At 40.5% G+C, this 72,089-nt stretch overlaps 3 protein-coding genes across 6 annotated transcripts in view; 2 read left to right on the forward strand and 1 right to left on the reverse strand.

Annotated features, from left to right (window-relative positions):
• Window positions 1–3,931, forward strand: part of LOC133795658 (uncharacterized) — an 11,657-nt gene extending 7,726 nt beyond the window's left edge. Inside the window, exons 2-5 of the mRNA XM_062233112.1 lie at window positions 3,035–3,090; window positions 3,287–3,581; window positions 3,663–3,731; window positions 3,830–3,931. Of these exons, the coding sequence (XP_062089096.1) occupies window positions 3,035–3,090; window positions 3,287–3,581; window positions 3,663–3,731; window positions 3,830–3,931 (522 nt within the window). The remainder of the gene's footprint in view (window positions 1–3,034; window positions 3,091–3,286; window positions 3,582–3,662; window positions 3,732–3,829) is intronic.
• Window positions 3,932–25,241: 21,310 nt separating this feature from the next.
• On the forward strand, window positions 25,242–28,525 carry LOC133795659 (uncharacterized). The gene is made up of 2 exons (XM_062233113.1): window positions 25,242–25,848; window positions 25,980–28,525. The coding sequence occupies exons 1-2, from the start codon at window positions 25,242–25,244 to the stop codon at window positions 28,523–28,525; spliced, it is 3,153 nt and encodes a 1,050-aa protein (XP_062089097.1).
• Window positions 28,526–51,914: 23,389 nt separating this feature from the next.
• On the reverse strand, window positions 51,915–55,386 carry LOC133797881 (ubiquitin carboxyl-terminal hydrolase 2-like). 4 transcript variants are annotated; one of them, XM_062235974.1, is made up of 6 exons: window positions 55,316–55,386; window positions 54,756–54,796; window positions 53,529–53,575; window positions 53,285–53,331; window positions 53,067–53,169; window positions 51,915–52,985 (listed from the first exon to the last, which is right to left on the reverse strand). In XM_062235974.1, exons 2-6 carry the CDS (start codon window positions 54,784–54,786, stop codon window positions 52,209–52,211), a joined length of 1,005 nt encoding a protein of 334 aa, XP_062091958.1. In that variant the 5' UTR covers window positions 54,787–54,796; window positions 55,316–55,386; the 3' UTR covers window positions 51,915–52,208. The 4 variants fall into 4 exon arrangements, with proteins under 4 accessions (XP_062091958.1, XP_062091957.1, XP_062091959.1 ...); XM_062235973.1 differs by having other exon boundaries at window positions 54,756–54,799; XM_062235975.1 differs by lacking the exon at window positions 55,316–55,386 and adding an exon at window positions 54,972–55,253 and having other exon boundaries at window positions 54,756–54,799.
• Between the last annotated feature and the right edge of the window lie 16,703 nt (window positions 55,387–72,089).

Genomic DNA, 72,089 nt, shown 5'->3' on the forward strand with positions numbered 1-72,089 from the left:
ATTTGGAAAACAATTTCACTTATTACAATCATAACATAAAAGTAAATAAAACAAACATTTAAAAACTTCTAATCTAAAAATTGGGATCTTCTACATCCGATCCGTCATCTAACATATCATCATCTATTGCCTCAAAGTCATCATTATCATGAGCATCAAAATGCCCTCTAGGAAGGTTTGTGAGAATCCTATTCTTTTGCTCCTTGGTGAATTGAAATTCAAATTTTGCGGTGAACCTAACTAAGAGGAAATAGTATCTCATTGCTAATGGTGATTCATCCTCATCATTCATTTCTTCCCATATTTCTTCTAAGGCTGCTATTACAGGATGGAAATCTTTAAACAACCTAATCACTAATACATATTGTTCTGTTGATCTTAGCATTATTTGTTTATCCTCTTGAAGGCCACCTATCGCTTGGTGAAACAAAAGCAACCTTCGAGTAATCCTTTCTAGGGCTCCTACGGTGTTTCTTGGCTCCCTTATTCTTTTTAAGGCCTTAATGGCTCGGATATCTTGGTAGGTTAAAGCTCCATTCATTTTTTTTTTAACTGAAACATAAACACTAAAGTTAGCTATATACATAAGTAAAGTAACTTGTAACTTAAACACTTACTTGGCGGTCCGATTCGGAGCTTTGAGCATGTGTATCGAGGAGAACTTCATTCGAAGGAACCGTATGCTCTGATACCAACTGTAATGACCCACTAATCTAGACTATTTGGACCATTAACGAAACTATACATAAAACTTACATTTTTACGAAAATACCATAATTTATTGAGTAACTTGCAAAATGAGAGTTATTTACAAACAAACAGAATACTAAGAAGGATTATGGGATCCCATTGTTTTTAAAACAAAACATGATTTAAAATAAAAGACATTACATAATAATGCGGAAAATACACATAAAAACCATAAAAACATAAAAGGAGACTATATCCTCGAATCGAATAACGCTCGGCCCCTTGACTCCATTCATCATCGATACACATTCTCCAAGCGTCACGAATCTTTCCGCCTTTAAACTTATTTTCCTGCACATAAACAGAAAGGAGTGAGCCTAATGCCCAGCAAGGAAAATCTAACACAAAATCATATACATAAATTCATAAGAAAACATAAAGACTTAACATAACACTTATAACATACACTTATTATAATGGCCATTATTACTTGGGGTCCCATAGACTAAACAAGCTTATGCCCATGAGATTAGTGGGGTCCTACCAGCTAAATAGGCTTATGCCCACAATCTTTTTGGGGTCTTGTTAGTCAAATAGGGCATAAGCCCAAGCCTACAACATACACATCAATAACATATTCACAACAAAACATAACACATTAATAACATAAAACATATAGATAACACAAGCACATAACATATTAATTCTAGCCTATTTTCCTTACCAAAGTTACCGAGATTATGGACTGAGTTGGGATTGTTGGAACACTCCTAAAACCATAAGAAAGAGTAAGTCTAAAGAAAGGAGATGAAATGAAAGAGATGGAAAGACTAAACCATAGAAAACATACTTACCGACTTATATGCTTAAAAGCTTGGATTCCCTAACCAAAATAAGAATAAGGTTAGGGGACTGAGTAGAAGGTTTTGAGAAAGGAAATAACATAAAAATACAGAAAAGAACTAGAGTCTTGGGTTTACCTCAAAGATTGCAAGACCAATCTAACATCCACCGAAATACTATAGCACTCACTTCCCAAAGTGTTTGATAAGCTTATGATGTTTAAGCTTATAGTTTTTCCCCAAACCAAGTGTTTACACTCTCACACTCACTTAACACTAGCAGCCTCTGAACTTAGAGCAAATGGTGAATAATGGCTGGGTACTAGGTCCTATTTATAGAGTTTGGGAATGAAAATATCTTGATTTTACTTGAATAAAAATAATGGCTTTTTAAGTGAAAATCATTTGAATAATCGTTCAGCAGAGGCTGAAGACTCGTTCAAAAGATGCTGGACTGTTGAAGGAGTTTGAATGGCTGAAGGGAAAAGAATTCAAATGTATTTGAAAACATGCTGGTGGAGGCGATATATCGCCCCCTATAGGCGATATATCGCCTGGACCTTTGTTCCCGAGGCGACCGTGCATCGATTCGTGTTTTCCGTATCTACGTGCTGCGACATATCGCCCCCTATAGCTGCGATATATCGGCATACGCTGAATATTTAAACACGAATTTACACATTTTTAGCTAAGTTTGAATGGATTAAACAGCCTTGACTAAGCCCTCAACGTACTCAAGGCTGCTGACTGACCCTATAACATTCAAATTTTACCCTTATTTAATTTAATCCTCAAAAATACTTAATCCTTAATTACCATTCATAACATGTGCTTAAAATCCTATTGGTTGATGTCTAAACCTTATAATATAATAACATAATCCTTAATATCAGTCACATTAATTAAACCTTAGGTTATACTTAATATTCTTAAACTATAGGTTAAACTTAGAAAATCTATAAGTACTACTATGAGTGTCCAAATAACTCCCGGTCTGAACCAAAAATCCAAAGTAACAATGATAACACTAAACATACTATAATACTACTAAACAATTAGCTAAGTAAAGTTCTTGGACTCTACAATATATCCACTGAATGAGTCATATATATATATATTGGTTTGATCATTGGGGTGATACAACAGAACAAACGGATCATACAAATAAAAAGGAACAATAATGAACAAATTATATATATAAAACTAAGTTTGATCCCCAAAGTTGATCGTTTTGATGAAATCGGTGCTAGCTTTATATATATATAAATAACTTGGAAATAACTTGGAAATAACATGTGAAATTCTAACTTAGAAATAACTTTCCTTAAGTTGAAATTCTAGAAGTTTCATGTCTATACATAAGAAAAACATGTGATTATCAAATTTAGACATATATTTTGGTATGGAGAGTAAAATTAATTTGAATTCAGTTATTCCATTCTCTTTGTCTTTGTGTTAATGTTCTATTATTTATTCCTTAATGTTTCTATGTCTAATTGTAGGAGTGCATTACTACAATAAGGTGCAAAATTATTGGTATAGACAACACTTTTGGATGGTATTATATATCATGCAAAACATGCTTAAAAAAAATCATACCTTCAAATGGTGTCTACATGTGCGGCACTTGCAAAAAAATATGTGACTTCCCTCTTGTGATGTAAGAACGATAATGTTGGTGTTTTAAAAAAATATTAAAAAAACTTTGATTATTTTATTAGATCAATTCTAACTTTTATTTTTGTCTAATGTAGGTACAAAATACATATAAGAGTCATGGATAAAACTGGAGAAACAACTTTTGTCTTATTTAATGTTGTAGCTGAAAAATTACTTGATACATCTGCGCACAAGTTATTCAATAGGTTATCTTCAAACAATAATAATATTCCTACAGAGATTGAAACTCTTTGTGGAAAAGATTTTGTTTATAAGTTAAGATTGAACGAATATAACTTGAAAGAGGGTCTTGAAAATTTTACCGTATCTAAGATTTTTGTGCCTGATGAGAAATTAGAGCGAGACCATGAATTAAAGAAGGCAAGGAAGGTACTTTTCAAAAATTCAAGGTCTAATTTTGTGTGTGATATATGTAATTTAAATAAATACATTTATTTATTTGTTTTGTAGGAAAAAGTTGCTGGAAATGATGGAGATGAGAAACTAAGGGTAAGGAAAGAAAATCATTCTCAAGATGTGGTAAATTCATTAACTCTCATTTCTAAGTTGATATTCTTTATTATAAAATGAATATGATTAGTATACAAATTTTTTTTCTTCTAAAAATTACATTTCAGGGTTATCATGATTTGGAGGATTCTATGGAAGACTATGATCTCACAATTCAAAGTAGAAAGAGAAAAAAACATATTGTAGTTGATGATGAAGATGATGATTAAGTTGATGATGGAGATGATGATTAAGTCAATTCTGAAGATGTGTTTAGTATTTTGACGAACTATCTTTAAATAAAAAAAAGACATTAAATTAAATTAAACACACATGCTTAAATTAATGTCTTAGTATGGTGTAACATGATATTTCTTATTTCTTATTAATATATATTTTTATTTAGAATTATTATTGCATTGACTACAATTTATTTCATTACCTATTTTCAAAACAATCCATAAAAAAAATATTAAGAACCATTTATTAAATAAAAATAATAATAATGTGATCAAGTCCATTAGACTTAATAAATCACATAATCCATTAGTAATGGACTTTTAGTCGACTAACAGTATTTGTCAACAAATCATTCTCAATAAAATTCTTATTAACTATATCATTTTTATATAATAATAACAATAATAATAATAATTGTAATTGTAATCAATTCTAATTTTACTTCTTAACTTATTAATTATTAAAAATAACTTAATAATCTTTAAATATTAACTCATTAATCACAAAGCGGTTACATATGCATATAGGTTGTGTAGTTGTAGTATATGAGACAACAATAATAATAATAATAATAATAATAATAATAATAATAATATCAATAATCATGTTATTCTGCTACAATCTTAAAACTTGAAGAAAGTTTTTGAAATAAAAGTCTCACTAATATCAATCTTATTATTTAATACTTTATAGCACAAACTTCCTTTTAGAATTACAACTCATGTTTCTTACGTTGTTATTATTATTATTATTATTATTATTATTAGTTAAAGTTTTATATAATATAGGTTTTTTTAAGTTATTATCATTATAATAGTTAAAGTTTTGTACAAATTTATTAGGTTATTGTTATTGCTATTGTTATTATTATTATTACATAAATACAAACAGAAAAATAATTTTATAAAATGACGTTAATAATTTTATTATTGTTTGTGAAGTGTGGTTCTATCATGATGAACATACACACATTTATATGTATGCTATTATTATTAGTTAAAATTTAAAATTTAATAGAAATAAATACTATTCTATTAAACACACTTATAACGTTTAAATTACATGTATGAATCAATAGAAAATAAATAAAATTAAAAAAAAAGATTAAACCAAGAATTTAATTTGATATTCTTATAACTTTAATACAATACAACACAATAAATACAATAAAGATTAAATAAAAAGAGTTATACACAATTAATACAATAAATACATAAAATGTAATAATTAAGAAAATAAGACTAAAAACTAAATAGCATATTCTAAATATAACAGTTTTAAACATAATAAATTTTTTTAATTATTTTTTAGTTTATTTTAATTATTTTTCATTATTATTTTTTATAAAATAATAAATATATATTATTTATATAAATATATACATATCCAACACTCATCTTAAAACCAATCAATGTCAAATGAATTTTACATAACGGTAGAATTAATTAATATAAAAGTGTGACAAATTGACTAAAACAATGTTTTATCACAAAGTATCTTAAGTTATTAATTATTAAAAATAACTTAATAATCTTTAAAAATTAACTCATTAATCACAAAGCGGTTACATATGCATATAGGTTGTGTAGTTGTAGTATATGAGACAATTCTTAAAGCTTGAAGAAAGTTTTTGAAATAAAAGTCTCACTAATATCAATCTTTACGTTATTATTATTATTATTATTATTATTATTAGTTAAAGTTTTATATAATATAGGTTTTTTAAGTTATTATCATTATAATAGTTAAAGTTTTGTATAGATTTATTAGGTTATTGCTATTGCTATTGTTATTAGTATTATTACATAAATACAAACAAAAAAATAATTTCATAAAATGACGTTTATATGTTATTGCTATGATGATGAGCATACACACATTTATATGTATGCTATTATTATTAGTTAAAATTTAAAATTTAATAGAAATAAATACTATTCTATTAAATACACTTATTATGTTTCTTACGTTATTAGAGGAGTATAAGGCATTGCTAGCCAAATTAGTGGTGTGCTTGCTACTCAGGTAATTCATTATGCACAAAAAATTTTGAGCATTTTTTTTAATTGCACCTCTCCCAAGGATTCTCTTTATTATTATTATTACCGGTATTATTTATTATTTACATTATTGATAATAATGGCTATTATTTTGAGTACCAGTCCAATTATAAATATTTACTAAGCAGTTTTTTTTTTCTACATTTACTATAATAATAATGTTAATTACAGCTATAAATATATATATATATCTACATAAACATTACAATAGGATTAAGGTAAATATGATGTTACATATATTTACATAAACGTATAACATCTAATTATTTATGGTTACATATATATGATGTTACATATTTATGGTTACATTAACGTTATGATGTTACATTAACGTTAGAGAAAATTAAATTAAAATAAAAAATTGAAAAAACAAAGAATAGGGAAGGAAGCTATTCCTACTGCTGCAGCGATCAATTGGGTACTTAAGGATGGAATTGGGTACCTCAGCAAGATCATGCTGTCAAAATATGGACGACATTTTGATGTAAATTCAAAAGGGTGGAGATTGTTTGCAGATTTTATGAAAATGCTGCCTTTGGATTGGAGATGTTCACTCCTGCATTTCCTCATCTTTTTGTTGTAATTGGGGCTGCTGCTGGGGCAGGGCGCTCGGCTGCTGCACTGATTCAGGTTAGTTTGGAAACTCATCACTCCTCACTTATCAGTATATGGTATTTTATCTTCTAGATTTCTAGATAAATAGCTTGTAAAAGTGCATATAAAAGACTGAAAAGACTCAACCGGAGTCATTGGAATTTAGACTCAACTAGATTTGATCTATATTGTAATTTTTTTTAATAAGATACCCAATTCTTGTTTTGATGAGAAAAAGTCTACTTTGTGACTTGCTTGTAGAATAATTTGAATTCAGCTTAATATTATCAATTTTGTTCAGCCAATAATTATTTTAACACAATATAACGGTCACTTGCATTATTACTGTTTTATTTTGATTTATTTTTTCAGTTTCAAGATTGAATTCATTGTTAGATAATATAGTTATAGCAAAAGAAAAGGTCAAAACAATTTTTTTCCACATCATATGTATATATATATATGTTGATAAGAAAAGGAAAAAGAATTTAATTTTTTTTGGATCTTGAAGAGCGATTTCACAATATTTGGGAGGGGAAAATGTTGATCTTACAATAGAGTTTCACTTAGAATAAAGGTATTCTTAGCTTCATTGTTCTAATTATTAGCTTTACCATGTTAATAATGAGTACACCTTGATATATCTATGAAATATCATTATTTTATTTATATATGTGTGTGTGTGTGTTGCATTATACTTTGAGCAAATTATGTTCAGCTTGTACTTATGTAAAATTAAGCTTGAGACTCATGAAGTGGCTTATTATAAATTATTCAATATATTTTTTTTTTCTATTTTATGAGAGTTTTAAATTTGTTTTGTTTTATTTGATAGATTATTGTAGAAAAATTAATTAAAATATATATGTTAAAAAAATTTCTTTAACCCATTTTCCCTTTTTCTAAGGATTGCTGTTTACCGAGTTTTTCGGAAACGAATAACTAATAGAATAATAAAAAGATAAGAACTGTAGAAATGCTGAAATGTAACTAAACAAACAGTGTTTTTACGTGGTTCAGGCGTTAACAAGCCCTAGTCCACGAGTCGATGTTATTATACTTGGAAAAGGTTACAGTAAGATGGCTGGTGCACAAGAACTTCACACACTCACAATGTTTCTCTCGGGTTCTCTTGAAGGAGATGAAGCTAGAGAGATTTTGGTAGAGTTTTTGCTATGTGATCTGTTGGTCGTCCCTCTTCTTGTAAAATGAAGGGGTCTTTATAGCTAGGGTTTCGGATTAGGGTTTTTCTCTACGTACATGAGTCTTAATTACACCAGCCATAAATAGGGGATACAATTACTGTAGTCGCATGGCTACAAGACTCTATGTGGGTATATTTACGTGAAAGTATGGGGAACACACAAAGTCAGCCGTCTTTTCCAAGTTGTCAGCGGAACAGTAGGCGAAAATGTACCCTTAGGCGTGCTGGGATGTGTGCGGCTTTGACCTGACGGGCGTGTCAGGCGGGATCCTGTGTCAGACGGATATCATTCCAAATATGCCTTCTCCCGGACTCGACCGTTCGGTTTTGTTCTGTGCGAGGCACGGAACTGTTTCCGCGGAGACCACTCGAAGAGCCTCTCCTGGAAGGGGCCTCCCCGAGGGGTATCCTTCGGGAGTCCGGGAGAGTCGACGAGTTTCCGTGTTGTGCTTGCTTGGAAGAGTAATCCGGATATCAAACAGGAGAGGCGAAGCCTTTCTGTCCATCCGCGAGCTCTGGTCACCTACCGTGAAAGACATCGATAATTCTGCTTCCCCGAGGTCATCAATCTAAACGCTATCCGGAAATCTGGATAACATTTACCCCCCAAGGTCGCGGAGCTTTGAGAGATCCGGGAGCTTGTACAATCAGTTTCTTAGACTAGGCGAGGGGGCACTTTCTGTGTTCCCGGAAGGGTTCCTTTTTCCCGCCTGAGTATTAGTATGAAAGAGAAAAGGAATTTCTTCTGTTTGAGATCAAGTACTCAAGTGCGGCAAGGATCACGTGTCATTCTGGGAATGGTTCTGCGACCAAGACGTGTGCGTGAGGCGACGGGTTGAGGATGCGTGCGTCAGTCATCTGACTAATGATTTGACGGTTTTTAATGATACTCAGGGCCCGAGGTGGTGTAATGATGGGAAATAAATACTTTATTCCCATCCGAGGAGTCATAAATAGGATCGTCGCTTCCTCTCCAGCCGTTGGATCTGACGCACACGGAATGGGAAGATCGGGACCGTCCACTTGAGGAATTCGAAACGGCTTCTTCCCTGCTATAAAAACGAGGGAAAGGACCTTTCTTCCTCTTTACGCTTTCAGATTCTCCATCTTTAGGATTTTCAGATTTCCAAACCTTCGAACTCTCAGGCTTCCCAGCTTACGTTCCCCCGAACTTGCCATTTCTTTTGGTAAGTATCTGGAAACTTTTCTTTTTGATTTGGCAGTGGGTTTATTCCCCGAAGTTCCTGGTTTGAATCGCCGTTCGTCTTTGCAGCTTTTACTTCTCGTGATCGTGCTGTGCAGTGATCCAGTTACTTCTTCAACCTCCAACTACCCGAATATCAGTAAGTATTTCTACTTTGCTCTTTCCTCTCAGACCTTAGGTTGTTGGTAGTTGTTAGAGTAGAGGTTTCTGCCATTATTGCTTATGTGCATGCGTGAATAGGGCTTTGGTAGGCATGTGATCGATTGTGAGTCGATAAGTAGCCTTTTCTGCATGCTTTGGTGATTTGCGTTTGGAAAGTCGTCCCTTGTTTTGCTGTTTTAGGGCATAAGCATGAACGCCTTTAGGGTGTCTTTCTTTGGAAAAACACTTCTTTTGGTAAGCTTAGGCTCGGGGTCTGAGTCTGGTTCCTTGCTGCCCTTCGGGTGGCATGGTGCCAACCCCTCGGTAAGCTCGGTGGGAGCCTCTCCAAGCAGTTTTCGGGGAGGGTCTCCCCGACGCCTTTGATACCACTAGGGTATGACAAGGGTGCTGACTGCTTAGAGTGTTTTCTTCTTTCTTTTCTTTTGTCCAGTGACGAACATCTCAAAGGAACAACTCCTTGCTATGGGGGAGGCTGACTCTGCCCAAGAGAAGGGTTCTCCTGTCGCTGGTGGAAAGGGGAAAGGAAAGGCGAAAGTGGTCGCGGCTAGCCCACCAATCGCCAATAGTTCCATCTGGGAGATGGACCAAAAGCCGAACCTTTTCAGGAATTATGGCATGGTGGAGCTGTATTCCTCTGAGGTAGGCCTGAAGAACATCCCAGGTCTGATGTGGCACTGTCTGTCGGTGCTGGGCGAGTCAGCTAGCCAGAGTCACGAGGGCTTTGGTGCCTGGAGTTGGGCACACATAGTGTGTGGGGCGCATTTTCCCCTAAGGAGTTACTTCGCCAATTTCTGTGTGAAGGCGGGGATTGCCCCCTTCAAGTTAATTCCTCCCAGCTACAAGCTCTTAGTAGGGTGGTTCATCTTTTGCAAGTCCCGGAGACTGGAAACTCCTACCCCGGAGGAGGTGCTGTACTTTTATGGGTTGAAGTCTCAGCCTATGAGGGGTCACTCAGACAAGGTGGGGTTTTACAGGCTAGAAAGGCACCCGGACGTGATGTGCCCCACTTGTCATACCGCGAGGGTTCCAGACCTCCGGGAGTACTGGTTCCTGACGACTGGCTTCCCGCTGAAGAGGGTGCCAGCCCTATCTTTGGACTTCAAAATCCCTGGTAAGTGCTCCTTCTTTTCCTTTTCAACTTTGTTTCTTTGCGTTTGATTTGCCTTTTGGGAGGATCTCTAACGCTTGTATTTGATTTTTGCAGAAGTCGTTCCGCGGACACCTCGCTGCGCGGAGATGATAAGGAGGTCCAAGTTCTACGAAGGGCTTTCTGAGGAAGAGTTGAGAGTGGAGGGACTTGTGACCTCCGAATCGTTGAGGGAGTATGGGTTACTCGCCTCCTTCCAAAATATCGAGCCAGTAAGTGGTAGGGGGCAGACTCAGGTGTCGGCTGACATCCGGGAGCAGATTGCCCTGGAGCTGTCTAAGGTGATCACCCAAGCAGCTCGGGACGAAAATACTCTATCTCCTAGTTGGGCGGAGAGGTTCCCCGACCCCCAGCCGGAGGAAGAGGAGATCGAGGCTCCCCACGCCGCGGCTTACCCTAACGAAGGGGCCCCAAGGGCTAGTACCTCCGGGAGAGGTAAGACTAGTTTTCGATTGATCCACACCCCCAGCCTGTCTGAGGTTTCCCGGACCTCTCAGATGGGGTTTGATCCCCGTTTCCTTAGGCTAGATCCGCGTAGGATACCTTTCGACAGGTACTGCGATAGGGTAGATGAGCTCCTCTGGTGTCTGAGTGATGGTAGTCTGCCAGAAGGTGTCATCATGGTTGACCCTTCTTCTCTCAGCATGTCCTTCCCGGACTTCAAGGAGTACGGGAGCTTCCTGGAGCAGGAAGCGATGTTTTGTTTTGCTCGGGGAAGGCCATCCACGTTTCTCGTGCATGGTCGTCCCTTTCAAACTTTTCTTTTTCTTGTTTCTTGTTCCCTGCTGGTGGGCTTGCTTGTGCTTTTATGTTGTTGATTGTCTTGTCTTCCGCTTATCTTCTTTCTCATTTCTTGTTGGTTCGTTAACCTTGCTTTGTACGTTTCTTGCAGAGTATCCCGAAGCCAAGATGTTGGGGAGGGTTACTTTGCTTATTAAGAAGGCTGCCACCAGCCAAGACCCGTCCACGGGGAAAGGACGGAAGACCAAGGCTGGTAGGGGAGGTAAGGCTGCCTCCCCTAAGAAGACAAGTGGCGAGGCGCAAGCGTCTCCGAGGGTAGAGAAGTCCCCTGCTGACGGGCCTTCCGAGACTATGATGGTCTCGAGTAGCAGTAGCGACGGGGAAGAGCTTGTGTTCCCCGTGAGGACAACTGGGGTGAGCAAGCGTCCCGGAGAAGATGCTGAGGGCGCTAAGAACAAACGCCTTAGACACTCTTCTCCTGGTCGAAGGCAACAACAACAGCAACGACAGCAAGCACAACTACAACAACAGCAGCAACAAGAACAACAGACACAATCACCATCGTCACAGCTGCAGCAACCACAACATCCAAACCAGCAGCAGCAACAAGGGCAATTACTTCTGCTGCCGCAGCAGCAAAAGCAACAGACCGGGGCCTTAATACCCCGCCTGCCTCCTCCCCCAGCTCAAAGGGGGTCCACCCTTCCGGGGTCTCCTACCTCTCAGACAACTAACCTTCCCCTGCCTGGCCTGAAGTTCCACTTCCCACGGAAGCCAGCCAGTTTCCCCGCTGCCCTCCTGGAGGGTGTAAGACGGGCCGATAGCTTTTTGAAGAGGCGGCTAGAGGCGGAGAAGGCTGTTACTCAGGGAAGGGCAGATAACTTGTCTGCCGTGAAGAGAGCTGAGCTGGCCGAGGGGGTGAGATCTCTTCACCCGGCCGGAGCGGTTCTGGATGGTCCAGCCTTGGAGAAAAGGCTGGTGCCTAGGCTCGGACGTGCATTGGCGCCGTTTGGAGCTGAGATGATGGAGGACATGGCCCTGAGCTTATGCGAGCTCAATTCTGAGAAATGGGCCATCAGCAGCAGCAAGGATCCGATGTTGCTGACACACGCTGTGAAGCAGCAACTGTCCGGGGTAAGCCGTCAGTTGTTATTTTTTGGGATCACCTGTCTTTTGGTCCTGCTTTAGCTCATCCTGTTGTCTTTCCTTGCAGGCCTCTATGATCGCGGAACGCTCGTTCCGGGAGGTTGGTGCAGCTCTGGTTCAGCTGGAGGAGAGCCAACTGGCTCGCCAGGCCTTGGAGGCGGAGAAACAGAAACTGACCCAACAGGCCTTGGGGGCTTCGGAGAAGATTGATCAGGCCCGGCGCACGGCTAAAGAAGAGGCGGAGAAGAAATATCTTGCCAAATATCAAGAGTACCGGGCCAAGGCAGAGAATGAGTTTAGACAGCGGTCGGATGGGATTAAGACCGAAAACTCCAAGCTCCGGGAAGAGCTGTCCCAAGCCAAGGTGGAGAAAGATACCCTGGAAGCCCGCTTGCAATCAAAGAACGATCTCCTCCTTAAGCGGCAAGAGGAATATTCCACTCTTCAGAGTAAGCTGCACGAAGAGGAGCAACTCCATAAGAGGAGCAGGGATCTCGTGTCTATGCTTCAGTTAGGGCTCGCCGAGAAGGATAAAGAGATCGGGGCTTTGCAATTCACTGCCAGGGGGCATGTGACCGAGAAGCAATCCGTGCTGAACCAAAATAGGGAGCAGCGCAAGGCGATTGATTCTCTTAAGGGGGAGCGGGATGCCTCCAAGGCCGAAATGGAAAAATTGAGGGCCCAACTAACTGCCGCGGAAGCACAGCTGGCAACCTCCGAGGCGGAGCGGTTGAAGGAGAAGGAGGATGCTGAGGTGATACTGAACAGGACTATTAATATATCGCATATGGTCCTCATGCATCAACTCTGGAAAGTGAACCCGGAGGTGTTAGGCTATCTGGGAGATGATGCCGAAGCCATGAGGGAGAAGCTACTCGTGTGGGATCAGGGCCCAGAGGCGTACGTCCAAACTTGCAACATTGACGAACGTGCTGAAGCTCCTGAGGCGGGAGATCCCGGAGAGGCGGGGACCTCTGAACCTTCTCATGACCAAATTCCTCCTTCCAACGAGCCGACTCCGCCAGCCTCAGCTGAAACAGATGCCCCCGAAGCTGCGGTCGTGGACGCTGTAGTTACCCCCAATGCTTGAAGGGGTTTTATCTTTAATTGTTTTTCATTTTGAGTTTTTCATTGCGGACATTTTTGCCATAATCATAGCATTCTCCTTTCTTTTCTGCCGAGTTCTTTATTTATCTTTGCGCTTAGGGTAGACATTTATACGGTAGAAACTGTTGTAGGGGCGTATGGGGTTTTGGTTCCAACGGCCAAAACCTATGCACTTCCCACTTGAAGCTTTAACGGATGATGTCTTTCCCCACGTAGTTTCTAGGTTACGAAGGTTTCCTGGTTCCAACGGCCAGGCTCCTTTCACCGTACTTTATCTTTCCTGAGGCAAATAGCCAATCCCGGGACTTGTAGTTATACTGTTCGCTGGGATTGCTAAGGTGAGTCGTTCCATTGTTTGGAACGGGAGTTCTTTTGGTGAGCATCGCTAGACTTAAGGTTAGATCTTTGCGAAGCAAAACTAACTGTTGTTGCGAACCTCATGGTGGCTGACTTCAGGGACCTGGCATGGAGCCCTGCGAGGCTAGATCCGCGCGAAGCAAAGCTTTAGAGCGCTCGCGGATCTTGCCATCTTTCGCCTTGCGGGATCCGGAGCTGGAGCATGCGAAGCAAAGCTTTACAGCGCTCGCGGATCTTGCCATCTTTCGCCTTGCGGGATCCGGAGCTGGAGCTTGCGAAGCAAAGCTTTATAGCGCTCGCGGATCTTGCCATCTTTCGCCTTGCGGGATCCGGAGCTGGAGCTTGCGAGGCAAAGCTCTACAGCGCTCGCGGATCTTGCCATCTTTCGCCTTGCGGGATCCGGAGCTGGAGCTTGCGAAGCAAAGCTTTATAGCGCTCGCGGATCTTGCCATCTTTCGCCTTGCGGGATCCGGAGCTGGAGCTTGCGAAGCAAAGCTCTACAGCGCTCGCGGATCTTGCCATCTTTCGCCTTGCGGGATCTGGAGCTGGAGCTTGCGAAGCAAAGCTCTACAGAGCTCGCAGAGAATTCTGCAAAGGAGTTGGGGGTGTTTTGGCGTAGCTCTATGAACGTGCCTCAACCCCCAGTCCCGTCCATCGCTGGGCTACACAGGAGATAATTCTCATGATACATAATGGCAGGCATTTCCATGGCAGTTTTCACATAAGCACATAATGCACATATGACACGTAATGCAAGCATGTTCATGGCAACAAATAAACCTAAGCTTAACAATTAAAACAAAACAATTTAAAAACTTCAAACACAATGCTAGCACATAAGTGGTGTTCTGTGTACGTTTTGTTCAAGGGGCGTATGGCTATGCCTTAGCCATGTATACCCCCCAAGTGAGCGTGGGGTCCGGACGTCTCCGGACCGCGTGGTCACTTGTTAAAACGCAGCTTTGAACATAGGGATAAAAAGTGCAGTAAAAGCGGAATGAATCTCTCCGTGTTTCATTAAATTAGCCTGCTAGGCGTTAGTTTTACAACAGGGAGGATTATTTCCACATTTTTCACTTTTGTTATTTTCACCAAGGACTTCCGACTGGATGGTCCAGGGCCTACTGGTAGTAACGGCGGAGGTGCTCCGCGTTCCAGGCGCGCGGGACTTTAGATCCGTCGAGTCTCTTTAAGTGATACGTCCCATGGCCCACTTTTTCTTGGACTTCGTAGGGGCCTTCCCAGTTGGGTCCGAGGACTTCTACTCCCGGATCCTGCGTAGCAGGAAATACTCTCCGTAGGACAAGGTCCCCAACTTCGAATGCACGGCTCTGGACTCTCATGTTAAAGTGTCGGGCTATCTTGTCTTGGTACATTTTTAGTTGGACCTGCGACTGTTCCCGGAGCTCTTCGATCATGTCCAAGGACTCCTGGAGGAGGGCATGGTTCCGGGTAGGATCGTAGGTGTCTTGCCTGTGAGAGGGGATCATAGCTTCTACTGGGATGACGGCCTCGCAACCGAAGGTCATGGAATAAGGCGTGTGCCCCGTCGAAGTTCTCTCTGTTGTGCGATAGGCCCAAAGTACTCGTGGAAGTTCTTCCGGCCAGTGAGCCTTGCAGGCTTGGAGTTTTTTCTTCAACGTGGTCTTTAATATTTTTTTTACAGCTTCCACTTGTCCATTAGCCTGGGGTCTGGCGACTGCGGAAAAGCTTTTGATAATTCCATGCGAAGCACAGAAGTTCGTGAAGTGTTCACTGTCAAACTGCTTTCCGTTGTCGGACACAATTTTCCGTGGAAGCCCAAAACGACACACTATATTCCTGATGACAAAATCCAGTGCTTTTTTAGATGTGACCGTGTTCATAGGTTCAACTTCAGCCCATTTGGTGAAGTAGTCTACCGCGACTATGGCGTACTTCACTCCACCCTTTCCAGTGGGGAGGGAACCTACTAGGTCAATGCCCCAAACGGCGAACGGCCAGGGGCTGGTCATTAGGGTAATTTCCGTAGGCGGCGCTCGCGGAACCTTGGCGTACCTCTGGCACTGCTCACACTTCCTGACATAATCCACACAATCCTTCTTCATGGTGGGCCAGAAGTATCCTTGTCGAAGGATCTTTTTGGAGAGGCTCAGCCCGGAGGTATGATCGCCACAGAAGCCTCCGTGAATCTCATGGATGATGGTGCTGACTTCGGTTCCGGCAACACACCTAAGGAAGGGTATGGACAACCCCCTGCGGTAAAGCTTTCCATCCATAACCACGTATCGGGGAGCTTGATACTGGAGCTTCCTTGCGTCAGCTTTATCAGTGGGGAGTTCTCCGGTGGTGAGAAATCTGAGGATGGGTCCTATCCAGGAGTGGGAATGGTCGATGATGGCGTTTATCCTTCGCGTCTCAGTACTGGGGGCTTCTAAGTGCCCGATGGGGACTAAGCCATACTGTTCAATCTCCGGGTCCGTTGCAAGCTTGGCCAGCGTGTCCGCAAGTGAGTTCTGGTCCCGGGGGACCTGGCGGATTTGGTAGCCTTTGAAATGCTGCAGTAGGTCGCGGGAGAGAGACACGTAGGCAGCCATCCTTTCGCCTTTCGTCTGGTATTCCCCGGATATTTGGTTTACCACAAGTAGGGAGTCGCTGTACACTTCGATTTTTTGGGCTCCGACTTCTCTGGCCAGTCGTAACCCAGCTAACATGGCTTCGTGTTCTGCCTCGTTGTTGGATGCTGGGAACGCGAAACGGATGGCGCTCTGGAGCTGATGCCCTTGGGGAGATATTAGGATGACCCCCGCTCCAGCTCCTTTTTCATTTGAGGCTCCGTCTACATAGACCTTCCAGGTGGGAAGTTCCGGGACAGGAGCTTCTGGGAGGTCATTCATTCCCGAGCATTCCACAATAAAGTCCGCGAGAGCTTGACCTTTTATGGAAACACGCGGTTGGTAGTGGACGTCGAACTGGCTCAGTTCCATGGCCCACTTAAGCAATCTACCAGAAGACTCGGGCTTCTGCAGGACTTGTCGGAGAGGGTGGTTGGTGAGTACTTTGATGGTGTGCGCTTGGAAATATGGCCTCAGCTTCCGTGAAGCGATCAGCAAGCAGAGGGAGAGTTTCTCGATCATCGAATATCTGGACTCGGCGTCCAATAACCTCTTGCTTACGTAATACACAGGGAGCTGGATACGGCCATCTTCCCGGACGAGAGCGGCACTTACTGCGTGCTCAGTCACAGCTAAGTATAAGAACAACGCCTCTCCTTCGACAGGTTTGGACAGAATGGGAGCTCGGGTTAAATGTTCTTTGAGTGTTGGAAGGCTGCTTCGCATTCGGGGGTCCACTCGAACTTCTTGTTCCCTCGCAGAACATTGAAGAAGGGGATACACTTGTCAGTGGCCTTGGATACGAAGCGGCTGAGAGCAGCTATCCTTCCGGTAACGCTCTGGACATCCTTATGCTTCCGGGGGGAAGGCATATCTATGAACGCCTTTATTTTCTCAGGGTTGGCTTCCACTCCGCGGGAGCTGACAATAAAACCGAGGAACTTCCCAGACGAGACCCCGAAAGTACATTTCTTTGGATTTAGTTTCATCCCGTACTTTCGGATCACGGCGAAAGCTTCCTCAAGGTCGTTACTGTGGTCCCCGGAGGTCTTGGACTTTACCAACATGTCGTCCACGTACACCTCCATGTTCCTCCCCAGTTGGTCCTTGAACATTCTGTTTACCAGACGCTGGTATGTCGCCCCAGCATTCTTCAAACCGAAAGGCATGACCACGTAACAGTAGACACCCTTATCCGTGAGGAAGCTGGTGTGTTCCTGGTCCGCGACATGCATCTTGATCTGGTTGTATCCGGAGTACGCATCCATGAAGGATAAGAGTTCGTACCCGGAAGTAGCGTCTACCATCTGATCGATTCGCGGGAGAGGGAAACAATCTTTCGGGCAGGCCCTGTTTAGGTCCGTGAAGTCAATGCACATTCTCCAGGACCCATCGGGTTTCGGGACCAAAACTGGGTTGGCCAACCACACGGGATAGTGCGACTCCTGGAGAAAGCCTATGGACATCAATTTGTCCACTTCAGCTTTGACGGCTTCGGCTCTCACTGGGTCCAGCGGCCTCCTCTTTTGGCGAATTGGAGTTGCAGATGGGTCTATGTTGAGTGCGTGGCACGCAACATTGGGATTAATCCCCGTCATATCAGCGTGGCACCATGCCAGGATATCCTGATTATCCTTCACAGTGGCCACGATCTTATCTCGAACGGCCGACGGCAGGTTTTTCCCCACCTGAATGACCTTGGTGGGTTCTCCCGGGTTGAGGATCACCTCTTCGACTTCCTCCATCGGCTCTATTGCTTTCTCGATTCCCACTCTTGGGTCGAGTTCGTCAAAGTATGCCTCCTGAGCACCCCCAGTTTCTGGCAATACTTCTGCCAAAGGAATGGCAGCAAACGTCTCTCGGACCGTGTAGACGGCTCGGACGGAGACGTTATAACAGCTCCGTGCACTTCTTTGGTCTCCTCGGAGGGTGCCAATACGCCCATCGTCGCAGGGAAACTTCAAGCATAAGTGGCGTATTGAGGTTATGGCCCCACAATCGATCAGGACCGGTCGGCCTAAGATGGCATTATACGCCGTGGGGCAGTCGACCACCACGAATGTGCTATGCTTGAAGGCACAAGCGTTGCTTTCTCCTCTGAGGGTGACTGGAAGTTGAATTTTGCCTAATGGCATGAGTGCGTCCCCATTGAAACCTTGAAGCTGGATGGGGCATGGGGCCAGGTCCGTCTCGGTCAATCCGATCGCGTGGAAGGCCGCTTTGAAGAGGATGTTCACGGAGCTTCCGTTATCGATCAAGATCCGTGAGACCTTCTTATTGGCGATCTGGGCTTCCACCACGAGGGGATCGTTGTGGGGGAAGTGCACATGTCGAGCATCGTCCTCCGTGAAGGTGATGGGAAGATCCATCATTCGGGGACGTTGAGCAGGTGATTGGACCAAGGCGCACATCTCCTCGGCGTGCTCTAACTCCCTCAAGTACCTCTTCTGGGAGTTGCGGGTGCTTCCGGCAAGGTGTGGTCCTCCGGAAATGGTGGCGACGTGTCCGTCAACGGGTGGCGGAGCAAGGCCGGGCGGATATGGGTTGCCTGGTCCTAGAGCCAACAAGGCAATGGGCGCCGGAGCAGGTGGAGGAGGAAGTGCTGGGAACTGAGACCCGGGAGCTTGGGGGTGACCGGCTCCAGGAGCGCTAGCGGCCCCCCTCTGTCCCGGGGAATATGCAGCTCCGTGAACTACCCCCTGTCCGGGATAGATAATGGGTATTCTCACCCACTGACCGAGGTGTCCCGCTCTTGCCAGGGACTCGATCTCATCCTTCAGCTGAAGGCACTCGTTCGTGGTGTGCCCCACGTCTCCGTGGAACTCACACCTCTTATTGGAGTCTCGCGGACGCCTTCCTCCGTGAGACACTTTCGGGGGCTTCCTGTAGTTGACCATATTACAGGTCGCCCGATAGACATTCTCTCGCGAGTCTATCAAACTGGTATATTCCGTGAACTTGGGCTCATAGTCCTTTCGGGGTTTCTTTGAATGGTCTCCCCGGTTGGAGTTTCTTCCGCTTCGTTTGCTCCGCGATTGGCTCAAATTTCGTTCCGGGGCTTCCGCTTGCGGCTGCGGCATGCCAGGAGCGATACTACATCCGGTTTGTACTGCTCCGTACCCAGAGAAATGGGTTTGACTCGGCGTCTGAGCAGACGCGGAAGGCCCATACACACTCGGAGTGAATCGGGCTCCTGGAAGCGTGAGGGCTGGTGCGGGAGCTTGCGAAGCAAAGCTCGGCGCAGTCACGGAAGGGGTTGGAGCCGGGGGAACTCCAAAGGCTTGCTGGTAGGCATCCTCAAGGTTGATGATTCCCTGAGCTTTTGACATGAATTCGGACAGGGTTTCTGCCCGTCTCCTTTGCATTTCCCCCCATAGCAGGGAGCCGACAGTAAGGCCCGATTGAAGGGCGATCAGCTTCATGTCATCGCTGACCTTGGTTTTTGCAGCAGCTTCCATCATTCTCTGAATGAAAGCTTTGAGGTTCTCAGTGGGTTGCTGCTTGATGTTGGTTAAGGAACCAACCTCCATGTCGTGGTCGCGGGCAGCAATAAACTGCCTCCTAAACGCGGACTGTAGCTCCTTCCAACTGTGGATTGATCCGGGAGCTAATCTTTTCCACCAGTCCTCCGCGGACTTGGTAAGGGTGAGTGAGAAGCACATGCATTTGGTGTCCTCACTGACGCGCGCCACTTGCATCATTTTATTGTATTTAGCTAGGTGGGTACGCGGGTCTGTCCTCCCATCATATAATTCTATGTGAGGCATTTTGAAGTTATCCGGGAGAGACGTTTCCGCGATCCTCCTAATACATGGTTCCGGGTCTTCCTCCTCAGAATCTGACAGGGCCCCACTTTGCTTCCGGACCAGCTTGGTCAAGGCAGCAATCTGTTCCTCGAGCCTCTTCGTATCACTTTCCGGGAGGTCACGTCCCCGGAGCTTGTCATTAATATGATTTCGGAGGTCATCTCCGCGAGGCCGGGCTTTTTCCCCTTTGGCCTTTTCATACTTGGCCTCCAACCTTCTTCTTAGGTCCACCGTGGACCAGCTATCTTCGGAGTGCGAGTTCGCAGCCCGACCGTCCTGATTGACGGAATCACTGGGGCGGTTGTTCCTTCCCCTAGGCCTGGGTGCCTTAGCACCGGGCCCTTTAGGCACAGAGTGCCCCCTTGGGGCTGAAGGACGTCTGGGCTTAGGAGCGCCAGAGACCTTCTGCGCGCGGGGGGGGGGGGGGGGCAGTCGGCCTGGTGATTCACGCCTTTAGGAGGTGCAGGGGCGTCAGCGCGCACAGGCTCTCCAACTTTTTCTTTGCCCTTGTTAGGGGCGGCTTTGGATGGTCCAGCAGCGGCTGGATCCGGCATGGGGGCATCAACACCACCTCGAACAGAGGTATCCTCGTCCGAGTCGCCTAGATCTCCGAACTTACTTTGGAGGCGTTCCATCATGCGTTGCATTCTTTCGGAGACGCGCTCCTGCTCAGCAAGCTTGGCCTTAGTGGCCACCAGTTCTTCGGCTACTTGGACCAGTTCTGGGTCCTTCTCATAGTAGCAGCCGTCCTTGTAATAACCGTCTTGGACATACTCTTCTTCGTCTTCTAAGTATGTTGTATCTTCGGTACTGACCTGATCCTGGCGGGATGTCGGGTCTTCACCTTGGTAGTCTAAGGGTTCGCTTTGCACCACATCTTCCATCACGGTATCGGGGTTGACCGTAGCATTTTTGTCAACAGCGGATTTTCGCGTAGTCACCATCTCTTTAGTACGAAGTGAATACAAAAAACGTACACAGAAAAAGAGCTGACTAACAACTTCCTACAGCTCTCAATGAAAGCACCAAAATGTTTACCGAGTTTTTCGGAAACGAATAACTAACAGAATAATAAAAAGATAAGAACTGTAGAAATGCTGAAATGTAACTAAACAAACAGTGTTTTTACGTGGTTCAGGCGTTAACAAGCCCTAGTCCACGAGTCGATGTTATTATACTTGGAAAAGGTTACAGTAAGATGGCTGGTGCACAAGAACTTCACACACTCACAATGTTTCTCTCGGGTTCTCTTGAAGGAGATGAAGCTAGAGAGATTTTGGTAGAGTTTTTGCTATGTGATCTGTTGGTCGTCCCTCTTCTTGTAAAATGAAGGGGTCTTTATAGCTAGGGTTTCGGATTAGGGTTTTTCTCTACGTACATGAGTCTTAATTACACCAGCCATAAATAGGGGATACAATTACTGTAGTCGCATGGCTACAAGACTCTATGTGGGTATATTTACGTGAAAGTATGGGGAACACACAAAGTCAGCCGTCTTTTCCAAGTTGTCAGCGGAACAGTAGGCGAAAATGTACCCTTAGGCGTGCTGGGATGTGTGCGGCTTTGACCTGACGGGCGTGTCAGGCGGGATCCTGTGTCAGACGGATATCATTCCAAATATGCCTTCTCCCGGACTCGACCGTTCGGTTTTGTTCTGTGCGAGGCACGGAACTGTTTCCGCGGAGACCACTCGAAGAGCCTCTCCTGGAAGGGGCCTCCCCGAGGGGTATCCTTCGGGAGTCCGGGAGAGTCGACGAGTTTCCGTGTTGTGCTTGCTTGGAAGAGTAATCCGGATATCAAACAGGAGAGGCGAAGCCTTTCTGTCCATCCGCGAGCTCTGGTCACCTACCGTGAAAGACATCGATAATTCTGCTTCCCCGAGGTCATCAATCTAAACGCTATCCGGAAATCTGGATAACAATTGCATTTTCTATTTTTTAAACAAAATTCCATTTGGGTTGTTTATTATTTGTATCACATGTTATAATAAATTGGTATTGTTGTTTTATTTCTTCTCAGCTATAAAATTTTTCTTCTGTTGGATCTAAGTTTTATTTTTTAAATATATTTTGTTGAATCTTTCAAATAACATTTCAATTTTCGTATATTACATAATATAATTTATTCTTTCATATTATTGTACAGACTAAATGGAATTAATTTATGCAACCATCCAAGAGTTTAGTGATTCAAGGAATATCCCCCACGAAGTTTCTTACTTATGTCGTCGACTCTCAGCTATAGCTCGACATGAAAGAATTCAAAGATTACAACTTCATAAATATTTATTGAGTGTTCAATGTCACACTCAAAAATATGAATTAGCTATCCTTCGAAAGAACATATGCAAACATGAAAGATTCAAGAGAAAAATTACTATTATCCACAATAGGTTTAAACATGATTTAAGTAAGCGAATCATTTTGATCCTACAAATCGTGGTTTTTTTTCACAAAATCTATGAAGTTGGACAAGCTTAGAAGTGAAATTGAATTGGTTCAATCAAACGGTATGTCCTTCTTCATTTTATAATTTTTGTTTCGTTTTACACATCAAACAAAATATTATCCTATTATATATATAAATATTTGTGTTAATAATTAACAAACATGTTTGTTTCTAACATGTTTCAGTTGAGATTCTCCTCCAACCAAATAGAAGTATAGATGACAATTATACTACATCAATACAAATTAATCCAAACAGGCAAAAAAATAAAGAAAAACGTCGTCTTCAAATAGGTATATTCTCTTTGGGATAAAAGTTTGTTACTTATTGTTCATGCTTCTAATATTTGGAAATGCTGAATTATTTATGCCTCTGAAACTACAAAAAAAAAAAGGGAAATCTACAAAAATGCACCAAAAGTTAAAAAAAATATGAAAAATACGGTATATTACAAAAATATGGAATTTTTGGATAAAAACACGGAGTGGCAAAAGTGTAAATACGGAGTGACTTTTAAATCTTAAATAAAAGTAGTAAAATATAATGTTTGTGATCAACGTTTACAAACTTGTAAATATCTATTACAAAATTGTAAATATCTTTTACGTGTTTGTAAATAATATATACAAAAATTAGTTTTAGAATTATTTTGTACATAAAACTTACGAACAAAATCGTAACTAATTTTTTATTTTTGTAACAATAGTTTACAAATCTAGTTTCATAACTAGGAAAGATATTTTTGTAACTAACATTTACGAAAATAATTTATAGTTAAGAAATCGTAACCAAAATTTACATAAAAATATTATAATTTTCCATATGTTACAATATTGTACCAAAAAATTACAGTTCACATCAAATTTATATTATACAACTTAAAAATATAAATTTTAAGATATTCATTATTTATAAAACACTTTATTATATATATATATTTATATAAAAATACAGTTAGAGAGTAGTGAATTACAATAATTTTATATGTAAGTTTTACATTTTTGTAACAACAGTTTGCAAAACTAATTTCACAATCAAAAAGTTTATTTTTGTAACTAATATTTACATAAATATTTATAAATTTATTTAACATGATTGTTATAAAAATTTACAAAATTATTTTTTTTAACTTTAAAATATATTTTTACAACAAAGCTTAAATTTTGACTAGATTAAGATTTTAGTTTAACATTGAGTGTAGATTTGACTAGCTATGATTTTCAAAACAATATAATATTTTTTATCACTATCTCTTCTACTACTATTAATATATGTTACAAAAATTTATGAATATATATATATAATAAAATTGAAACATCATTTATATCAATTTAAATAAAAATAGGACTGTAAACAAATTAAATATAAAAAGTAATATTAATGGAGTGAAAAAAAAAGTGAAAAATGACATATTTAATTAGAAATTTTATGTACGATACTAAGACAATAAAATAAAAAAGTAGAAAATAGTTGATATTAGAGAAAACCCCAACCTCTCCTGGGCTGAGAGAAGATAGTTCCTCTGACCCAAGTCAATGGATTAGTTAGACTAATGGATGTGTGTCAGCAAATTTTTTGGTTGTTGGCAAATGAGTGTATACCATGACCTCAGTCTTATTATGATGGTATTTTAGTCTAGGGAAGATATAGTAATCACCGTATTTTAGTAATTAATTTACATTACTGTATAAATCAAATTTTTTTTTCAATTACCGTAGGGAATGTAATTTTCCCAAAAAAAAATACACAGAAAAACATGGACAAGTAAAGAGAGTATGTCACTATAATAACGAGGATGCATATGATACAATTGACAAAGAGATACACAAAGAAGTTAGTATCCATGGACTTCATAGCATACAATTAGAGGGGAAACAAGGTAATTTTATATTTTTATTGTTGTATTCTCTTCAAAAATTTGCATACTATATCTTTATCATTTTTTTTTTCAATTGATAGCTCATCACACAACAACATGGAATTTTGGACCCCTTACATACACATGTCAATATTGTGGTGCTATTTTATGGTATGAGGAACGGACTAAAAAAACTCAAAATGCTTCACATCCCAAATTCTCTTTTTGTTGTATGGAAGGACGTGTGCAAATACCATTAATGAAAGAAACACCTCATTTACTCAAATATCTCCTCGGAACAGAATCTGGACAAAAGAGCTTGAAGTTTCGAAGAAATATAAGGGCTTATAACTCCATGTTTGCTTTCACATCAATGGGAGGCCGAGTTGATACGTCGATCAACAAATCTAAAGGTCCTTATGTATTTCGAATGAGCGGTCAAAATTATCACCATATTGGTTCATTATTGCCAGATGTTGGGAAAAAACCACAATTTGCTCAGTTATATATATATGATACTGAAAATGAGATTGGAAATAGAATCGACACACTATCAAATCAGGGGAGGAAGCTAGAAATAGAACATGAAATTGTCCAAGAATTATCTGAAATGTTGGATCAACATAATAGTTTGGTAAAATCTTTTCGAATGGCGAGGGATAGATTCAAAGAGCAACCTGGATCTACATTTCGTTTAAGACTCCTAAGTCGCAGGACTACAGATGGTCGTCAGTACAATATGCCAACAGTTTCTGAAGTAGCAGGCTTAATAATTGGTGATTTTAGTGGCAAACTACCAACGCGACATTATTGTAGAGCATCGAACTAATGGACTCCAGAGGATCACTGATTTGCATCCAAGTTTCATGTCTATGACATATCCATTGATACACCCTTATGGTGAAGATGGATATAGAATTGATATACCCTTAAGAGACTTAAATCAGACCCCTTTTAAGAGGCAAAAGTTGACAATGAGGCAACATTATTGCTTCAGGTTGCAGCAAAGATTAAATGAGGGGCACACTCTTCTCCGAGCTGGTAGACTACTACAACAATATATAGTTGATTCTTACATGGAAATTGAAGAAGAAAGATTCTGTTGGATACGAAATAATAAAAAAAAACTCAGATCTGACCTTTACTCTGGCCTAATGGATGTTGTTCATCGAGGTGATTCAGATTGTTTAAAAGTCGGAAAATCAATTATCTTGCCTTCATCACACACTGGGGGACCACGATATAGAGTACAAAATTACCAAGATGCAATGGCCATTTGTAAATGGGCAGGATATCCTGATTTGTTTCTTACTTTCACTTGCAACCCAAAGTGGCCAGAAATAAATAATATGCTGCATTTAATTGGGAAAAAAGATGATGACAATCAAGTGGATATCATATGCAGAGTTTTTGAGATAAAGTTATTCCAACTAATGCAGGATCTCAAAAAAGGAAAACCATTTGGAAAAATAATCGCATGTAAGTCATCTTCATATTCATATCCACAATAAATTTATTTTATTTGTTGATGAAAAATGTGGGCAACAATAATACATTCACAACTTGTGTCAAATTGTTTCAAAACTAAGTTTTACTTCATGTTTTCACAGGTCTTTACACAATTGAGTTCCAAAAGAGAGGCTTGCCCCATGCACATATACTGCTTTTCTTACACCAAACAATGAAAAATCCATCAGCAAATCATATTGATGAAATAATAAGTGCAGAAATCCCAGACGTAAATATCGATCCTGATGGTTACAATGCAGTCAACAAATTTATGATTCATGGACCATGTGGCAAGCTCAATCCTAACTCTCCGTGTATGATGCAAGGAAAGTGCACAAAATATTTCCCAAAAAAATTCAAAGACCAAACGATTGTTGATGCCGATGGCTTTCCAGTTTACAAAAGGCGAAATACAGGTATCCATGTTGAAAAGAAAAATGTCTTCTTAGATAATCGATATGTGGTCCCTTATAATAGGAATTTTATTGTTAAATATGATGCACATATTAATGTTGAGGTTTGCAATTACTCAAGATCAATCAAATATCTATTTAAGTATGTTCATAAAGGGTCTGATAGAACAACAACAACAATGGAATCTATTGACACTACCGAAGAAATAGATGAGATCAAAACATATCTTGACTGTAGATATATATCAGCAACTGAAGCTTGCTGGAGAATCTTCCAATTTGACATACATTACAGACAGCCAGCCATCGAAAGATTACCATTCCATTTGCCTGGAGAGCATACAGTAGTATTTGAAGAAAATAATTGCACCGAAAATGTGCTCTGCCGACCTGGAATAGAGAAAAAAAAGTTCACTGAATGGTTAGAGACAAATAAGAATTATGAGGATGCGCGTGACCTAACTTATTCTGATTTTCCTACACGTTGGGTTTGGAATTCAAAAGACAAAACATGGACGAGGAGAAAAAATGGCATAGCAATTGGAAGAATTTACTTTGCACATCCTTCAACTGGAGAACGCTTCTACATGAGAATGATGCTCAACTTTGTCAAAGGAAGTACTTTGTTCGAAAGCATTAGAACAGTAAATGGAGTGACATATCCTACTTTTAAAGCTGCATGCTATGCTTTGGGATTATTAGACGATGATAAAGAGTGGATCGATTGCTTGACTGAAGCTTCAATTTGGGCAACCGGAAATGAATTAAGGCATCTATTTGTCATGATACTCATTCATTGTCAGGTTTCTGATGCATCACAACTTTGGAAATCTAATTATACTGCATTGTCAGAAGACATGGTTTCATTACAAAGGAAGAGATTCAGAATGAAGGACCTTCAACTAACTGAACAACAAGTGGAAGCATACACATTGTTCGAAATTGAAGGTATAATGTTGAAGATGGGAAAAAGTCTAAAAGATGTAGATGGAATGCCCCTACCTAATTCTTCTTTGATGAGAGACTCGGGTAATAGATTGGTCAATGAAGAGCTTGACTATGACAAAGATCAATTAGAAATATTGCATGCAAAATCATTTGCTGCTCTAAATCCTTGCCAGAAGTCAGCTTATGAAGCAATAATACATTCTGTGGAGAATGAAGAAGGTAATTTATTTTTTATCAATGGACATGGTGGTACTAGTAAAACATTTCTATGGAATACAATTATTGCAAAGCTCAGGTCACAAACAAAAATAGTATTACCAGTTGCAACTTCAGGTATAGCAGCTTTATTATTGCCTAATGGTAGGACAGCTCATTCACGGTTTCGTATTCCCTTGGATGTAACAGAAGAGTCAACTTGCGAAATTCGACACGGGACCCAATTAGCTGCACTTCTTATGAAAACCTCCTTGATCATTTGGGATGAGGCACCTATGGCAAATAAGTTATGCTTTGAAGCTTTAGATAAGACTTTAAGAGATATTTTAAAAACAAGGTATGAAAATAGTACTACCAAACCTTTTGGAGGACTTACAGTGGTATGTGGTGGTGATTTCCGTCAAATATTGCCAGTTGTCCCAAAGGGTACAAGAGCTGACATTTTTTATTCTTCTCTTAATTCATCCTACTTGTGGTCATTTTTTAAAGTATATCAGCTCAACCAAAATATGAGGTTCTATAATGGAAGTGTCAGTAGCTCCGAGGCTGCTAAAATAGCTTCTTTTGACAAATGGTTGTTGCAGGTTGGAGATGGTACATTATATGATGACATTGATAGAGAATTAATTAAAATTCCTTCTGATATATGCAAAAAACCATCTGAAGATCCAATGAAATCTATAGTGGAAGCTATTTACCCTTCACTTTTGCATAAGTACAATGATCCAGCATATTTGAAAGAAAGAGCTATATTAACGCCAAAAAATGAAATGGTTCATGAGTTAAATGAGACGATTATGAATATTATACAAGGAGAAGGGAGAACTTATTTTAGCTCTGACAATATATGCAAAGCAAGTGTAAACACAAATGATGAAGACCTTCTGTATCCACCTGAATTTTTGCATAGCTTGAAATTTAATGGCATCCCAAATCATGACATACGACTTAAGGAAGGTGTTCCTGTAATGCTACTTAGAAATTTGAATCAAACAGAAGGTCTATGCAATGGCACAAGGTTGATAGTCACCCGTCTTGGTAAATGGTCAATTAGAGGTGACATCATTTGAGGAACAAATATTGGTCAGAACGTAACGATTCCAAGAATTATCATGTCTCCCAATGAATCAAGGTGGCCATTCAAGCTCAATAGACGACAACTTCCTTTAGCCCCATGTTTTGCGATGACAATCAATAAAAGTCAAGGACAATCTCTTAAACATGTCGGCTTATATCTCCCTAAGCAAGTATTCACTCATGGTCAATTATATGTCGCTATCTCTCGGGTCACAACAAGAGAAGGATTGACCATACTAAATGCTGACGATGAGGTGGAAGACAAAACCTTCATAAAAAATATTGTCTACAACGAAGTATTCCAAAATATTACATAATCAACCCATAAATTCAAAGTATCACATTCTTACATTTTATTTAAAATTTAATAAACTTATTGTTGCTACCTCATACTAAAATAATGATTTTCATTTGTATTTTACTTATTCAATAGATAATAAAATATCCCATCTTCAATATGGTGGTCCAGTCTTTTATGTCTTGGCTTCGAATTTTTACCCAATAAGGTATAACTTTTATATTTGTTCAAGATAATACTCATTTTTTTAACAATTTTACATAGCTCAATTATATCATTAACAAATGTTTATCATATATTTTCTTTTCAGGTTGCGTGTCTTTCAATACTTTCAATTTTATTCTTTTCCTATTTTTGTTTCTAATGCATCAAACCAACATTCTGTTTTCATTACCTGTACTATAAAATTTACATTGTGTATTTTACTTATTCTATAAATATGATATTCATTATTGTTTTTAAAGACACATTAAAAAATTTATTTTAAAAAATACTCATTTAATGTAAATATTTAAAAATTACAAAAATAAAAATACTCACATCGTTACAAAGATCTCAAAATATATAATATTGAGTTATATGAACACCGCGCATGCGCGGTATCGTTCCCTAGTTTCTAAATATAGCTAGTGTTTCTCATTAGTTGGAAACATCATTAATTATGGCAAAAAAAAACTAAATTTGAAATTAATGTAGAAAAAATATATTTATCTGTTGGTGACTTGTTATACTAAGTCACTATGTTGCTACACCATCATAATTATTAGTACCCATCTACAAGTAGTAATCGTTGAAAAGTCTTCCATATATATATAATTTAAACCAAAACATTGTGTATAGATTTTTTTTTTAACAAAGTTGTCTTATATATTCATCCAAATTAGATGTTTAAACTCTAAAATATTTATAATATTCACTCATAATAATACTTCCTAAAAAAACATTTTATATATATTTGGAAATTATGTTTTATCTATTAACATTTGTTAATGACTCAATTCATTTAGTTAGAATAAAAAATTTATGAATTAATCAAATGTTTAATTTTTTATTGGATAAAATCAGTAATTATTTATACATATATATATTAAATTTAACTTATACAAATGGAAAACTATTATATTATTTCATATAATATAATATTATATTAAATAATGTGACAAAATGTGATTTGTCACACCTTGTAACATATTATTGAGAGTCATAAAATTGGACACATGTGTGTGCCTAAATGTGACATATTTTGGAGTTACAAATTTGTAACTCCCAAATATTACCCAATAATGTGTATATTATATGTTACACATTTGAGATTGGATTTCATAAAGTTATATGAGAAATGGCTGATAGAGATGTGATTTTAAGTCCCATATTGTGTATGGAAGTTACAAAATCAAGTGGGAATAAATTGGAATGTTTTGGAAAAAAACTAAAAAAATTTGTTGTTGAAAATGACCAAGGGCCGCGGCGCTTGAAACAAGCACCGCAACCCTAGTGGTTGAAAACTTCATACAAATTCGGTTTTGATCTAATTTTGAACGTTTCCAACAGCCAAGTAACTCCCAAATCTTTATTTTAATTCCATAAAATATCCAATTAATCATTGGTAACAGCCATGGGGTTGGTGGAATTTGAAATTCAAAGGGTGTCTCAAAACTCTATAAATAGGAGCCTAATGCTCACTTGTAAGACACCATTTTTCATCCACAAAGCATTTGGCTGAAAAATACACCATAGATGCTTGATAATTCCAGAGAGCTATTTCCTAAAGAGATCCATTAGTGCTTAGAGAATAGGGGGGAAATAAGCTTTTGGACAAAGGTTTTGAACCTTGTTCAAGTTGGTGATCCCCACTACTCTACACTTTGGTTGAGTGTGAGTTTGTGTTTTCCATTGATCTTTTCATTCAGTTGTTCTTCTTGTATTATTATTGTATTGAGTTTGTAATCCTCTTCTTCTATTTCCATTTACATATTTATTGGTATCCTTTGTTTTAGAGTTTTAGTTCTAATAATTCTCTTCTTTCTCTCTTTTCTACATTTACTTGTGTTTACCGAGATTTTCGGAAACCACACTAATGGACATTAGCTAAGAATAATGATATGGAAAGTAGAAGATTAACACAGGATTTTTACGTGGTTGGGGGCGTTAATAAGCCTTAGTCCACGAGTCAGTTGTATTAGAGCTTGGAAAGTCTTTTACAATGGAGTTCTCTCTATGCTTGGACATAGTATTTTTATACAAGTCGAAGAGAGGTCCTTTTCCCAGTGTTCTATTGCCTGTATTTATAGGCTCATGGGAACACTGGGTCTGGGCCGAGCACTACCCGGGCCCATCAGAGATATGGATACTCTTGGCTTCTCTGGTGGAAGCCCAATATAAAAGATAAAACATACATAGATTCAAGACTAATTAAGGTCCAATTGGGTGGCCCAAGAACTATATTTCGCCCGACAAAACGGTGCTTTTGGTCTGGGCACTTCTAGTTACGAGGCAGATTCAGGGGACAAGATCAGTTAGAGTACTTGGCAGTGCAGATTTGAAACAACGGCGTGCAATCCTGAGGTGGCCTTTTCCGCAAGTGAAAAGTAGGGACAACCCCCACGCGGAGTGGGGCAGCTTCAGGGTCACGGACGCTTTTCCTTACCAACCGGGGACGACCTAATCCGGGTTCGTTTACCTTTGTCCCTCTTCGTTTACTGCAGGCCCGGACCGTTTACCAGTGTCCGGGTCCTATTTACGTATACTTCAACGCGATCCTGAGCTCTGTACGTCTCCCGAACAACTGTCCTGGATCGCCATCCCGGACACCGTTTGGGCCCAAGATCGCACTAGGGCCGTGTCCCTTGGACATTCCTGTACCAAGCAGGCTTGGGCCGGGCCCACATTCGAACGCCCAGTCCATGGGCCCAGACCGCCGCCACGGGCCCACGTCAGGAAATGAGGATAACAACTTGTATTGTTGGTCATTGAGTTGTAAACCTATTTACCTATCATCTTGTCCATTGTATTCTTTGCATAGAGTTGTATTTTTTGTTTTTCCACTTTTCCATTGAGCAATAAAATATATTCTCTAACAATCAAAAGATTATTCCTCTTTGTTTTAATGGAAGGGGAGACCATCAAGATCATGAACCAAGACCTAGTGAGGTTGGATAGGTTTGATGGATCCAATTTTACTAGGTGGCAAGATAAGGTGAAATTCCTTTTGACAACACTCAAGATAGCCTACATCCTTGAGTCATCCTTGGTACCTCTAGCTGAGCCATCTGACAAAGACACTCCCGAGGAGGTGGAGAAAAGAAGGAAGAGAGAAGAGGACAACCTTCTTTGTAGGGGTCATATCCTTAATGCCCTATCCGATAGGCTATATGACCTCTATACCAATACCAAATCTGCGAAGGAGATTTGGGATGCCTTGGAGAGTAAGTACAAGGCTGAGGAAGAAGGTATAAGAAAGTTCTTAATTTCTCAATATTTTGAATTTTCTTTCATTGATGGGAAAGCTCTTTTACCTCAAATTCATGAGTTACAAGTGATTGTGAACAAGTTTAAAGTTCTCAAGATTGAGCTTCCCGAGGCCTTCCAAGTTGGTGCAATAGTGGCAAAATTACCACCAACTTGGAGGAGCTATGGGAAAAGAATCCTCCATAAGAATGAGGATTACACTTTGGAAGAGATCCAAAAACATATTAGAATTGAAGAGGAATCGAGAATAAGAGACAAGGGTGTGAATGAGTCTAAAGATGAGACTTCCAAGGCCAATGCGGTTTCACACAAGCATCCAAAGGGCAACAACAGCAACAAAAAGGGTAGTGGGAACCCTTTAGGTCCAAAGAAAGATCATGGACAATTGAAAGACGTGAGAGGTCATTGTTTTGTTTGTGGAAAACCCGGGCACTATGCTAGAGTATGTAGGTACCGAAATGACCCACATGAGAATGAGGTAAATGCTATAGAAAAGGAAGGAGAGATCCTAGCATGATTACCATGTTTATGTGCCTTGTTAAAAAAAAATTATTGTAATAAAGCTTGTACTCTTAAAATCTATCAATAAAATTAAAGTATTATTCTATAATAATTCTTTATTTTGCTATGAGACATTTGTGTGAGACATAAACAAAGTTTCAAAATGAACTTGTTAAAATAATAGGTAAGTGTGTAGACCTATTATTTCATAATGTGATTATTTGTTTGAGAAATTCTCACATTACACTTGTGTTCACATTTTATTTTGTGAAATATATAAAATAAAGCAACCAAGTGAAAATTACTTTCAAATAAGTGTGCCTTGCTTTAGCAAGTAAATGAATCAAGATAAACATTGAGGTTTTTTATCTTGATCTATTGAGTGTTTATCATGAAGCTTAATGACTCACGATGAACTTTGAGAATCATATGTCTAGATTTATCTTGGATGATAAATGACTTATTAGAAATGAAGAGATTTCTATTTTAAAGTGATATTTTATTATCACTATGTGAGAAATGTGGGGGTGATGCTCCAAAGTTAATCAATTTATTTTGTTGTTAATCAATTGATTAATTTGTTCATCCTATCAAATAGGTCATTTGGAATTCCACATTTTAATTCACATTGGCTATATGTGTATAGAATGGATAAATCTAGACATGCTTGGTGTCTAAAGTTACTGTTTGTAATATTTTGATTAAAGAAGGAATTAATTTAAAACATAAAGGAGAATTTTAAAAACAAAGATATTTCTAGAATTAATATTCAAATGTTTATCTTGGATATTAAACTATAAAATAGTAGGGGTGTTGACTGTGGTCAAAATCACTACTTTAAAGGGGTAACTATTTTAATCAAACTATGGCTAGCAACAAAGTTTGAATAAAATAATGAGAGTGTCTAAGTATGCATACATGAGAAAAGAAATGATTCAAATGGAATCAATTTTACATCTCAAGAGATGGGACTTAGACTCCCTAAAGAGATTCACGGTTGATGGTAACCTATCTTAATACTAGTAACCAAACTAGTATTAGGTTCAATAGGTAATAATAAGTCAATCAAGTGAATAGATACTAGTACTCAAATTTTGTCCCATCTGAGATATGAGTACTAGTGTGTTACCAAAATGAGGGTTAAAACCGAAAGGTTTTTTAATAGAACTCAGTCTTGAAAAGACAAGTATTTTAGGGTAACAAAATACTGTAAGAGTTCTACCTATATAGACCTAAGGGTGGTGCTGCCCCTCGTGAGAATTGGGAGTCATTCTCAAGAAAAGTTTATGAATGGAATGTGCACATGGCCATTAACAGTGCAAAAGCGAGACATTGATGTCTCAAGTGAACATAGCAAAGGTATGTGTGTTATCACCAGTTTGTTATCAAGGGATAGTGGTTCAATGCTTCGACAACCAAAATTTCAACGAACTTTGTGATAATTACACTAAGGTAAAATTCAAGTCGAAAGACATTTTACTTTATGCACCAATGCAAAGGTTTCTATAGAGAGTGATTATTTAATCAAGTGGGGGAATATATATTTTAATATAATGTTTGATTGATTAAATAAGTACTACAAAAGTGATTATTTAATGTAGTGGGGGAATGTTATATTATTTCGTATAATATAATATTAGATTAAATAATGTAACAAAATGTGATTTGTCACACAAATGTGATTTGTCACATCTTGTAACATATTATTGAGAGTCACAAAAATTGGACACATGTGTGTGCCTAAATGTGACATATTTTGGAGTTACAAATTTGTAACTCTCAAATATTACCCAATAATGTGTATATTATATGTTACACATTTGAGATTGGATTTCATAAAGCCATATGAGAAATGGCTGATAGATATGTGATTTTAACTCCCATATTGTGTATGGAAGTTACAAAATCAAGTGAGTATAAATTGGAATGTTTTGGAAAAAAACTAAAAAAATTAGTTGCTGAAAATGACCAAGGGCCGCGACGCTTGAAACAAGCGTCGCGGCCCTAGTGGCTGACAACTTCATACAAATTCAGTTTTTATCCAATTTTGAACGTTTCCAACAGCCAAGTAACTCCTAAATCTCTATTTTAATTCCATAAAACATCCAATTAATCATTGGTAACAACCATGTGGTTGGTGGAATTTGAAATTCAAAGGGTGTCTCAAAACTCTATAAATAGGAGCCTAATGCTCACTTGTAAGACACACCATTTTTCATCCACAAAGCACTTGGCTGAAAAATACACCATAGAGGCTTGATAATTCCAAAGAGCTATTTCCTAAAGAGAGAATAAGGGGAAATAAGCTTTTGGACAAAGATTTTGAACCTTGTTCAAGTTGGTGATCCCCACTACTCTACACTTTGGTTGAGTGTGAGTTTGTGTTTTCCATTAATCTTTTCATTCAATTGTTCTTCTTGTATTATTATTGTATTGAGTTTGTAATCCTCTTCTTCTATTTCCATTTACATATTTATGGGTATCCTTTGTTTTAGAGTTTTAGTTCTTATAATTTTCTTCTTTCTCTCTTTTCTACATTTACTTGTATTGTTGGTCATTGAGTTGTGTAAATCCTATAATTGGCATTTTTATAGAAATATCTTTTTTTCTTAAAAGAGAAATTGGTTGATTTAATTGTTTCCTTTTATTATAATTTTCGGAAATATTTGTTTTCCATTTATTATAATTTTCGGAAATATTTGTTTTCTTTTTATTATAATTTTCGAAAAATAGATGTTTTTCCTTTATTATATTGTTCGGATTTGTTTAGAAATATTTGGTTTCCTTTATTTCAATTTTCGGAAACCCTCTTTCCTTTTGTGTGTTTTTTGGTCAATAATATGCTTCCTTATTAAGCATATATTGTCTCATTTTGTTTTATAAAGGAAACAAAAGTTTATTGCAAATATTCTGTACTTACCCAAAGTTATTTTTGGATTATTTGCTGATGTATCTTCGTGCAGCTCAAGGATTACAATCAGGAAACTGGTTCTTAATATCATTAATTATTGTTTCCTTTTTGAGCTTGTTTTGATCCGACACAGGTCTGAGCTGTCCCCACCGATATCGCATCTGTCGGATCAGCATCTTCTAAATAAGGCAACTCTTTGACAATCAAGAATATCTTCTGTGATTCTTGCCTTTATTAGAAGAATTCTTTCTCTGCCTTTATGAGCACGAAAAAGACTCTATAAATAGGGCTCTAAAGGCAGTGAGAAAAGTGAACTCTTTGGTGCATTATTCGTGAGCTTTATTGTAATATTTGTGAGAGTTTCTCTTTGTATTCAAGATCATAAGTATTCACGTGATCTTGTAGAATTATGTGTGTCTAGATTTTAGTGGTGAGCTTATACCATGTTCATGAGTGAATACACATTGTAATTTGAACACAACATTTGTAGTCTTCGGGAGAATATTTTTTACAAGCCTTGCGTCGGGAGGATGCAAGCACTCGCTGACCATTGAAGGGAGTTCAAGTGGTTGAGCGTTTCAATCAAGATCAGATTAGTGAAGAGAAGTATAACAAGTTGCGGCAAATCTCAAGAGGGAGTCTTGTTTTGTTTAAGTCAATGTTTTTGTACTTGTGATTCTTTATTAATTGGTTTTATTCTCTGGGCGTGGCCCCAAGGAGTAGGTTATCCGAAAGGGTTTCTGAACCTTGTAAAAATTTGCTGTGTTCTTTATTGTTTTGCACTGTCTTTTAATTGTGTTCAGTTTCTGTCGTGACAAGTTTGGTTTCTGTCCCGACAGAACTGTAATCTGTGTAAACAGTTAATTACCATTCCGCACTTTAATTAATTTACTTGGCTTAATTAATTTGGTAATTACTAAAAACGGAATTTCAAGTTGTAAACTTATTTATCTATCATCTTGTCTATTGTATTATTTGCATAGAGTTGTATTTTTGGTTTTTCCACTTTTCCATTGAGCAATAAAATATATTCTCTAACAAAAACAAATTAGAATTATGTATTAAATATTATTATAATAATATAGTATAATATTTGAATTTATATTAATATAATTAATAAATATTTAGTTTATCATATTTTTTAATTAGTTTTAAGGATATATTTCCTTAATTTTTTTTAATATTATGTTAAAGTTGGCAACAAAAAAAATTCGTTAAATCAAGGGTTTATACTTTTTTGGACCTTGTGTTTTTTCCCATTATTTGTTTGGACTTTGTATTTTGACAAATTACTTTTTGGACCCTATGTTTTGTAAAATGGTTAAAATAGAACCCTAAACCTGATTTTGGTCAATGTTTTCTCAACTAAAATCACAAATAATTTACCAAACTAACACTTTAGAATAAAAATAAAATCCTTCTGCTTAAAAATTGTGTTGTTATGTTCAATTTTTTTCATCAAAATTAAATTTAGGGTTCTATTTGACCCATTTTATAAAATATGGGGTCCAAAAAGTAATTTGTCAAAACACATAGTCCAAATAGGTAATGAGACACAACACATGGTCAAAAAATGTATAAATCCTTAAATCAATAATCATTTAGATAGACACTTTTTAGATAAAAAATGTGATTAGTATATAATTAGATTATCAATATTAAAAAATAATTTGTTTCTTCCATTTTTTAATTTTGTTCTTATTTTTGTTTAAGAGAATAAACATTTAATTTTAAGATATTTTTTATTTAGAAAAATTATCAAGAAGTACCCATTTTTATTTTTTATTTTTAGCACAATAAAGTATAAGTTTTTTTCATTCTAAATTTCTTCGCAAATGGAGAATTTTATACCAAATGAAAATTAAGAAAAAAATATAAAAAGGAATTTTAAAATTTTAAATGTGTTTAGACAATTTATTTAGAAAAAAAGATTGCACATAAAAATAATATTTATTTTGATTATATGTGTTATATAATCAAATTTACTTGTGCAAGCACAAACATGCAACCGAAAATTCAGCTAGCCCAAACTTGCGACTTTAAATGTGCAAGATGTCATCAGAAAAGAGGTACGAGCAACATGAAGAAATTGGGTGAGGAATATTAGCCAATCACAAGCATTAAAATTATGCAAACTCCTTTCAAAGTACAAAACAATCATAAATGATGTAATTACTTTGTCTTTAAGTTACTCCTTCCAGCAAGAAAGAAATGTTACCGCTTATATTCGTTTTTCTGTATAAATTATTAGCAAATCTTATATCCATTAGTAGTGTTCGTGGTGTGGGTGGTGCGGTTTTTCTCTAATTTTTTGGACCACACCGCATATGCGGTTTGAATCATTTTCCAAATCGCAACCCACACCGCATAGACCTTAAACCGCATAAACTGCACCGCAAAAATACGATGTGGTGCGGTGTGATATGGGCGATTTATACCTATCGCCAAATAATTTAACAATTAAATAATATAATTAAGAGAGATTCATAATAAATCTCATAACCATAGAGTGTTTAACAAAATAATTAAATGTACAACAAGCTAATAAGTTTTAAACAAAACAATAAAAATATAGCAAACTAATAACAAAGAAAAAATGTAATATAAAAATAAATATTATTTTAATTAAGGAGGAATATCTTTAGATTGAAGTAGAATATGTGTTAGCATTCATGAAACATTATATTTTTTTCTAGATATTGTGTATATTATATTATATTATATAAATATTTATGCATTAACTTTTAAATGTAGTAAAATTAAAAAAATATATATAAAAAAGTTAATATATATAATGATGTAGTGCGGTGTGGTTTGAACTGCATTTATAAAATTTAAAACTGTTGACGCGGTTCTTCGCCAACAGGTAATTAAGAGAAGAAGAGAAAGAGATTAGTGCTGAAACTAGAACCGTCACAGATATGAAATCTTAGAGAATGAACTATGTGACTCAAGACACGTTTTTAAGTGGTTCAAAGGTTAAAATCCTTCTACTCCACTAGTCAATATTATTGATGTATTCTGGGTATTTGGTTTACAAAGTATATGGCTCTTCAGAGACTATTTTTTCCAACCCCTATCAACTCCCAGGGTCCCCATATTTATAGGAGAATGCACCTGGAAGTTGGTAGGGAGGTCATCACGTGACCTTACCATTTGTCATATCAACTCTGTAACATTTATGATTAATTCCTAAACCTGACACATAAGTGTGGTCTAATCAGTATGAAAGGAGATAATGGGCTGCACGGCCCAACCCAGTCGTGGGTGTCTGAATGCGCACGTTCCTGATGCGTGCCCGGGAAGTCAGGGAAATATCGGACACGTGATGTCAGATATAAGCACGTTTATCTTGCATGTGTTGACTTTACAAAGGGTCAGAGATCCACGAGCAGCAGCTCGCACAACGAGCTGCTTCATTGGCCCAACCTTCGGCCTTAAGGACTCCTTCCCCCAGTCTTGGGCAGCATTGGCGAGTTCTTGGGGGATACCTCGAGCTAAGTGGGTACGACCTGGAAAACAAAATCTCTGACCTGGGGAAGTTCTCGGACTAATCAGCCCGTGGGAAAACCAGGGCGTACATCTGCCCCCCATGCTCCTGCTCGTGGTATATGACGTCATATATAGAAGACCACAGTAGGGGCTTTTAGACTTCCCTATAACCCTTCACATTCCACTTTTTGTGCAGGCGTCTGATACGTGGAACGTCGTGGGTGGTGACGGTACGTTTTACGAGAACCGCATTTAATGACCTAGCCTATTGCCTAGCCGTCGTTTCATATTTCGAGTGGAAGGCCTCGGATCCCTCACTAGGGCCATCCAAGAGCCTTCTTCACGTGATATTTCCCTTATATAAAAAGGGGGTGGCCATCCTACGCACGGACCACCCCTTCATTCAAATATTTCCCAAATCTCTTTCCTTCTTCCTTCTCTGACTTTCAGAAGGACGAAACCCTCGGCTCTACTGCCACTATTTTCCTTGTTCTCGAAGCTTAGGCGCACGAGTTCCTCCAAAGCTTTGGAAGCTACTGCACCGACGAGGCTCCTGCCAACGCAACACTCTCGTTTACCGTCCAGCCATATACTGTAAGTTTTCTGACCCTGTTCATATTGAAAGCATGCCACTGTAGTTTAGGTGAGAATTTTTACTGTAGCCGCATGCACGGGTTTTCTGGGTTGCAAGGGTAGGAGGGTGACAGCCCCTTTTAGGCTAGGGCACGCTTGCTGTAGGAAATCGCCTTAGAGTATGGGTTTCAAGATGCTCCTCCAAAAACAATTTCTGGTTAGGATCATTAGGAATTTTGGGTGCAAAACCGGGTAGCTTAGGGGATACGCTTTAAAAGCGGTTTTGCAACGTTCTGCCTGTTGAAACTTCCCCCCAAGGAAAATTTTTACTCTGAACCCCCTGACACACGAATTCCGAGTAATCTGGGATCTGTTGGGAGCATATGCGCGTGTTCATTGAACCGCGTGGTTCCACTCTCCGCGGGCTGGGCTTACCTCAGCTCGTGTTAATAATGATTGCTTCGTCCTTCTGCTTGGGTCGCATTTTCTAAAGTGTTTTCTTTTGTTCGATAGGCGACCAGATGGCTCCAAAAAGGAATCTGCCTCAGAAGAACGTGGGAAGCTCGATCTCTCAGCAAGAGAAAGGAAAGGCGGTGATGCCCAGCTAGCCGATCCCCCACTTTGGGCCGGCCGTGGAGAAACAAGTCGAGGTGGCCCCCGACGCATTCTTTGAGGCGGAGAGGATCGTCTCAAAGGTGACCGACCAGGCGAGGATCAATAAACTTTTCCTCACCCACAAGATCCCACTGGGGAAGGCTTCAGTCATAGCCCGACTTGCTGCGGAGGGCGAGCGGAGCTGTACGCCGCTAGACGAATCGTTCGCGGCCTGGAGCGGTGAGCACTTCAAGGCAGGGGCCTTCCTCCCCCTGGACCAGTACTTCGCTGACTTTCTGAACTACGTGGGGCTGGCCCCATTTCAGCTCCCCCCCAACTCCTACCGTCTGTTGGCGGGGTTGAGGTACTTGTTCAAGAAGAAGGAGTGGGAGGTCCCTACTCCTGCTGATATTTTATATTTCTTTTGCCTCAAAGCCAGCCTGGATCAGCGGGGGCGAGGTGACGGGTTTTACTATTTAACCCGTTTTCCAAATACGGCGGCGGTCATCGAGCTGCCAAGCCATCTAAGTGACTTCAAGGACCAGTTTTTCATGTCAACTGGGTTCCGGAACTGTGAGCACCACTACTTCAATCTTCCTCGTAAGTGAACCCTGACCCTAGCTCGCCTTTTAAGTTTTGTTTAATTTTAGCTCCCCCGTATTCCATTCTGACTCCAGCCCAATCTTGCAGCCATCTACGCGAGGACCGAGAAGTCTGCGACCCTCGGGGGTCAATATGAAACACTGGCGGGCTTGCCCCCCAGTGAAAAGGACTACCGCGTGCTCGTGACGGACGAGACGATGGTGTTCTGCAAACTGATTTTTCCAAATCAGACTCTGAACCTGAAGAGGCTCCGGCGGCCGCCCCCAGCTTGCGCAAACAGACCTATCACCGTGGAGGAGGTCGCGGAAGAGGAGGACGATACAGCTGAAGTTCCACTCGTGAGGAATAGAAAGAGGACCTTGGAGGTCGCTCAGGGGATGGATGAGGAGAGGATCCAAACCGGAGCAGCCGCGGGTCCTTCCGGTCAAGGTAACCCTTATTTGTTTAAGAATGTAGATAGGGCCACTGCAGACCCCCGGCTGGTTAGGTTCAATCCTAGGCAGATCGTCCATCGTCACGGGAGGGACCCGGACCTGAATACACTCCTGCTCCATTGTGTTGACCGGCTCGTGCTGGATCACCAAGAGAGCTGGCCTAGGGGTACCATAGTAGTAGATAACACCCTAGCTTTTAGGTCGATCCTTTTTGAGGAGTATGGGACCAACTTACGCACATGGTCATCACTTCAGAGGGGTGCCTATGCCCCGGGGTTTAGACAGTATGTAGAAGAGTCAAGCCCCGAGTCAGAACCGGACCTAGAATCCGCGCCAGTTCGTGAGATAATTGTCCTAGGCTCTTCCAGCTCTGGGGGTAGGGCTCCCTTAATATTCGTATACTTTTTTGCTTTTAACCTCTGCATGTTTGCTAACTTGTAATAACCATGTTTTTGTCTTTGGCAGAAGAGATGTCTCAGCCCAAGGGTAATCTGCGGGGTGTAGTCTTCGGCGGGAATCCCCCAGCAGGGCCAAGGCTGAAAAGGCTCCGAGAGTCCAAGAGCGCGGCCGGGGCCTCCACCAAATCCCCGGCTAAGGAGAAGGAAAAGACCCCGCCATCCCAGGTCGAGGGGGCGATCCTTCCCGACCCTAGAGCAGGCCACATGCCCCCGCCACCCCAGCGATCTCCACCATCCACCCAGGACGTGGTACTGGAGGTCGGGGCTCCCAGGCTCCCGGACGTACGCATACCGGTCGACTCCCATGATTTGGGAAAGATCCTCGAAGCATTCCGGGGGACGGTGTATGAGTCGGCGAGCTATGCCGTCGGCCGCTTCTACAAGCTCAAAGAGAAGGATCTCCGGGCTATCGAAGCAACGAGCCCGGTCCGAGTCATAGAGTTTTCGCTGGACATGACTTTAACGGTAATCTGCCCCACTCTTTTAAAGCTGTAACACTTACACAATGCCTTGTTTTTCCACTTAGCCAACTTATCCTTCCTTTCTTGCAGGGCATTACTGTCGCTCATCGAGGTATCGCCAGGACCAAGGCTCAGCTCGAGGAGATGGAGGCTGAGCGCCAGGCCGCCCTTCAGGAAGCTCAGGCGGCGAAGGATGCGCTGGCGGCTGCAAAGGCCGAGCTAGAGAGGAGCCGCTCAAAGAACCGAGAACTTGAAACCTCCCTTGCCACTTCGCGAGCAGATCTCGAGGCAGCGAAGACCGAGGCCCAGACTGCCTTGGAGGCCGCCCTGGAAGCCGAGCGGGCCATCTCGGAGCAGTCGATGCAGGACCTGTTCTATCACTGTTGGGCCCATAACCTAGATGTTGACTTCTCTTTTATGCCACCGGATCTCTGGGCTATCATGCTGCCGAAACTCCAAGCCCGCCTAAACACAGAGGTACCGCCCTCGGAGACTGGGGAAGCCTCTGGCGCGGCAGAGCAGGGCGAGACCACGACCTCCAAAGGGCCAGCTGATGGGGCTTAGGGCACTTCTCCTTATGCATTTGTGATTATTTTTATTTTGTCTTTGTAACCTTTTAATGAGGTGTTTTCATCTCGAGACGATTTACTTGGTCACCTTAACTTATATATATATATTTTTTATATAAGTTTAATTCATGCTAACCGTTATTTATATCCCGAGCTCTTTAAGAAAGAGCCACGACCAATAAACTTAAGTTAACTTCTTAAGTTTTATGACCCGGTTAAAACCAGGACCTTATTTTGAAAACTTAGTTCGTGTTAACTTTTATCCATATCTCGAACTCTTTAAGAAGAACCATGATCAATAAATTTAAGTTAACTTCTAAGTTTTATGACCCGGTTAAAACCAGGAACTTATTTTGAAAACTTAGTTCGTGTTAACTTTTATCCATATATCGAGCTCTTTAAGAAGAACCACGATCAATAAATTTAAGTTAACTTCTAAGTTTTATGACCCGGTTAAAACCATGAACTTATTTTGAAAACTTAGTTCGTGTTAACTTTTATCCATATCCCGAGCTCTTTAGGAAGAACCACGATCAATAAATTTAAGTTAACTTCTAAGTTTTATGACCCGGTTAAAACCAGGAACTTATTTTGAAAACTTAGTTCGTGTTAACTTTTATCCATATCCCGAGCTCTTTAGGAAGAACCACGATCAATAAATTTAAGTTAACTTCTAAGTTTTATGACCCGGTTAAAACCAGGAACTTATTTTGAAAACTTAGTTCGTGTTAACTTTTATCCATATCCCGAGCTCTTTAGGAAGAACCGCGATCAATAAATTTAAGTTAACTTCTAAGTTTTATGACCCGGTTAAAACCAGGATAGGACTTAGTTCGCGTTAACCCTTATTCATAGATAAGAGTCAACATCTAAGTCGTTAAGGAGACCTGGTTATATCCAGGTACCATATGCCCCCCAAGTAACTGGGAAAGGGTCTTTCGTGGTTACTCTAAAATCACACTTGCAAATAAAAAGAAACATTTGATTCTTATTTATACATAGAAAGTGGCCTTCCAGGCCTTACAAGTGGATCATTGATAGTATTTCTTTAAGTGGATGGCATTCCAAGTCCGCGGGATCGCCCCTCCATCAAGTCGAGCTAACTTATAAGTTCCCTCCTCGATGATTTCGATAACCTGGTATGGTCTTTCCCAGTTTGGTCCCAAAACCCCATCTTTGGGATCTTTTCCGGCCAGGAAAACTCTTCTTAGGACCAAATCGCCAACACTGAAGGCGCGTTTTTTGACCTTGGTGTTGAAGTAGCGAGTGATCTTCTGCTGATAATGGGCGAGTTGGAGTTGTGAATCCTCCCGCCTTTCATCAACTAGGTCTAGGGAATGGCATAGGAGTTCGTGGTTCCGGTCTTGGTCGTAGGATTGGACTCTATGCGACAGAACTTTAACCTCCACGGGGAGGACGGCTTCACTCCCAAAGGCTAGGGAGAAAGGAGTTTGACCCGTGGGAGTTCGATGCGAGGTCCGGTACGCCCACAGGACCTGGGGGAGCTGGTCTGGCCAGACCCCTTTTTCCTCGTCTAGCCTCTTCTTGAGGCTTGTCTTTATAGTTTTGTTCACAGCCTCGACCTGGTCGTTCGCCTGGGGATAGGCCACGGACGAGAAAATTTTCACAATTCCGTGCCTTTCACAAAATTCGGTGAACAGATCGCTGTCAAATTGGGTGCCGTTGTCGGAGACGATCTTCTTAGGAAGGCCAAATCGACAGATGATGCTTTTCACCACAAAGTCGAGTACTTTCTTCGATGTTATTGTCGCCAATGGCTCAGCTTCGGCCCACTTAGTGAAGTAGTCAATGGCTACCACGGCGTAACGGACCCCGCCCTTCCCGGTGGGTAGGGCGCCCACTAGATCTATTCCCCAAACAGCAAATGGCCACGGAGCCGAGATCATTTTTAGCTCGACCGGAGGAGCTCGGGCAACCACAGTGAATCGCTGACACTTGTCGCACCTTTTCACGTACGAGATTGAGTCTTTGGACAAAGTCGGCCAATAATAACCTTGCCTGAGAACCTTTAAGGCTAGGCTTTGCCCCCCAGTGTGGTCTCCACATAATCCTTCGTGGACTTCCTGCAGAATGGCCTTCGCTTCACTTGGGAGAACACACCGGAGGAGAGGTAGGGAGTGCCCACGTCGGTACAACACTCCTTCGACTAGCGTATATCTAGGAGCTTGATAAAGGACTCGTCGTGCGTCGTTACGCTCTTCGGGTAACCTGCCTTCGACGAGATACTCAAGAATGGGAGTCATCCAGGTCGGCCTAATATCAATCATCTTGATCTCTGCCCGATCTCCCTCTATACTTGGATTTTCCAAAAATTCTATTGGCACCAACCCCAGGGTTTCTGCCTCTCCCGAGGTGGCGAGTTTGGCGAGAGCATCTGCGTTGGCGTTCTGCTCCCGAGGTATCTGTTCGATCGACCCTCGCCCGAATGTGGCCAGCTCGGCTTTTACTTTTGCCAAATAGGCAGCCATCTTGGGTCCTCGCGCCTGATACCCTCCCAGAATCTGGTTCACCACGAGCTGGGAGTCACTGAAGCACTGGACGGAGCTTGCTTTTAGCTCACTAGCTACCCTCAGCCCAGCCAATAAAGCCTCGTACTCTGCCTCGTTGTTAGACGCCTTGAACCCGAACCTTAGAGCCGAGTGGAATCTATGTCCCTCGGGGGATATCAGGATGATTCCGGCCCCAGAGCCGTTCTCGTTAGATGAACCATCAACGAAGATCTTCCATGAAAAATGTGGGGAAGCGACCTGAGGCAAGCCTTCTGATGGATTCTCCTGGAATCCCGTGCACTCCGCCATGAAGTCGGCCAAGGCCTGACTTTTTATGGAAGTTCGTGGAGTATAGAAAATCTCGAACTGACTGAGTTCGATCGCCCACTTTAGCAAACGTCCCGATGCTTCAGGCTTTTGCAACACCTGCCTTAGAGGCTGATCGGTCATGACGTGCACCGAGTGGGACTGGAAATATGGTCTGAGCTTTCGCGAGGCTGTGATTAGGAAAAACACCAATTTTTCCATCAGTGGGTATCGCGACTCTGCTCCGAGGAGTCTCTTTCTGATGTAGTAGACTGGCTTTTGAACTTGGTCCTCTTCTCGCACTAGCACGGCGCTTGCTGCATCCTCAGTGACGGCCATGTATAAATAAAGAGGTTCTCCTGCCCTGGGCTTGGACAGCACGGGCGGCTCAGCCAGATGTGCCTTCAAGTCGAGGAATGCGCTTTCGCATTCTACTGTCCACTCAAACTTCTTGTTTCCCCGGAGTAGGTTGTAGAAGGGCAAACACTTGTCGGTTGATTTAGAAATGAACTGGTTGAGTGCTGCCACTCTTCCTGTGAGGCCTTGGACGTCTTTTCGCGACCTGGGGGAAGGAAGCTCGAGCAGTGACCTGATTTTGTCGGGGTTTGCCTCGATTCCTCGGGTATTGACTATGAACCCCAGGAATTTCCCTGATGCGACACCGAACGTGCATTTATGAGGATTGAGCCTCATGCCGTATTCTCGTAGTATTTTAAAACATTCTTCCAGGTCGGGAACATGGTTGTCGGCAGTCTTTGATTTGACAAGCATGTCATCAACATACACCTCCATGTTCTTTCCGATCTGGTCCGCGAACATTCTGTTTACTAGCCTCTGATAGGTAGCTCCGGCATTCTTCAGACCAAATGGCATGACTTTATAGAAATAGACATTCGTTGGGGTCATGAAGCTGGTATGCTCCTGGTCCTCCGGGTTCATCGCAATCTGATTGTAGCCTGAGTACGCGTCCATGAAGGACATGAGCTCGTGCCCCGCCGTGGCATCCACCAGCTGATCGATCCTTGGTAATGGAAAGCAATCCTTGGGGCAGGCTTTATTCAGGTCGGAGAAGTCAATACAGGTTCGCCACTTCCCGTTGGGCTTTGGAACCAGCACGGGATTAGCGACCCAAATTGGAAATTTGGCTTCGCGGATAAAGCCACACTTTTTGAGCCGGGCCACTTCTTCTTCAAGGGCTTCGGCTCGGGTCGTTCCTAAACGCCTCTGCTTTTGGGATTTGGCAGGAACACTTTTATCCAGGTGGAGTGTGTGCATGATGACACTCGGACTAATCCCCACCATGTCCTCGTGGGACCAGGCGAATACGTCCAAGCTATTCTTCAGAAATGCAATCAGCTCCGCCTTTCTCTTGTCGCAGAGGTTCTTCCCAAGCTTAACCGTCCGTGACGGATTTTGTTCGTCAATGTTCACCTCCTCGAGCTCCTCAATAGCCTGGAGCTCGGATCTGTCCTCGCCTACTCGGGGGTCAATGTCCTCGCTCAAGGCGATCTTTTCTTCTTCGGTCTTCTGAGGTTTTTCAATCTCAGGAGCCGCCAAGGGTCCCTGAGATTCCTCATTTCCCTGAATGGCCATTGCCAGCTGCCCGGGTTTAGACTTTCCCTTCATGGAAATGCTGTAGCATTCCCTGGCAGCGAGCTGATCGCCCTTGATGGTACAGATTCCTGTTGAAGTAGGGAACTTCATTGCGAGGTGTCGAACGGAAGTGATGGCTTCGAAAGCTATGAGCGCAGGTCGTCCCAAAATGGCGTTGTAGGCAGTGGAGCAGTCAATGACCACGAACTCAAGTAGCTTGGAGACTGCCCGAGACTCTTCTCCTAGGGTGATCACCAGCTCGATCGTCCCTATCGCTGCTGATCCTTCTCTCGAAAATCCATATAGCATCATCGAGGTTGCCTTTAGCTCGGCGACAGTCAGACCCATCTTTTCTAAGGTGGATCGGAATAGGAGGTTCACCGAGCTCCCATTTTCCACCAACACTCTCCTTACTTTCCGGTTGGCGAGCTGGACTGCTACGACCAAGGGATCGTTATGATGGAATCGGACATGGCCTGCGTCTTCCTCCGTGAAAGTTATCTGTTGTTTCTCTAACCGTTGCTGTTTGGACTGACGTTGCTCCGGGACGAACTCCGCTCCGTTATGAGCCTTTAACTCATTCACATACCTCTTCTGTGCGCCTCTGCTCGTGCCAGCCATATGCGGCCCTCCAGAGATGGTGGATATCTCTCCCTCGATCACGGGAGGAGGGACGTCCTGATCTACCCGAGGCCCGGGCTGATTGGCTGGGACTTCTGGAGTTGGTTGACCCGCTGGGACCCTGTTTCGCGAATATTGCGCCAAGGGGCCTGCTCGGATGAGAGTCTCGATTTCATCTTTTAGATGCCTGCAATCGTCGGTATTGTGGCCGATGTCGTTATGGAAACGGCAGAACTTAGAAGTATCTATCTTTCCCTTGTGGTGTTTCAATGGCTCCGGCCTCTTCCAGGGGACCCGAGCAGCGTTGGCCAGGAAAATATTTTCCCTGGACTGGGTGAGCTCGGTATATGTTGTGAACACGGGCTTGAATTTATCCACAGACTTATTCTTCTTTTGACCCTGCTCGCTGTTTTCAACGTTTCCCTTTCTTTTGCCACCGCCGGGCTGGTTGTTCTGCACGTCGCTGGGGATTGCCACCGCGATCTCCGTCCCTGCCCCAGCGGGCTTCTCGGGAACCTGGCTGGTCCCCGCAGCTGAAGCTTCAGCTTCTTCTAAGTTTATCCATTCTTGGGCTCTGTTAAGGAATTCATTAACCGAACCGACTCCCTTCCTTTGAATATCTTTCCACAGGTCTCCTCCGACCAGGATTCCGGTTCTCATGGCCATGAGCTTAGAGCTATCGTCAGCGTTCCGAGCTCGAGCAGCGACATTCGCGAATCTGCTCAAGTAGGCTTTTAGCGTTTCACCGGGCTGTTGTCTCACGTTAGCTAGGGAGTCTGCCTGGGTTCGGGCGGCCTGGGAGGCGCGGAATGCCCTTTTGAAGTCAGCTGAAAAAGTCTTCCAGGAACTGATTGACTGTCTTTTACTTTGCTTGAACCACTGCCTGGTAGGTCCGATCAGTGTGGAAGGAAAGATCAAACAACGCAGCTCCGGGCCAATGTTATGAGCCATCATTAGGGTGTTGAACATCCCCAAATGATCCGACGGGTCCCCGTCCCCGTTGAACTTTGACAAATGGGGCATACGAAAACCAGATGGGTAGGCCGTCGCTACTATATTGGGGGCGAAGAGTTCCATTTCGTCGCCCGAATCATACTCGTCTTTTTCTTTTTCTGTTAGGATCTTTCTCATCAGCTCCTCCATCTGAGTTAGGCGCTCGAGGGTTTTGTCCTGAGATCCTGGATTATTCCGGGGCTGTTCCACAGCTCCGGACCCATTGTACACATTAGGTGGGTTGTTGCCCCTCCTATCTTGAGATAGGTTATTTGGGACATTCCCTCCGTTACGTACTTCAGATCGGACCCCCGCCGAGCGGGCCTGCCTACCATCTTCGGTTCGATCGTCTCTATGAGAGTTGAGGTGATCTCGGAGGTCGCCTCCCTGTGTAGTCTGGTGACTTTGTGCCGAACTCAGTCGCTGACGCAGGTCTCCTCCCGACAGATCACTCCTGCGACTACCGGTCCAGTGGCTCCTGCTGGATAGGCTTGGAGTGCGTCTTTGGCGGTTACGATCTGATCCTTCCCCGGGCACCCTGCTGCGCCAGGAAGGCCCAGTCGACGGCGGGTCTCTCCTACTACTCTCGTAGGCTGGGATGTCCCGAAAGGGCTGAGGAGATGGGTATCTGATTGGAGAAGGAGGATGCTTGACTGGGGAGGCGATCCTAGTTCCGTCCGTACGGATCAAATTTGGCGGGGGCCTTTCGGCCCTGCCAGCTTGCTCGTCCTGCACAGGGCGAGCTGGACGAGGTGCAGGATGGTCTTCTGGGACGGGCTGGCGCTGCTGGCCCGCCCCGGATCTCCTTTGGGAGCTTCCTCAAGCTCTCCTGGGCGCCCTCGAGGAAGGTTGAGAGCTAGGGGTTGACGTCTTAACCGAACGGCTGTATTCCTGTTGTCTGACCCCAGGCATTTCCCTGAAGTTTGCCTCTTGATGGTGTGATGAAGGGGTGGAGTTGGCTGCATGAGGCCTATCTGAACGGCCATGTCTGGACTGATTACTCCGGCGAGACTTAGGAGCCTCACCTTGCCTCTCTCCAACGTTAACGTTGGTTGTGAGAGGGGGTAGTCGGGCCAGAAAATCCTGGATTTGCCGATCGGCTGTTGCTAACTGGCTCCTCAGTTGAGCATTCTCCATCTCCACCGCAGTATAATAACACGGGTTCGGATTAGGTGGCCGGGGTGCTGAGCTACCAGTATCGTCCTGGCCCGCCGGCTGCTTTCGTGGCCTCTGCTGGACTTCAGGAATTTGCTCATCAGGGATGACAACATGGTGGGCCTCCTGCCCATCATGCTGTTCTGTTTCGTTGCCATGCTTGGATCGAGTGGTCACCATAGTTGGATGTTTGTGGTAGCACTAATCGAACTTGCTCTCAACGAAAGCACCAAACTGTTGACGCGGTTCTTCGCCAACAGGTAATTAAGAGAAGAAGAGAAATGGATTAGTGCTGAAAGTAGAACCGTCACAGATATGAAATCTTAGAGAATGAACTATGTGACTCAAGACACGTTTTTAAGTGGTTCAAAGGTTAAAATCCTTCTACTCCACTAGTCAATATTATTGATGTATTCTGGGTATTTGGTTTACAAAGTATATGGCTCTTCAGAGACTATTTTTTCCAACCCCTATCAACTCTCAGGGTCCCCATATTTATAGGAGAAGGCACCTGGAAGTTGGTAGGGAGGTCATCACGTGACCTTACCATTTGTCATATCAACTCTGTAACATTTATGATTAATTCCTAAACCTGACACATAAGTGTGGTCTAATCAGTATGTAAGGAGATAATGGGCCGCACAGCCCAACCCAGCCGTGGGTGTTTGAATGCGCACGTTCCTGATGCGTGCCCGGGAAGTCAGGAAAATATCGGACACGTGATGTCAGATATAAGCACGTTTATCTTGCGTGTGTTGACTTTACAAAGGGTCAGAGATCCACGAGCAGCAGCTCGCACAACGAGCTGCTTCATTGGCCCAACCTTCGGCCTTAAGGACTCCTTCCCCCAGTCTTGGGCAGCATTGGCGAGTTCTTGGGGGATACCTCGAGCTAAGTGGGTACGACCTGGAAAACAAAATCTCTGACCTGGGGAAGTTCTCGGACTAATCAGCCCGTGGGAAAACCAGGGCGTACAAAAACTGCATCACACCGCGCGATTCGGCAAAAATACAAACCACAACCATACCGCGAAGGGTTCTAAACCGTAAATTGCAGTACGATGTAGGCAGTTTGTGCGGTATGTATGATTTTATGAACACCTCTAATATCCACCAAAATTATAATTGTACCCAACTCACTTGAAATAATAGAATAATAAAATAATATACGAATATAGCTTTATTTTCTTTTTTTATAAATGAAATAGGATCATAAGTAAGTATAGCATACCTTGTTTCAACCCTATTTATTTTTTTCATCCATAGTCAAATGTCTCCCCAACTAAAGAATTTAATTTAATAAATATTCATCTTTTCTTAGAGTGATAATTATTTTTTCTTCTTGAATAGACAAAATCTCTTTCTATGCAAGGAAAAATCAAAATGAATAACATTAGGAACACTCATTTCTTACAAACATATTTGAACCAATCTCCAAATAATAGTGATACAATTTAGACTTATTGGCAACTTGAATAGTCTTAATTGTCAAGGATAATCATTTAATTTTCTTTTTAGAACAGTACCATAGAAAGAAGTATTGGTTTAACATCTTAAGAAATTCATTTTTTTAAAACGAAGAAAAAAGAAATAATGAATCCAAGATATTGTGCTCCCAAATTCAACGACTTTTACCAGTAATCCATGATTAGCAAAAAAGTATGGTTGAAAATCAAACCATTTTCAGCATAAAATTAGTTTTGGAATTTCTTATGCATAAATCATTTAAAAGCACTATTCTTCTTAGGCCAACCATTTCAATGCAGAAATATCTTCCTATCATATAGGCCAGCTTCAACATCAAATATTTACCACACCTCTTTCTGCATATTCACCAGCCAAGTTAGGCTAATACCTTAGATCAATGTATTCAATATGAAGAGCCCAAGTAATTTAGTGTACATACAAAGAAAACGAATTCAAAGCATGTCTCTATTCCATGTTGGGAGGAGTTACCTAAGACAGAGCAATAGTAGGATTATCCAAAACCTGGGGGCATGAAATACTATGAAGGTAAAAACAGCACAAGTTATTCTCAACAATCAAAAAGTTATTATCTTAAACTCATTTCAATTCGGTACATTAACTGAAAAGGAAACCAAAATTCCCTTTTTCACAGTTAAACATACCGCCACATTCACCGAGTGCCCCCTTTCTTCTGTTTTGCTTGCTCAATAAGGGGCTTCAATTGCTTCTTTTCAGCAAGAAGCTTGAGGAAGTTAAACAAAAAGGGTATGTAATTGTGTTTCCTTCTTATGTTTTCAGTTCTCCATTTCTTGAATTTTTCCTCCTCTATCAAAATCTTCTCTGTGGCACCCTCAATCCCAGAATTCACTTCTGAAAGAGATTTGTTTAGTGCTTCAAATTTACTATTGTCGACTGGTCTGTCTGACTGCAAGGCAGTTATTTGCTGCAAGATTCGCTCCCTCTTTTTCTGGAGCTCCTTGAGTTCAGCTGTGTATATCTCTTTCCTGTTCTTGATAACAGCCATGAGGTTAAATCTTATTTCACTTTTGGCGTACTTCTCGATGCGTTCCTGGATTACTGGTTGCACCATCTGAAGCCAATCCTGGTCACCTTGCCCAACAGGGCACTGTCCAAGACTAATCGGTCCCTCCTTTAAACCATCAAGCTCGTATAGAACACCATCAACAGGCAGATAGCTTATGAAATGGTATACATCATCATCTTTGCCAGCAGCCTTCTGCTCCTCAGGAACAAAAGGCTCAGGTCTTGCAAAACTATTATGGGCAGTTCGTATAGATTCACTGTTATTAATTGCCAAACCTTTGAGTTCGGGCGGAAAATTCTTCGAAAAATCTTTCAGTTTGGTTAGTTCAGGTCCAATGTCAATATCTGGACAGTTCATCAAGATGGACAAGATTGCTTGAGTTGCACAAGCATTATTAATAACCTAAAAGAAGATGGAGAGACATTAGATAAAGATTACAGAATGGACTTCCAGAGCAGCACATACAAGTTTTATGAAACTAACCTGGCTAGCAAAGAACAAGTTAGGATTGGGATCCTTAATTACAGGGCGTTCATCCTTTTCACCTGGACGCCATTTGAATAGGAATATCAAACCATATACTGGCCTGTAAATGAGAAAGAATTAATTAGTAGTTGTATTAGAATTGTAATTTTGAACAATTGACCACCACAAACAATTGGCTATATGGATTTTAAATTATAAAAACAATACAAACTCACTTTAGGTTGTTCAGAGAATCAATGTCCAATGAATATAACTCCTCAACCTGCCAAAAATATACAAAATCATCATAACGGTAGAAAGTAAGATCTCTAGAAAGATTCAACCGTTAAAGAGAAAACTGTCACAAAACTAGCATTTATAAGTGAAATATTATAAAAACTTAGAAGTATATGAGCCGCAAGCAAGATTAGAGCGTAATAATGTTATATTTAAATGTCATATTATTGGATTAAAACTTACTTGCACGCCTTTCACTTGCATCTGCTGGATAAGTTCTGTAAATACCCCTGAAATACAAACCAAAATCATTAGAGAAAGGTACTTCTTCTCACATTTGGACAACCTACAACTCACAATACTCGTGTACAGACAAATACAGAATCACTCATATCCATTGCATATAACTACTATAAAACTGCTGCTACCTCAAATTTAGTGGAGCGGGGAAACATTATCAGGGGATTGAAATAGAAATTATACACTCCACCCACATAGTTGGCCGAGTACAACTTTAGAATTTAACCGGCAACACATATCTCAGATGGCATGTAGCATCACCATCAGAATTTAACCAGTATACTTTCTCTCTCGAGACATTCTAAAATTTATTTGTAAATAAGAAAAAAATGTTCTTCAGTTTTCTCCAAGATATATTAGTTTTGTCTTCTATTTAACTTAGAAGCGACTTCAACTGCATAAAAATTAAGACCCTGTGAAAGATAAAAAGTTGTGCTCCTATGTATATCCAGAATACCCCACAACTAGTAGGTCCATTTTGATGTCAGTAAAATACTAACTTTGTCATTGGTTGGTGTCGATGGAAAAGTTTCACATGATTAACAACAAATGAGCATAGATCACTAGTGATACCACCTGCCTCTCATTAACATTTATTTTCCAACAAGTATAGAATCATCAAGAGACAGAAGCTAAAACAGAAGCCTTCCTGGTACACAAAATACATAAGATAGCTACTCAAAAACCCCAACCCATCTAAAAGTCTGCAGGCAAAGGGTATGTACAACAATTTGCAGAACGAAAACACATATATAAAATGACCAAAAAAGTATTAAAATTCATCCATGTGATTAAAATAGCACAATAATGTAAGATTTAGCAGTGACCAATTAAAGGAGAGTTAAACAGAGGACAAAAGTCACAATGATACAATACTCGTTATCTAGTAATACCCAAAATCCATCTCTCTCCACCCAACAACTAGCTCAACTTATTATTTCCAAAAAACAAAATCTTCAACCCCAACTTGCCCAACATACACAGTAAAATATATAACATAGAAAATACCCCTATTTTTCTTAAACATATGCAGAAACTAGAAATGAAGACAATAATGACCAATAAGGGTTATTCATACGGAATTATTTGTCTATCTACCATAACACGATTCATTAAAGAAATGTATGCCGTAAAGTCTTGGAGGATATAAAGGGAATGGTATAAGCATACCTGGGTCAGACTCAATCGTGCACCAAGACATGCTGTCGAATCTTCTATCACAAACCAACAAAAAAGACAAAAATCAAATCAAATTTCATAATACACATATCTATATAGAAATAAGGCTTGAAAATTTGAGTACAAATTCTCAACCTACAAACTCATGTTTAATCAATGTATAATTGAAAATTTTAGCATTGGCAACCAAAAAAATCAATAGATTACCCAATATTACAAATTAATGAGTGAGATAAAAGTAACAGAGAGCCAAATTAACCCAAAACTCCATCGATAACAAAATATACTATAATATAATCCCAAAACCAAATTATGGAGATTGCATAAAAAGTATTTCCAACTGCACCGCTTTAAGAACCCACTTCCCTAATTTATTTTTTCTTCAGTAAAGTTCCAATTTTTATTTAAATGGGTTTAAGAAGACTGCAAAAAAGACAGAAAAAATCCAAGGTATGAAAGTGGAGGGTAATGGGTGTGGTGGTAGTATTAACCATTTTAAAGAGCAAAAGACAGTGTTGAAAGGGTGAAAGAGAAAGAGAGAGAGAAGTCACCAGAAAATGAGATGAGAAGAGAGAAGGTTTCTTGCTCTCTTTCTTCTGCCTTCTTCGTATGAATTTACTCTCTCCCCTCTTCGCCTTTATGCTTCGCCCAGTCTCTGTCGCCTAGTGTGCAGCTGCGGCTCTAGCAGAACACTTTATTTTTTTAATAAATAAAAAAAATATTTTTCATAAAAAGCAATGTGTTTTAATTTTAAATATTTGTGAAATAAAGTAATGATTTAAATAAAATAAATAAACTTAATATTTTCACACTAAAAAACCGCTCCACCTTAACAGAAATATGCATGTATTGTAGTTAAATTAATAATAATCAACTTGTAACGAACGTCACTTTAATTTTATAATTTTTTATTCAAAATCATATAACCTCGTTACAATCTCATATTTATTATGTCAATCATTTTCAAAATAAAAAATAAAATCTTAACCTTACACATTTTTTAATTTTATATTTTAATTAAATTTAAATTATATATAATTTTGATATATAAGCAAATAATAACATTTAATTGCGTATTTTTATTTTGCATTTCGTAATTCATAATTATATAGATATCTATTTATTATATAAATTATAATTAATAAATTTTGTTTTAAATGAGATATTTTTTTTAAAATATGTATCTTTTCCGTATAAAAGATGTGTAGATAATAAAAATCATTAGTTTTAATGGTTTGTTTCGTTAATTTTAAAAAAATATTTTAAATATTTAATAAAATATACTTTTAAAATTAGCCAAAAATAAATATTAATTAATTAAATTAATATAAATTCAAATATTATAAAATATTATTATTATATTAATATTTAATATAAAACTACACATATAATAATTATATTAATATAAATTCAAATTCAAATATTATAAAATATTATTATTATAATAATACAAGAATAAATATTTAATAATTATATTAATATAAATTTAAATGTTATAAAATATTTTTATGATAATAATATATATTCCTAATTTTTACTAATTATATTAATATGAATTCAAATATTATTATAATATTTACTAATACAATACTAGATATTTAATACACATTAATATAAATGTAAATATTATAAAATATAATAATAATAATAATATATAATACATATTCTTAATTTTTGTTAAAAAAATTATCATTTATATTTAAAAATGTTATCATATTACATATATAAATTATAAACAATGTTTTTATTTAATTTGTTTATGTTATTCTTTTATATATAATATTGTGTATTCATTTGAAATTTATATGACAATGATACAAATTTAATAAATTCTATAAATAAAACACGTTGTTTGTATCTAGTATATATATAATGTGTGTATTCAACGGTTTTTCTTGGTTTTAATATTTTTCTTTGTTAACTTTAACGAAATATTCTAAATATTTAGCATAATATACTTCTTAAACCAATTATATAAATTTAAATTTAAATATTATTAAATATCATTATTATAATAATATATAATACAAAACTAGATATTTAATAATTATATTATTATAAATTCAAATGTTATAAAATATTATTATTATAATACTGTGTCATACATAATCTTAATTTTTATTAAAAAATTTATCATTTATGTTAAAAAAGAAAACATGCTATTTATTTTTATTATTTAATTTAACTTATATAAATATATATTCATATTAAATAACAACAAACATTATAAATACATTATATACAAGTGTCTTGTGTACACAAATAGTATGATTATTGTTGACGTCGTTTTTCGTCAACTTAGATAAGAAAATCACTAAACAATAATTTCGAAAAAAATAAAAGGATTCGCAAGCTTTTTACGTGGTTCAACAGTTAAAATTTGCCTAGTACACGAGTCAATATTATTTCTCTCAAAGCTTTTTCAGAAAGCAATTTGGCAGAGTATTCTCCAGTACAATTTGTGTGTGAATACAAATGAAATACTCCATGCTATTTATAGTCCTGGTTGAAAGAATATCTTTCCATTATCTCGGGAAGTTACAATCAAATATTTAAATTTGAAATAAATACAAATAATGCATTAATTACATAATATCACATGATAATGGGGATTTAATATCTGATAACAACAAATCCCTAAGGAATAGGGATTTCCTAACAGTCTTTCCACGTGCAAAATGCGTCGTTGAGCTCGACTATTGGGCTGATACGCTTTCGAGACCGATCCAGACTTCTAGCTCGTCATTCCGGTTATAACCTCCTCCTCATCTAGCGATTTTACTGAACTCGTTCCTCGGAGAAGGTCGATGCCTTCGAGCCTGCCAATCGGACTCGAACAATGCAACTCATGCTCGAGTGCCATTAACTAAGCAGATCTGGAATTATGTCAATTTATACAAGTGTACAACAAACACTTGTTATTTTCGAGCTTACTCTTTTCGAGTCCACATTTCTAGACTATTTATTTATTTTCGAAATTTGGGTGTAACATTTTGCCCCCTTAAAAGTGTTGGTTCGAATCCTCTGAGAATGAAGCTTTTGAACTTCACTTTCGGAAAACACACCTATCTACCACACTCGAGTGTGGACACACGTCACTGGGGGATTGCTCACCGAGAGTACTTGAGTACTCTCCTACCTACGCACATCCTTTCCTATTACCTTTTTGCTGGCAATTTTTGTAATCAAATGTGATCATTTGGATCCCCTTTTAACTCAAATCAAGGGCTCAAATTCAACCGACCCTTACTATTCCCTTTGGCATATATAAATTTACCCTTTCTTCCCCATTTTCTTCACACTTGCATTTTAACTTTTAGAAAATACACACTAGAGAAAACACGAACTAGAGTTTTTCTTCTTTGCATGTTCTCCAAATTGAAGAAACAATGCAAACTTTCTAATTTTGACTCAGTGAGATCATTTCTGCTTCCCCTTCTTCAGTCGAAAATTTCCACTTTTCCAATATCATCTTTGTGTAAGTTTCCTGATCTTTATCTCATAAAATTTTTTGTTTACATTTCCTCTGCACGTAAGAATATTTTTCTGGTTTCTACTAGATTCTTGAAAACCCATTTGCAATAGGTAAGTTTTGATTGTGTAAACTTGTACTGATCAAAAACATGATTTAGGCAAAGATTTTTGGTAAAAACAAATAAAAATGGAACATTTTTAGGTTATGAGATATTAGGATACATGTTTCGTGTAGCTTAAGAAATAGGGCTTTGGACTAGGGTTTTAATGCATGCATCTCAATAGTATCTCCTTTTTGGGTAATTGCCCACTCTTTTCCTAGAAATTCGGGATACTCTTAAACTGACAATAACCGCCCCACTCTCATGTGCGTTTACCCTCGATGCACCGAGCTTTATAACAGTTCAGTGTCAGGATTTGGGTTAGTCTCTCCATTTTGAGGCTTCAGGCTAAATTAAGGTGATCTCATTATCTCGAGCTTGCAAGCTCGAGTTATCAAGATCTTAATCTCTTTCTCTTCTTTTTTATAATGGGCCCTCACCTTTTTCTTTCTTGTTAAATGTCGCAGTCTTCAGAGAATCGGTGGGGGCTTGAGCTTGCCATCCCTTACCACCCATCATCTCCACACCCTGAATCACCATTCATGCGAAATCAACGGTTAATCCGAGAGCATAAGGAACAGTGCGAACAAGAAGATATACGAGCCCATTTTCGACGTCAGATCGAAGAGGTCGAAGAGAGGAAGAGAAAGAAACTTCGAGTTGTGGTATACCCTGATCTAGACCCTGAGATTCGCCCAATTCAACTAGATCCTAAGCTTAGAGTCACCGTAGCCTACTCTCCATGTGAGCTCGCATTTAGCCTCATGGAGAGTGCTTCGACCCTACCGACCATCTCCAAGGCCCTTTCTATCCCAACATCGGAGGAAAATTTCTTTGAAGTTGAGCATTATCAGAGCTCTATGAATTCCATCGGACATATCTCCAAGTTGCTGGCCTTCCATGGGTTAACGTTATCTGGCAAGTTGATGTGTCGGTCTTCAACCTCCAACAAGAGAAGTTGCTACGCTCCTGGTGACAATAATCCCAATAGAAAGGTTAAGCTCGCAGCCTGGAGTTGCGAGCATATATGAGTTGAGGCTTTATTGCCCTTAAGGGATTATTTCTGGAGTTTCTCGGACTACGTTGGTATCACCCCATTCCAACTATAAACCAACTCATATAGGGTTCTGACCGCCCTGAGGTCGTTGTATAAGGAGATGAAGTGGGAGGGGCCCTCTGCGCCCGAGATCCTCTATCTCTTTTGTCTTAAGAGTAACCCTTCCCGAGATCACGACAGAGATGGATTCTTCTACCTTTCAAGCTATCCCAAGGAGAAGCGGTTGTTCGAGGATATACCCAATCATCCTCCTAATTTCAACACCATCTTTTTCTGGACGGACGGTCTTTCTCCCTCTCACTTTTATTCCTTCCAACGAATTCATAAGTGTCTTGCCATACTCGTTTTTTATTATCTTTTTCTTTGGTTTTTTGAGCTCGAAATGCTCACTCAACTCCTACCTGCAGCCAATTATCATTGACCAGCACCAACCAAGGCCATGAAATATCACAGGGAAGCGAATCTCAAGGTCCCTTACGGTCGATGGTCTCTCACCTACCTCCTCTAGGAAGATAAGCTATGAGCTTGTGGTCTCCTGGATGAAGACAAGTCCACCGACGACTCGAAAATTTGCAAATATGCGAGATGGGAAAAAGCCCCAATCCCCACCGCCAAACTTCCTTCCAGGAGGAGGCCCTCGTGCTTCCAAGCCCATGTCTCTGTTCTCTCCCTACCTGAGCATCCAGGCTTGGGCATTGAAGCCCACAACGAGGCTTCGACGAGCTCGACGGATGGAGGTAAATTAGTGTTGGACCTATCCATGTGGTCTCCCACTCTTCTTCGATGGGAACCCAATGTATTGGTTCTTTTTAATGACCCTAGAAATAATTTCATGGTCTGATCGGGGGTAGACCTTAAAGTCCATTGGTTCAATAGTTGGTTAGGGAAATACAAGACTATGTATAGTCTAAATGAAGTATGGGATGGGGTAGCTATCCAATATGGGACCAATGACTTCCCCTACTTATATAAAGGGAACCCCCTTCAATTCATCAGGAGTCAGGGGGATTTTCTGGTCCCCGAGCTCAAGCTCGATAGAATTTTCCAGTTAGGTTTCTTTCTACTTGGAATCTCATTACTTATAGTAACCTAATCTAATATTAATGTTTTATCTTCTCTTTTTCCAACCAATATGGACTCGGATCTGGACAACCTCCTCAACAAGCTCGTCACCTCAAGAGCCAACAAGCGCCACCGAGCATCCCAAAAGGGAGGTCACCCCTCCAAACTCACCAAGAAATCTGAGGTGATCCCTTCCGCATCAAGGCCATCCAACCCAGGCCAAGTCACCGAGCTCCCATCTCCCCCGAAAACCTCGAATCTTCTTCTTGAAGCTCAACCAAAATAAGCCTAGCTGTAATGCCCTGGTTACCCCAAAACAGTTACGGTGAACAGTGAACCGGAAATTTGACCCGCTACCCGAGTTCTTTGGTTAAAAACGTGATCTAAGTGTTATTATCGGGTTAAGGTGAAAAACCAATAAAAGGAAATGATACATTTCATTAAGTAAATAAACTGCTCATGAGCCTTTAAAGCGTTTACAAGTTGTTCATAATACAAAAGGGGCGCTATTGTTTCAAATTTACAATCCCCGCCGGCCTAAGCGGCAAAAATAGGGTAAACCCCTAGTCCCTCTAAGAACTCCCTGACCGTGGTGGTCAAGCGGCCCAATATGTACACAACATCGCCCAAGCTCTTCACTCAGGGTTGGGTGAGCTTCTCTTTCCCTTTACCTGCACCACATAGCACTCATGAGCCAAGGCCCAGCAAGAAAACACAATAAAGCATGACATAATATCAACAATGATCATAATAACCATCCAGGACTATCAGTCCATAACAGATAGGTGGCAGTAGCCAAAGTCACAAAAGATGGGTACAGCTCCCTCTAGCCATGTGACGATAGGGTCACCAAGGCTTAACTGATAAGAGATTCTTTCATAAGTTTAATCAGGATAGGTGCATGGTGATTGGTCACCAACATAACCCTCCTCCCGACTCTAGAGTCGTAACTATGGACAGCGTCCCTTAGCCATGTGCCCTGGCTATGAACATCTGGTCTTAGACCAGGCAAGCGCTTATAAGTTCTTCGACCTTAGGGTCGGTCCAACATTAATGCCCTAGAGCCATTCAATGCATGTTCATCGACTTTAGGGTCGGTCCCTGACTAGTCAGTACAATAGACAAGTAATCAGCATTCACTAGCATTTAATATGCAATCCATGTCCATATACATCAACCAACATGCTTCAATAACAAACCATGCATGTCATATACATTTACAGGGTGCAACTGTATCCATACACTGTTTTATTACCTCTGGTTCGAGTGAAAGTTATTATAAGAACGACCCCTGAGAACGATCAATATTTTAGCTCCTTAGCGGTTACCTAGTCACAACCAATGATAACCTCCATTAATGAGAATCCACATAAATAGGGTCTTAACCTAAGCACCACTCTCGGGACCTCGAAACATGCCCACACGGTGAGTAGATTCGATCCCGGGCCTTAAGGATTGAAACCCCAAGTCAAAAATCCTTAAAAACACCCAAAACGGGACTTAGAAGGAACAGGGTAGCGCTACAACGCTCAACCCCTAGCGCCCCAGCGCTATACTCAGAACCACCCAAATGCCAAAAAGCCTCCTGAGGAGCGCTGTAGTGCCCTAGGGTGGGCGCTATAGCGCTACCTCCAGACCCAAACTCCCCTGAACCGACCTTCTTCAACTCCTTTGATTCTAACTCGATTTCCAAGCTTCCAAATCTTATTTTTGATGCCAAATGAACCCAAAAACCATCCTATCACACCCCAAACATATCAAACATGGGAACCCTAGCCAAAACTCCCAACAAAACCAAGAATTCACCCTAGAAATCTCAGCTGCAAAACAGAACCAGAACAAGGCAAACCAGAGAAATCCATGGTTAGAAACTTACCCAAAGTTCAGCTTATGATGCCCTTCAATGATGGAACACACTCCCAAACTCCCAAGGCTTGCTTCCTAAGCTTGAATCCTCAAAATTGGTTCAAAAATCACAAAGAAAGGTGAAGAGAAGAAGATACGGGAGAACTCTTAGGCATGCTCTGTTTTTCCACTATCTTCTTCAGCTAGCAAAGGATATATCTATCCTAGGGGTGAAATGTCCATTTTACCCCTAGGTCAATTAATACTTTCTAAAGGCTCCCAAGGGCATATTTGGTACTTCCCTCCTAACTCGTTAATCATAATTAACGCTCTCCAACTCCCGCTATTCTCAATAATCTCAAACACCAATAACTCACAACCCATTACCCTTTAATACCTGGTAATGCTCTAATCATTGAAATCACCCCGAGACTCAACCCAAGCCCCGACACTTAAACCTGTTGTGACTAAACCGCTAATCAATATTCTAAGATCGTCTCATGCCGAATAGCTCGAACAAACCCACATTATAATGTAGTCTCAACACATATTATCGACATGCATACAATTATACAATTATACTCTCAACGAGCCAAATGACCATCACACCCCTGTAATTAAAATGCGGACCCACATGCATGCATTTTAACATCATATTATAATATAATTCACATATACATGCATAAACACATTTAATGGCGTAATTAAGCAGTTATGGCCCTCCCGGCCTAATAACCCAACCATTAATCCATATTAGGGAATCCGGGGCATTACACTAGCCTCCCATCTGAGATTGTTATCTTTCAATCTCAACCTATGTGCCTGAATTTGTGGTTAAAGATGCTGCCGATACCCCTGGGGTCAACCTTGGTTCTGATGCTTTGACTCATGTGGGTCAGGGCTTTAGCAACCTCAGGGCTCCCCAGTGGGAAATTATGACCTTCTGCCAGGATGCCAACACTCTTTTTTACAAGATCAGGGAACTATTTTCTTCGGTTAGTTACATTCTAACAAGCTCCCTAGTTCTGAGCCAATTTTGAATTTTTGCTTTTAACATCGAATTTTCATTGCAGGCATTCATATCCTTTGTTCAACATAATCTTGTGCTGAATCATGAGGTCACAGCACAGCGAGCAAGGCGCTTGCCTAAGAGGCCTGAGATGCCCAACTTAGGTCGAGGACGACCTTAAGAAGGCTCGGTTGGAACTTGAAGCAAGGGACGCGGAGATCAAGAGGATCCCAGAGCTGGACGCCAAGCTAGAGGCGACCTAGAAGAAGGTTGAGGCTAGGGAATTAGAGATAAAAAAACTCCAAGAGCTCAACACCAAACTTTAAGAGTAAAATAAGATGACCTTTGAGTTCATTGAGAGCAAGAAGGCTCGTCTTCTTGAGGAGTTTAAGACCAAAAAAGATCGCGTCATAGACATGGTGATGTATTGGATGTGGGCTAATAATCTTGACCTCGATACCAGCTTCCTCTCTGACCAGGAGATTGAATTTGTTGCTAGTTGGCAGGCTCGACTAGAAGAGGAAGAGGAAGAGGAAGAGGCCAGGCTCGATGCTGAAGAGGCGGCGGAGGCCTCCGAGCAAGCTGGGACCACGGTTGATGGGGTTGTTAATCCATGAAGACAATCGCTCTACAAGGGTTGTGTCCCTTATTTTTGTTTTTATCTATCTTTTTAATTATCTTCCTTTCATGTTTTTTGAACCAATACACTTGAAAATCAAGATTTGAGTTTTTTAATCTTTTAATGGTAGTTTAAATTTTTATGCTTACATTTCTTGCTCGAAACATTTATGCATATTCTCTACCTTGGATGCTTTTTCCTTTATCACACGCTCCACATTTCTAGCCTCAAAATATTCTGAGCTTGTGCATAAAGCACTATATTTGTTTATCTATACAAAATACTTATTGTGCTTAATCTCGAATTTTGATGTATTCATACATAGTTAATTCGATTGCACATTTTCCAATTTCGTTATCTTCAAAATCGAACACTACTTTTACCTTGTATCTTTGTTAGGAAATTCTTATTTGGCATGTATGTAATGCCCCGAATTTCCTAATAAGGTTTAGGACCTTGATTAGGAGGCCGGGAGGGCCATAATTGATTTATTATAGTATTTAATGATTATATGCATGTTTACGTGAATTATATTATTATATGATGGTGGATGCATGCATATGGGAGAATTTATTATTGTGAGGGTATTCTAGTAATTTGGCTGCTGTGGGCGTAATTGCATAATTTGGGTGCATGATTGTGATTAATTAATATAGCCACATTATAAGGTGGATTGGTTCGAGCTAGTCGACATGAGACGATCGTGAGATGCGAGAGTTTGGTCTAGTCATAACAGGTATAAGTTCGGGGCTCGGGGTGAGTCTCGGGGTGAATTTAATGATTAGAGCATTACCGGGAATTAAAGGGTAATGGGATATGGATTATTGGTGTTTGAGGTTATTGAGAATAGCGGGAATTGGAGGGTGTTAAATGTGATTAATGAAATAGGTGCGAAAGGACGGTTTTGCCCTTGGTGGCTATTAAGGTTTTATTTTAGACCTAAGGGTATTTAGGTCTTTTTACCTTAAGAGATATATATCAGCCATTGAGGCTGTAGAAGAGTAACAAAAACAGAGCCTCTCCTCCTTCACTCCCGATAGATTTTCTTCCTCTTTTCTCTTTGGATTTTCGAGCTCAATTTGAGGAATCGAGCCAAGGAACCAAGCTTAGCCAAGCTAGGGTTGTGCTCCACCATTGAAGAGGGTGTGTTGCCAAGATTAAGGTGAGTTTCTAGCCACTAGAACTCTTGGTTTTACTCTGTTTTATAAGTTAAGTTTCAGCTGGTTTTTGGGTTGGAAACTTGGGAATTGGTTGGAGTTTTGGCTAGGGTTCTTGGGGTTGTGGTCCTTAGGACATGTGGGGATGGTTTTTGGGTTCATTTGGTACCAAAAATGGGATTTGGAAGCATTGGAATCGAGTTAGAATTGAGGAAGTCGAAGAAGGAAGTTTCTGGGGTGGTGCTGTTTGGGGGTAGCGCTACAGCGCCCATCAGAGGGCGCTATAGCGCTACACAGGGTTTCAGTAGGGCGGTTGTGTTTCTGTCTTGAGCGCTGGGGCGCTAGAAGGGCAGCGCTGTAGCGCTACCCTGTTCCTTCAGAACCCTGTTTTGGGTGTTTTTAAGGGTTTTTGACTTGGGGTTTCAATCTTTAAGGCCCGGGATCGAATCTACTCACTATGTGGGCATGTTTCGAGGTCCCGAGAGTGGGGTTTAGGTTAAGACCCTATCTTTGGTGATTTTCATTAATTGGAGATTGTTTTGGTTATGACTAGGTGACCGTCAAAGGATTGAGGATCGATCGTTCTCAGGGGTCGTTCTTACTCTAACTCTCACTCGAACCGGAGGTAAGAAAACTGCACCCTGTGTATATGTGACATGCATGGCTATTATGATGCATGTTGATTGTCTACTGGGCATGACATGCGTGGTTATTATAGATGCATGACGGTTGATTATTATGTATGACATGCATGGCTATTCTTGATGCATGTTGGTTGGCTATTAAACGTGACATGCATGGCCGTTGTTGGTGCATGTTGGATTGTTGAATATGTTGCACATGATGCATAAGAAACATGTGATTAGGACATGCTTTATATACTGGGTATGATATTGTTCAGAGCTTGAGCCTCTGTGGTTGCGCATGGTCCTATTTGTACTGGTATCTGTTAGTAAGCATGCTAAATACCTTGTTATGGATATTGGACATGTGATATGTGTTTGGTGGCATGGCTTACTTGTGTATGGCGCTGGCTTATTAGTCAGAATCGACAATAGTGTCAGATCCGTCTGTGAAGCTGTGACTTATTAGTTAAGTTCACCACGGGCTGAGCACTGGTCGTGCTTTACCGACCCAAGGGTCAGAGGTGGCAGTGCGTTGTGAACGCCGGGCCAAATAAAGATTAGATCTAATCGAGGTCGGCATTGAATGACTCATATGGGGTATTAATGCTGGACCGACCGGAAGGTCAATGAGAACTATAAGCGCTTGCCTGGTCTATGACCAGATGTTTATGGCCAAGGTATATGACCCCGGTGACTGTTTTTCACATGGCCAAGGGACGCTGTCCATTGCACGACTCTAGGGTCGGGAGGAAGGTTATGTTGGTGGCCATTCACCATGCACCTGTCCTAATCAAACTTATGAAAGGATCACTTGTCGGTTAAGCCCTGGTGACCCTATCGTCACATGGCTAGAAGGAGCGATGTTATTGTGACTTTTGGCTATTGTCACCTATCTGGATGGACCGTTGGTTCCAAATGGTTACCATGGTTATAGTTGATATCATATCATGTTATATTGTGTTTTCTTGCTGGGCTTCGGCTCACGGGTGCTATGTGGTGCAGGTAAAGGCAAGAGGAAGCTGGACCATCCTTGAGTTGGAGAGCTTAGGTGATGACGTGTACATATGCAGCTGCTCGTCCGCCACGACCGAGGTTTAAAGTGGAACTAGGGTTGAACCCTGTTTTGCCACTTAGAACGGCCTGTTGTAAATATTTTCTGTAATAAACTCTGAAACTTTATTTTCGGGATCCCAATGTAAATGCTAAACGTTCTAGTGAAACGTTACCTCTTAACCAAAATGTTTAATCCCTAAACCGCTAATCATACTTAGTTCACGATTTTGGCCAAATGACTCGGTTAGTGAGTTTAGCACTGTTTACAAGGCACACCGTAACGGTCCCTGGAGTTTGGGGCGTTACAATGTAACCTCATTAGTCTAGTTATTTCTCGCTTATTGATAGTAACTTTTCCTCATCCTCGAGTATAGTCTCGGGGTTGCGAGGTCAAAACTTATTCACAAAAAATTTCTAGCTCTGTCTCGACTTATAAACTTTTATTGGTTTATCTAGAATTCCAAATTTTGATCGTGTTGATTAGGTTTTGCTAGTTTGTTCCAGACTTGTATAATTCGTGTTAGGTTAGTGATCCATACACTGTTATTATTTACACTTTGATTAATTTTATTTCATTTTTATTGATGCTACATTTTTGAACTTATGGTATTATCGTATATGTAACGCCCCAAAATCCCTAATGTGGCTTAATGCCTAGATTAGGGGCCAGGAGGGTCATAATTGATTTATTATGCAATTAAATTGTTATATGCATGATTATGTGAGTTATATTATTATATGATGATAAATGCATGCATGTGAGTCCACTTTTCATTATAAGAGCATTTTGGTCATTTGGCTCGTTAAGAGCATATTTGTATATTTTCATGCATGTTGGTGAATTATGGATGAGGCCACATTATAATGTGGATTTATTCGAGCTATTCGGCACGAGATGATCTTTGAATACAAGTTAGCGGTTTGGTCATAACAGGGTTATTTTCTGGGCTCGAGGTAAGTCTCGGGGTAATTTGATGATTAATGCATTACTGGGAATTATAGGGTCATGGGATATGATTTATTACTATTTGAGAATATTGGGAATAACGGGAATTGGAGGACGTTAATTATAATTAACGAGATAGACGGGAAATGACGATTTTGCCTTTGCTAGCCTTGAAAGGAAATTATTTAACCTAGGGGGATTTTGGTCATTTGACCAAGGGATATATTCAACTAAGGAGGGTAGTAGAAAACTCAAGCAAAACAGAGCATTTTCTCCCTCTTCCTCCCGATCATTTTCTTCTTCTTTTTCCTTTGAAATTTTGAAGCTCCAATTGAGGATTCAAGCTAGGGAAGCAAGGCTTGAGGGTTTAGGATTGTGTTTAGCCATTGAAAAGGGTTTAATCTTGAACTTGAGGTAGGATTTTAGCCATGAAATCTCTGGTTATGCCCTGTTTTTCAGTTGAGATTTTGGATTCGATAGTTGGGAATTCAATGAATTTGGGAAAGTTTGATGCCTAAGACTTGTAGGATTGGTTTTTGGGTCCATTTGTGGGTTTTGTTGAGGTTTGGAAATGTTTGAGTAGATTTTTGGAATGATTTAGAAGAGGAAAAATGAAGGTTTTTGGCTGGGTTCCAGGTAGGGCCACGGCCCTGTTCTTGGGCACCGCAGCCCGAGCTTAATGAAGAAGAGAGATGGAGCTGAAGGGCCATGGGGCCGCGGCACTTGTGAGGCTAGCCGCAGTGCGTGGTGCAGGCAATGAGGCTGAAGCCTCTATTTTTGGGAGGCGGGCTGCAACTCAGTAGGGTGGGGTCGCGATGCTAAAGGAAATTTGTGGCCAAAAGGGTGTTTTAATCATGGGAACTCAAAATTTAGGCCTTGGGATCGTTCCTACTACCCGGTTTAGTAGGATTCGATGTCTCAGAGGCTAGGTCTTGGTCCGAGAACCTTTTATTAATCATTTTATTAATGGGAGTTTATATTTGGTTATGACTAGGTGACCGCTAAGGGACTTAAGGACCGATCGTTCTCAAGGGTCGTTCTTTTATTATTTCATGCTCGAACTAGAGGTAAGAAAACTATACCCAGTATGTGACATGCATGGTTATTGATGAGGTATGTTGAGTGCTCTATATGTGGACATCAATTGCATTGTAAATGCTTAGCAATCTTGCTTAATTGTGAATGGTGCTGACTTATTAGTCAGAACCGGCAATGGTATCAGTATTGAATGTGAAGCTGTGACTTATTAGTCAACTTCAGCAGTAGTACTGAGCACTGGTCGTATGGGATTAACCTATGAGTCAATAACGGTATTAGCGTGTTTAACGCAAGTCCAAAAGATTAGATCTAATCGACATAAGCATTTTCAACATAAGCATGAAATGCTTGATCGACCTTAAGTTCGATGAAAACAAAAGCGCTTGAATAGTCTAAAGGCTAGTTATTTAGAGATAGAGCCAAAAGGCTAAGGTGACCTACACATCACATGGCTTAGGGAGCGGATCCCCAGAGATGGACTCATTAGCCATCTGTTTAAGGAGCAGAACCCTAGAGATAGACTTATCAGTCATCTATACAAAGGACAAATCCTTGAGGCAGACTTATTAGTCACCTATCAAATGTGTGACTCATTAGTCACTTAAGCAACATGTGATTTATTAATCACTCATCTAATTGGGCGGCAAGCCCCAGAATGATTACCATAATCATTTGTTGATCTTCACTTATCTAATTTGGGTTACAAGCCCTATTATGATTATCATAATCATTCATTGATATTGTATACATGTAGTAATGAGTTTTCTTGCTGAGCCTTAGCTCACGGGTGTTATGTGGTGCAGGTAAAGGGAAAGAAAAGCTCACCCAGCCTTGCGTTGAGAGCTTAGGTGGTGATGTGTACATATGCGACCGCTTGACCACCATGGCCAAGGTGTTTCTTAGGGTTAACTATTTTGCCGCTTAGGTCAGCGGGTTGTAATTTTTACAATGTAATGACCATTTTGGATTGTAAATAACTTGTAAACGCTTTTATGGGCCCATGTATAGTTTTATGTTTTAAATAAAATATATCCATTCCTTTTGATCAAGATTTTTCATCTTAGCCTATTAACAACACCTAGATGCACGTTTATAACCTAATGACTCATTTAGCGAGTTAAGCACTATTTAAAGTTCATAGTAACGGTATTGGAGTAACTAGGGCATTACAACATGGTATCAGAGCGTGCCAAGGTTTAGGGTTCCTGTAGACTAGCTGGGCATGTACACTCACCACTGAAGACAAGCTCGACTCATGGTTTGGTAACTATTTATGTGGTTATGTGTTTAACTGCTTAAATAGAATATAAATGTTTTACCTGCTTACATGAGATACATTGATAAGGTTGGGCCTTTACTACTGCATCATAAGCAAGAACGGGCTTATTAGCATTGATATTGCTAGAACATGCTTATTAGTATTGTTCATTGTTGAATTATTAACTGATAAGTATTAAATGCTAAATGTTATGATCATTAATTAGTATGCTTATCTATATGATTGTGGAACTTTGATGATTATCTGCTTGTTCTTGGACCGTGAGGCGGCAAGAGGTTTAGTTATTACTACCTAACTGGCTGCATTTATTGTTTCAGCATAGTACAAGTTGATAGTATGATTTCAAGATAGACAGATTCATCAGTTGGCTAAGAAGATCAGAGCCAGAATGATAGACAGGGTCAAGAGAATGACCAGAGTAAGATTCCACAGTTAGTTCTTGAAGACTGGCATCAGTTGCTGGTTGATTTACAAGCCAGAGTTTTGAGGCAGGAAGAAGAAATTCGCCTCCTCGGACAACAACAGGTTCCTGCAGGGAACGTTTTGCCAGAGGCACCACCTGTATCGATGCCAACAGTTGAGCAGCTGCCAGAGGCTGGAAGTAAATGGGAACCTCTTTATGGAAGGTTCAGAAAATAGCAACCTTCAGTATTTGAGGGCAGTGCAGATCCAGCAAAGGCTGAGCAGTGGATGAGTATAATTACCACCATTCTTGACTTTATGAGGGTGTCTAGTAACAAGAGGGTGGCTTGTGCCACATACATGTTTCGAGAGGATGCCTGAATTTGGTGGAAGGTTATATCCCAGACCAGAAACATCAATGCCCTGAGTTGGGAAGAGTTTCAGACTCTGTTCAACGAAAAGTATTATAATGATGCCATCAGGGCTACAAAGGCTGAAGAGTTTATCAAATTACTTCAGGGGAGTCTATCAATGACTGAATATGCTTTGAAGTTTGATAGATTGGCAAAGTTTGCCATGGAGTTGGTGCCCACTGATGGGACCAGACTGAAGAAGTTTCTCCAGGGGCTACAACCTAGATTAGCCTGGGATGTTCGTATTACCACTACAGCTGGGTTACTACCTATGCACAGGTGGTTGAAAAGACGCTCACAGCTGAGAGCATAGAAAATAAGGTTTAGCGAGACAATGCAGCCAGAAGAGAGTTTAGGAAGGTAAGACCTCTATTTGTGAGTTTGGGTAGGGGTGGAGGCCCCAGTGATCAGAAGAGGAAGGTCCTGATACCTTCCCAGCTCTAGGTCCTGATAGGCGACCACACAGTATTTTAGTTGGCCGCCAGGGTGGCAGTGAGGCATGATAGACTTATCACAAGTGCCCTAGGTGCAAGAGGCGGCATTTGGGGGAATGTAGGGCAAAAGCTTGCTTCTTATGTTGGGTAGTGGGACATTTCAAGAAAGATTGCCCAAAAGCAAGAAAAGAAGAATCCAGAAAGGCGGACAACTCGGCCCCAGCTCGAGTCTTCGCATTGACTCAAGCAGAATCTGAGGCTTCACCCTCAGTAGTTACAGGTTAGTTTCTTAGTGATGGAACCCCTTATACTATTTTGATTGATTTTGGTGCTACACATTCTTTTGTTGCTAGTATAATTATTGATTGACCATGTAGACCATGGGATTATTATGATGTGGGGTTCAGGACCTTACTACCCACTGGGGAGTTAGTAGTATCCAGAAGATGGGCCAAATATCTTCCAGTGACAATGGAGGGCAGAGAGTTATCAGTGGATTTTATAGAGTTAGTTATGATTGACTTTGACATGATTCTGGGTATGGATTGGTTAGTGAAGTATGGGGCAACCATAGATTGCAGAAGGAAGATGGTCACATTTGAGCCTGAAGGTGAGGATCATTTTGTGTTTGTTGGTACTGTGCATGGACCCCTATACCTATGATTTATGTTTTGAGGGCTAGAGATCTATTACAAGGAGGTTGCATAGGATTCTTATCCAGTGTGATTGACACCACTCAGGTCATGCCAGTGAGACCAGAAAAGTCTGTGAGTTTCTGGATGTGTCTCTAGAAGATCTACCAGGGTTGCC

This window comes from Humulus lupulus, chromosome 8 (assembly GCF_963169125.1).
Source record: "Humulus lupulus chromosome 8, drHumLupu1.1, whole genome shotgun sequence".
NCBI lineage: Eukaryota > Viridiplantae > Streptophyta > Magnoliopsida > Rosales > Cannabaceae > Humulus > Humulus lupulus.

Coding starts and splice junctions, on each gene's coding strand:
- LOC133795659 (XM_062233113.1), top strand. CDS start 25,242: ATGACATATCCATTGATACACCCTTATGGTGAAGATGGATATAGAATT. Junction 25,849..25,979: donor ATTTGGAAAAATAATCGCAT/GTAAGTCATCTT, acceptor ATGTTTTCACAG/GTCTTTACACAATTGAGTTC.
- LOC133797881 (XM_062235974.1), bottom strand. CDS start 54,786: ATGTCTTGGTGCACGATTGAGTCTGACCCAG. Junction 53,170..53,284: donor GATTCTCTGAACAACCTAAA/GTGAGTTTGTAT, acceptor TCTCATTTACAG/GCCAGTATATGGTTTGATAT. Junction 52,986..53,066: donor ACTTGTTCTTTGCTAGCCAG/GTTAGTTTCATA, acceptor ATCTTCTTTTAG/GTTATTAATAATGCTTGTGC.